Below are 72,089 nucleotides of genomic sequence, written 5' to 3'. Positions count from 1 at the left end.
AATTTCGGACGGCCGACGAGATCCTTGTCCTACAACATGGAGACGGGTGAACACTGCCCACAGGTAATTCCGGTGGCCTTCCCAGCTGTTAGGAAATATGGCAATGTCGTCTAAATATGGCAAGGCAAGTCTACGCAGCATCTGGAACATCAAACTGGAGAAACAAAAGGGAGCATGCTTTAACCTGAAACTCGGCATCAGGGGTAGGAAGGTGCCAAATGGAGAAACAAAAGTGGAGAACCGACTGGCACGCTCTGTAAGGGGCACTTGCCAATATCCTCGAACCAAATCAAGTGTGGAGATAAATTTGGTACTGCTCACTGTCTCGATATGCTCCTCGATGTTCGGTATTGGGTAGATTTGGTCCTTGGTTATTGAGTTCAGTTGACGGTAGTCGATGCAAGGACGCGGATTTTTACCCGGAACCTCGACCATGATCATGGGGGATGTATAGTCACTTCCTCCAGGTTTTATCACGCCCAGTTCAAGCATTTTATCGATCTCGGTCTTCACTAAGTCTCGTTGCCTAGGAGACACTCCATAAGGCTTTGCCCTGATGGGCTGGTCAGAGTCAAGCTTGATGTCACGAATGACCAGTGGTCTTAACCGGTTGATCTGAAAAGACGTCCTGGAACTCAATCAAATGCTGTTTTAGACCCTCAATCTGTGCAGGTTCCAGCTCTTCCATCTTTTATTGCCTCACGCATCACATCTACACCGTCTCAGCACCAGAAGCCCTACTTAAAGATGGAATTTGCAGTGCTACTTCTTTTGGCGTATTCAGGGTCATTAAAGCAATTTCTTTGCGTTCGACAAATGGCTTTATCAGACTTGCACGGTAAATTTTTATTTCCTTTCGTATCGCCTTCATTTTGACAGCATAGTTTGTATCGGATAGTTTCTGGACAGCCTCTGCTGGACCTTCCCAGTGCACTTCGAGCTTATTTTGTTTTGAACTCTTTAGAAGCATTACTTTGTCGTGCACCTTGAACATTTTTGTACGGACCGTATTATCATACATAATTTGTTTTTGCCCTGAACTCTGCTGCCGACATGTTTTCCTGGGCAATTTGTCTGCCAACATGCAAGTGTTCAAGTAATTTGAGGACATACTCTACAGCTGTCGCGTCCTTTCCGCTTCCTTCCCAGTACTGCGGTAACATACGCATCGGAGAACGCAGCGCTCTACCATACACCAACTCTGCTGGATTGAAACCCGTAGATCCGTGCTGTGCCAAACGTAAGGCAAGCATCGCTGCGGGCAAACAGTGCTCCCATTCAGCGCTCCCAATCCCGCTTGTGTTCACGAGTTAATGCTCGGAGGACCTGTTTCAGTGTTGCATGCCATTGTTCAACATTGTTTGATTGCGGATGGTGGACGGAACTATGAATGATCTTAATAACGCACCCCTCAAGAAAGGTCTTTATCAAAGCACTCGTAAAAACGCTAACCTGGTCGCTCTGAAGCTCCGCAGGGAAGCCTGCTTTGGCAAATACGGTCAGGAAAGCGTCGACTACTTTCGTTGTGCTCAAGCTTTTCAGAGGCATTGCCTCTGGAAACTTAGTGGCCTGATAAATCATTGTGAGTAGTTGCTTGTAACCTGACTCAGTGATGGGTAAGGGCCATACTGTGTCCATTACCAGGCGCTTGAAAGGCTCAGAGATTAAGGGACCAGTTTTAGGGGGCCTTCCACTTATTGTTCACCTTTCCGACGAGCTGGCACACTACATGACTTCACGTGGTTCTTAACATCTCGGAAACACCCTGGCCAATAATACTTGTAATGTAATCACTCTTTGGTTTTCTTTGTGCCGAGATGCCCTGATCAGAGGTTTTCATGTGTCGCATGCAGGCAGTGTTGCCGAGTCGTGGGAAATTTCCAACCTTGTGTGGAAAGCCTGATGCCAAGGCGCAAAGATAAACTTAATTTGAATGCATGTAAAATATGCTCAGAATGGAAGCTTGGGCTTGTTGGTAAGGCATGATTATTTAAAAACGTACAGCAAAACAGACGGTGCTAAACAAAGGCGACAACCACTGAACTTACAGCTGAAGTTTTAATATTCAAGGCGCAGCCTATATACGCGATCAAACATAGGAAACACACAAAGCCAATAACGCCCCACTGAAACCCGCACAATCATCGCGCATGCTGTCGTCGTGAAAGGAAATCTAATTCTTTAGCCGACAAAAGGACTGACTGGGCGCTGACACACTCTTCCCCCAAGCGCGCTATAGCCTCTGCCTCTATAATCTCCCTGGTCAAGGCATTGGCACTTCTTCCAATGACATTACATTTCTTAAATTCCGCATCACAGCCACAGTTACGACAATGAATGCCCAAGTGGCCTGATACTACCCTGTTTACATTGTAACAATGCTCTCTTAACCTATCATTGAGGCATCTGCCCGTCTGACCTATGTACTGTTTACCACAGGATAGTGGAATGGAGTAAACAACTCCGTCTGTACAATGAACAAACCGATTTTGATGCTTCTTCGTGACGGTCGGTGTTTCGTTCCTTCGAAAGAAGCCGTGCACGCAGGACCGCAACGCAGACAGTAGAAAAGAGTCGCCCTGGACCAGGCGACGACGAATGCCAACCGACTTCGGGCGCTTACCTGTTGGAGATCGAAGGAGCCCGGAATTCGTGACAGCTTCCTTCTTTACGGCAGCAATTGTCCGTGCTTTGACGCCAGTATACTCGAACGTCGGCTGGTACAAGTCATTCCTCAACCTGTCCGGGTGCTGTCCTCGCAGCTTGGCATACACGGAAAAAACCATCTGCTTGCAATCGCTCGAGAGCTTGCGTCCTTTCCGATGCTTCTTCCACGAACTTATAGGTGTCGTGGCGGCTGGCTTATGTCTCGACGGCGGTGTAGATGGAGCCATAGGAACTACCTTAACGATATCCACAAAGACAATACACAGAATAATAAAACAGAACAATAAAATGGTAAAAGAAAACTGAACATGCAGAAGAACGCTATCGAGTCAAGCACATCGAGCATTCGATTCCCCGAATACAACAACATGACGTCACCAAGTTAACCGGACGCATTCGTAAATTCAACACTCCTATCATGTGGCGCAAAAGAAGTAGAGAAATGGACACTCGGGCTGCAAGTCTTGCGCCGTTTAAGGGGACAGTTTGACGGTACAGTTGTTTTATTTGAGAAAAGATGTTAGCCAAGTCGGGAGTGCTGCATTTTTTAACAAAGCAATTCCGTTTGTGAACTACTCGCTCTTCTGTGAACAAACGAACGCAGTCACTGTGGCCTGTCACCTCCGCAGCGACTGCGTGCGATTCATATTTTAAAAAGAAGCCCACAATAAATTTGTACATATGGAAAATTATAGCTCCAAACGTGCTACATTATAAACCATATTTAAAATGACTAGATTATCACGATTACAACGCTCGTAGAGAACTTTTTGCTTGTAGACATTTTTTGTTTATATTTGTTTCAAAAATGGCGGAGGAACGCTTCGTGGTGGTGCGATGGTGAATGGCCTGTAGAGGTGGAGCCTCCGGTACATATGTTGAGGTGAAAAAGAGTATAGTCAGCATGACAGAACCTCCACCACACCCCACCCCACCCCACCCCCCCCCCCCCCCCACCCTGCTAGAGTGAGAATGTCGCCTACCTTTTTTCTTTTGCCGCCGCGCTTGTGGGGAAGCTGCCTTGAGAAGGGCCACGTTTGGGGCGGGACGTGTCTTGCTCTACGTTTGCAAAAGGTAGATCTTGCGTTGAAGTCTGTCGAGCAGGTATGCCACTTAGATATGTGTAATTACATTATTTTTATAATGCGAGCGCAGTCTCAAAGCGGCCATAAGCAAGCAGACGACACGACAACCACAATGTTGCCAATCAGCATTTGTTTCCGAACACAGGTTAAATGAGAGACTACTGTGATGTGGTTTTTAAATGAAGCAGAAGTACCGTATTTTTCAGGGTTTAAGATGCATCATTGTATAAGGCCGTGTCCAAACAGGACACTACAAAACACACGACTCCGACAAATCGTGAAAATTGAAGCGGACACTTCTATTTTTACGATTTGTCGGAGTCGTAAAAATTTTTGCAGGAGTCGTGAAAATTTTCACGATCACGACTTTTCTCTTTGCCTCCTCCACTTTGCTCTGACGTCACACGCCACCTGCGTCTGGCTCACCTCGCCAACACACTCGCGTACCGCCGTCGCCTTGGCTCGAAGGCCAAGGATGTTCGGCTTCGGGTGGATTTGGGACATTCCTGCGTCGAAGGGTGCGTTTCGCCCGCCTCGGATCTGCTTTTTTTGTCGAGATTCACTTTCGTCGTGATGGCGTCCGACGCGGTTCTGTATTGTGAGCGGAGGACTTGAGCGATTGACCGACAGCCAACAGAGTGCATGAGTGGCTCTCCGGACCCACGTGATGAGCAGAGCAAGGCCGCCATGGAGGAAGCGAGGGGGACATTTGAGCTCCCGGGGGGAAGTTTCCCCCCGGGAGCTTTGACGGAGGGAAGTTTCCCCCCGACGGCCGGAAGCGGAGCGCGGCACGATTTGCCGGAGTCGTGAATTTTGTAGTGTCCTGTTTGGACAGGCCTTAAGACACACCTCCCATTTTTTGCAAGCTTCTTAGTAAAAATTAGTATATAAGACGCACCTGTGTACTCTAAGAACACATATGAAGCTCCGAATTTGCGTGAAAAAAAATTTCACAACCACGCTTTAAGAAACATCCCGTATAATTGCAGGAGAAACATTTTATTACTCGAAGCCTTCAAAGTAGTCTTCCAACGCGCTCTTGACTTTCCTTTTCTTTTTTTTTTAATGGAATTTTAGGTTTGGGAGGTTGACTTGCATTTACAACGCATCATTTGCATTGAGCTGTCATAATAGTTAAAAAAATATAATAATCAGCATCAACACGAGTTCCCTCAGAGTTTGCCAACAATGGTGTGTATACGACACACCATTGTATAAAAGGCATCATGGTATATGACACACAGCCGAAAATGTTGGAAAAAAAAGTGTGTCTTATACACCGGAAAATACGGTAGTACTGCAGTCTTGTTCAGTTCAACCACACAACTTTGTTGTTTTGAAGTTCATGGAACTAAACTGTGTCTTTTCAATGACCTTAGTTGGGTGGCTGTGCTAATTTTGAAAAAGTATTTTTTCAAGTAGAGGCTAACACAGAAAGCACTACAAATGCTCTTGCTAAGCTAATTAGTTTGCAGTGGCATAGATGGGAGCAAGGGAGTTGCCTATAGTGCTCCAAAATGCACTTTTGACTGCTCCAAATGCTGTCGTGAATCGAGTCGAGCTAGTATCACTGCGGGCGATGCTTGTACAGTGTCGGATGTTTGGCTTCCGTTGTCAAAGGATATGTTGGCACCGTTATTCATTGACTTTAGCAAGACTTGTGCATTGACTGCATTGACTCTGCCAGAACTCCAGCATCTTTCCTTGTCTTAGCTTCTTGAGAATTAATCACCTTATAGTAAGATTTTGAAATATATATTAGTTTGTATCAGACTTCCCTGTTCTTCTGCCAGCCATTTTATTTTGCAATTTAGTCAACAGCAAGTCCTCTATGTATGTAAGCTATGAGAAAGTGATGGGCAAGTGACATGGCACCTTCCAACTGCAGGAGGCTCCTTGGATGGAGTGGGCACTTGCCATGACCTTCCTACCAGTACTCGTACACGATAAAAGCACAAACTTCGCTTAATTTGGAAGGCGTTGAAAGGTTCTACACGTAGTGTTATTTTAAAAGCAATACTAAACATAGTCGACGAAAAAAAAAAATCACAATTTAGGCCACAGTTGTTCGCAGAGGCATGTTTGGGGATATTTACAAACATTGGAGCGTCGAATAATAAATAGTAGTTATAATGTCGTTTTACCTGCTTGCATATATATCACACTAAAAAAATATAGACACTCTCTTTTGAATACTTTGAGATTGAGAGTGATTAAAAAACGCCACACATGACAATCGTCAAAACCTCGTCATTCTTTCCCGCTTCTTTCAGATATTTTTTCACAGAAACTAAACATGTCAGGACATTAAAAAAAAACAAAAAAAAAACTGATTGTTCTTCTTGGAACCTGCGCCACGAAATATAAAAATTTGAGGCAAAATAAAAAATAAAAATATGAATAAACAATATACCTCGTTCGACCTTGCACGAGAGCTTGCGATTATTTGGGGTCAACTTTCTGTAACAATGAAGAGAAAGCTAGGGGGCGGAGCTAACAGCTCTGTGTTCCTCCACTCGTAGTTTTACGATAAATTGGGTTTTGGTATAGGTGTGACAGACGCGCATTTGTTACAGTTCATCTCTTCGTACGAGTTTCGCGGTTGAGGGCGCTGAACCGTGATTACCAAGGATGCAGTCATATCGGCGAGTCCTTCCCTACGCTTCACCTGTTTCTAAGCGCACACCAACGCTTTGACTAAAGAACTCAAACTCGCTGATAAGTAAGTTATGCCGTGGACGATATCGTCGAATTTTACTTGTCTTGCGACCGACGCAAATGTGCGGCGTCAATTTAAGAACTGTCGTGAATTTCGTCACTGCCGCAGTTTTGAGGGCACTGATATGTAAACTCTTCTGCTGCTGAAAACTGGGCAGCGCCATGGGCATGTGTAGTAGCTTACATAGCGCAGGCGCAGGTACGAAATAGGAGCTCGCACATCACTAAAGTGCAAAGTCAAATCCCATTTGGATCGCAGTGAGTTACTGCTGGCCCAGTGACATCACTACGGTGCAAAGTCAAATCCCATTTGGATCGCGTTGAGTTACTGCCGGCCCGGTGCCCTAGCACTCTGCAGCTCAGAAGACTCACAGCGGAAGCTCGCGCTGCAGAAATCATGGATCCTGTGCTCAATCCCCACCCGTCCGTTTCGATCTCTTCGATGAACATCGTACCAGCGTCGACTGCACTGGCCGAGTTGCTTATCTACAGCGTAGAGATCTGTCAAGCCCTGGATGGCTGACAAACATCACGCTGTCTAAATATCTACACATTTACCGCTGACCCCAAAAGTTTGAAAATAAATGGTCAGAAAGTTTCTGTAAATTCTGTTGCATGACAGTATGCCCTTACCTTTCAAATGTTCCACTTCATTTCCCGTGACCTCGGGCAGGGATCGAATTGATTATTTTTACAAGAGCTAAGGCTGACAGCAGGGAAATAATGAGCGTTTCGAAATTTGAAAGTGAGAAATTTACTATGCGTATTACTCGTCGCCATTTAGCAGCACATAGAAATGCGTTGGAAAATTGTTATTTAAGCTCTACATGGACATTTATGTATGCAATCTACCCTCTGTAGTCGAAAAGACATACATAAACAAAACGTGAGCAAGTGGGTACAGCTGATGATCTTATGTACAATGTGCAAGTGATATTTTTTTTTGCGAGGTGGCTGAAACAGTTACATACGATCAGACAGCACAACAATGCGTTCCTGGAGGTCACTATAATCTCGCAGTTCTTGACAGATAATTCCACCAGGCTCATTTCATTCACTGGTAACAAATGGCAAAAGCAGTTCACAGACCATTCGTTGTAATCACTGAATACTGCTTGCTCCCAGCTTTCGTTTTATGTTTAAGAAAGGCACAAGTGTTTCTCAAGCTGCTGCACACAACCAGCAGTACATAAGCCGACAGAGTGTCCTTCCAAGCTGCTTGGCATGAAAAAGGTAAAGAAAGCATCTCTTCGGTTGATGCACACAACCAGTACCACATGAGCCAGCACACACAGAGTTCATCAGAGTTCCTCTACACCACTCATTTCGTTGGCACTACTGTCACTGCAGGTGCTGGAGTTGGAACCTGAAGGAATTATAAAGTCTTCTTGTCTGGTGTCGATTGCGCCATCCCGCTCCCACGCCTCTTTCTCAAGACACTCCACATGAGTGCAATCTTGCGTCCAATTTTCTGGAGTCACGAGGGCAATGGCTTCGCTCAGCAGTTCTTCAACTCCAACGAGAGTGAATGAAGTGTTGTTGGCGGCAACATACCCCTTGACCTGGCTCTGTACTATCTCAATAGGATTGAGCTCAGAGTGGTAAGGAGGAAGTCGAACAACATCCTGACCAGCAGCTTTGGCCAGGGCTTCAATCCAGTATCCAAAAACTCGTGCTTGTTCTGGTTACCCAGCTGAAGGAGATCAAGCTTCAACTGGTCACCAGACCACAGATTGTTTTTTTCGGTCAACCATGACTGAATTTTGGCCTTGAGCGTGGACATCGAGGGCAACTTTTCAAGCTGAAAGCTATGGTTGGAAGCCTTGTCTATGACAGCAGCACTCCGTGGATCAATGTTTGGTAGAAGTTGTTCCGTGAACCACTTCTCAAAACGTGGGCCATTCATTTCACTGTGGTAGTCAGTCGTAGCACTCTTTTTTGCCTGGAAAACGAGACATCCCCCATTCATGAAGCCCTTCTCACTTCCGTCATGAAGGACGATGAGCCGACCACCTTTGCCGCTTGGTTCACGAAGCCCGGTGTGAGACCCTTGCGAAAGGCGTCCTCACGTGATGGCCATAGTGGTGTTCTCCCACACCTTCTTTTTGGTGTGGCCAGCATTCACCCAAGTCTCGTCCAGGTAGTATATAGTCCTGTGAAAATGAGGGAAATAATTCAAAGAAGGCATTTATGGCTTGCATCTAACATCATTTCACCGTGCAGGCAGCTATTTATAGATTTTGGTGGCTTCGAGGTACCACTAAGGCATTGCAGAGCTGCCACAATAAAAAATGGTCGCAGCAGGTACACCACCCAGATGACTGAGCAAATCCCGTCATTGAGAGCTATCCATACTTCATTAGAACACGTCGATATGCACTTGTCACTTCCTTTGCTGAACCGGAATGGCGTGCAAAATACAAATAGAAGCACAAACCCAAAACCAGGACCAAAAAAAAAAAACTACTATTAAAATGACCTATTTTACGTATAACGAGCGGTGTTAATAAGTAACTCTTAGTAATAAAATGTTTATCTGTACGAGAAACTTACTCTGAATTTTTTAAATACGTCATTTATGTTTTAATTGCCTGCATTAACGTTTATCTATCTGTCTTCCAAAATGGAGCTGCAACTTTACATACTGTTTCTTCTTTCGCATTTCTTGAATGGTTCGCAGATACTTCCGCTGCCACACGATGATGTCCTCCTTTTCCAGAAGCGCAGAGTTTCGTCTTCGCTTCCAAAACGCAAACCCAATGTCATTCAGCCTGCGCATCGTGCTGACACTGAGCTTTGGCAGGGGCCGTCTCGGGATCGCTGCTTACATCGCTGAGAATCTTGTCCGCAGTTGGCGCCTCGTTGCGAATGAAATACCGATGTACTTTCCGTCGAAGAGCAGAAGGGGTGAAACTATCGCACCGCTGCAGTCTTGTCTTTCCAGTAACTTTGGGTGTTCTTCCAGTTGCCAGAAAAAGCCTTTTACGCTTTGGAGACTTTAGAGGACCGCTCACAGCCTCCGACTTCAACCGTGCGACATACGCATTGGTTGAAGTCGCAAAAGTGAATGATTTGGAGACAACTCTAAATCATGCACTTTTCGTTTTGTCACTCATACACTGAGTTCATTTTCCCCCTCCCCCTCCTTATTCAGTGACCCTCTGGAGTTGCACAGCAAGGTACATGTTATAAAGATCTCATCAGCCAAGTCAATCATGTTGAGAGGCAGAGCCCTGCCAAAGGTGTGAAATTCTTTGATGCATGTGATCACTCTCTCGATCTGAACCCTTGCACCAGCAATGTTACGAGTCTCTTCAAGGTCTGCCTCGGGCATCTGGCTTGTCTGTGCCATCCTGAATGGGGGAATGTGAAACTTTTCTCCTTGTGGCAGTAAATCAACGATTACAAAACCTTGTCGACCATTATGGTGTCGCCCAGTTCCGACTGGTCAAGAACGTCGCATTGTAGCACGATTTCTCTATCACTTATGGCACCCCCATACATGGGCGACAAGTAACAAATGTAACAGTCGGGTGTCACTCCAACCAGGCATTTCGTGGTGTTCGCGTGCTTGTAGGGTGAAAAAGTCTGGCGCTGTGTGTCTAAGCTGGACAGTGCCTGTATCCGGATCTCAGTTGCGTCCAGCACCATCCCTGTTTGGCAAATGCATCGGAGTGTCTGGGCCTATTTTGTTGCTTATAACTAGGGTTCCGCGTTTTCGGTTTTTATATTTTTCGAAATTCGGCGTACTTTTTTCGGTGTTAATTTTAAAATTCAATTTTCGGTTTTTTTCGGTGTATAATTATTCTAAAAAAAGTTCACCGTTTCTTTCGGTTAATATGAAAGAAACACCATCGGACACCGGATCAGATGATCCTTGTAGCTGTGATATTTGTGATCACTCAAAGAATAACGACACATATACATACGTGGTCTTCGCTACAACTTACGTCAGGACAAACTCCGGAATTGCGGAATTCGCGGGCATAATCTTCAGTGCGCTCCTTTTTCCTTCCCATTCTGACGACGTGACCGTCTGAGGTGATGACCGTACACAAACCAGCGGAATGGCAAAAAAGAAAAAAAAAATCCTTTGTATTTTTGTTTTTAACCAGACAAGTTTGAGGGAGGGTGTTAAAAAAGGTATTGACGGCTTTCCTTGATGTCCTCTGAAGTGCATGAGGCGAAAAACCTTATATTAGCCCACATCCGAACTTTTTTTTGGGGAACCGGGAACTTGACACACTCAACCCGATCAGAGAAAGGACACAGATGTCCCGCGACGGCCAATCCAAGACCTCTATTGTTGCATGTTGAACCTTGGAAGGGGACAATCACGAAGACGTGACACAATGTCGCACTTTGCAAAGCCCTCTCTCTCGCTCTCTCCCCCACCCACCTCGATAAACAGTCCCGTTTCGGTTAACCGAATTTTAGAAAACAGATTAGACGTACTTTTATCGGTTTTAATTAGTTTAAACCGAAAACGTCGGAGCTACAAACTGACCTTTTTCGGTTAAAACCGAATTTCTGAAAATGCATTCGGCGTACTTTTATCGGTTTTTATCGGTTTAAACCGAAAACTCCGAACCCTACTTATAACTCAGCTTCGGCAAGTGGTTAAGAGAATTGAGTTTACGTCTCAGTATGACAATCTAAGAAGAAAACAATCTGCTTAAAGTGAACATGGAAATTCCAAAGTACCTCGACACTTCCTTCATGGACATTCCAATGCGAAGCCTTACAAGGACTATGAACAACTCCTCTTCACCCGAGTGATCTCTCGCATAATTCCCTGAACATAGTTCGGGGTTTCGCTTGACAATCATGTCACAGACATTCTTGTACAAAATATAGTTTGGTTGTCCAGTATAAAAAAAAAAGTTTGACATATTTTTTTAGACTGCTTCAGAGAGGGCAATGCTGGCTTGTGCCTTTTGAGAGTCACCAACCACAGCTGTGTCATTCTTTACTGTGGTGTTGGCTCGTAAGGTGCTGTCCAGATACTCAGCTAGGGTGTCGGCCTCCTGCCCTCCTGCTGCTGCACCTGAGGCGTTCAATATTTCATTTTTCATGTCCCTTTAGAAATGAGTGGTCACTTTATGTAAGAATGAGCGACTTAAAATCTAGTGTTTGTATTACCTGAAGGGAATAATTGCTCGGGTACATCATCAGAATCATTGGAGTTCACCCTAGGGGTCTTTTGAAGTTGCTGTGCCCTTGCTCTGTCAAACCGTGCCACCAAGTTTGTCTGTAGGGTAGTGGCCTCGGTTGAAAGGTTGGTATCTGATAGATTGATCGGGGGGTTCCAGGGTTACTGCCCGTCAGGATGAGACGCTTATCAGGACACCGTGGAACACGCATCGCCACGACGGCTCGAGGAGGCGCTCCGAAGAATTTTGCAGGAAGACGAATACTGGGTGACTGTTGTAGTTCACGCCGAAGCAGCCGGTCATGAGAGGACGGAGCTTGGTGTTCATCACGAGGATTTCTCAGGAAATTTCTTCTCATGTGATCCCTGCTCTTGGTGGAACGCTCAGCTTAACGACTGCCCCGAGAGTGGAGGCTGTCCCTTTATATGGGTGCAGCCCCCTGGCGGCGGCCCCTATATGTTCCCATGGGAAATAGTGCGGTGGAATCTAGAGGGGCTGTCGGCAGGGTTGTCGTCGGTTGGGATCTAACAGAGCCACGAAGCTTTATTAGCTAAAAGTACAGTTGCGACGAATGCTTCTTCGACGCAAAATGTTTGGTCATGTCTTTTGGTGAGTGCGTGCACCACTGCTATTCTGTTGCCGAATTTCCACCAGAAGGTGAATCATTTTCAGCTGGACACCTGGAGCACAATTTTTGTGTTAACCTCTTTGCATTTTTTCATTCATACTTCTCTTGAATCTGTCAGCACACAGCTGGTATTGACCCACATTTACAGGTCATCTATTTTTTTAGTTAAGATAGTTAAAAACAATATAAAAGTAATGACTTGAGATACTTTGATCGCAGGGTTTGAGCGTTGGTACGAGGCACTAGAGCTTCAGCGTTAACGTTGAAAAAGACACTATCAGAAATACTTCTTCACTACAACGGTCCTCTGAGGAAAGAAATCGGAGATAACCGAGATCTCTTTCGTTAAAAATCCTGGAACGCTTGGGATCCTCGCAAACAAAAAAAAAAAAAGAGGAAAATGAGGTTGATTGCTGCACCCTGTTAGACATCAGTTGCCTGTGTAATAAAATAAAACTTTTTGATTTTGAAAATGACTTTATATTTTTAAAACTATGAAGTTTCATGTCTACAAATAGCTGTAAAATATGTACAAGCATCCAGGCATTTCCAGTTTCGCATAATTGACAATCGGCATGGGCACGCAGAGAGCTTAGATTGAAGAGGGTTCATCTCAAACCATGGGGAGCGTTTGCAATTTACTGGCGGATGCCCCCTGCGCCTTCTCCGCCAATTGGTTGCAAGTGCGCATGCGCTGTGTTGTCGCGTGGCAAGGAGGAAAGCAGGCGGAAATTAGGCGGAAGGACAGAGACGCTCGCAGACGAAGTTGAACACACCCTTTAATACAGGCTCTCTAGGCTAGTTCCCAATGAGACAAATATGGGGGCCCTAAAAAGGACCATTTTGTTATGTGAATTGTTCACATCTGCCAATGACGTGAACATCCGGGAGAGGCATCAAGCATCATCTGACACAGACACTATATAAAAGATGTTACAGCCTGCAAAAAAACAAAAGTGAGCCAGTTTGTCTCGATGATATCTCCAGTCACAGCCGATGATGCTTTCAAGTCGTATCACACAGACACCACACAAAAGACATCGCAACATCGCAGCCTTAATGAAAGCGTGCAGTGAGCCAGTTCGTCTCGATGAAGATCTCCAGCCACAGCTAATGATGCTCCCAAGTCATTTGGCATAACCACCGCATGAAAGATATTGCAGTCTGCGCGAAAGTGAGTAATGAGTCAGTTCGTCACAATAAAAACTTCTGCAGCAGTTGATGGTCCCAGGTTGTCTGACACAAACACCACACAAAAGACATTGCAGCCTGCATGAAAGTGAGCTGTGAAGCAGTCTGTCTAAATGAAAACTTCTGCTGCAGCCAAAACTCCTAATTCGTCTGACGCAAACACCAAAGACGTCTCAGCCTGCTTTGAAGCGAGCAATGAGCCAGTTTGTGTCGCAAAACTTAAACCACAGCAGCTGATGGTCCCACGTTGCTTGACACAGACACCACACGAGGGATATCGCAACCTGTGCTAAAGCAAGCAGTGAGCCAGTTGGCTCAATGAAAAAACCACAGCAGCTGATGGTCCCAAGTCGCCTGACACGAACACCGCACGAAAATGTCGCAACCTGTGTTAAAGCGAGCAGCGAGCCAATGTGTCTCGACGAAAAACTTGAACCGCAACATCCGATGGTCCCAAGTCGCCAGACACAGACACAGCACGAAAGACGTTGCAAGCTGTGCTAAAGAGAGCACTGAGCCAGTTCGTCTCGAATAAATACTCCTACCGCAGCCAAAAAGTCGCCAAAAAAGAATACTCCTACCGCAACCAAAAAGTTTGTCAGCGAGACGAACATACGTCTCGCTGACAAACTTTAGCAGCAGCCGATGATGCTCCCAAGTTGTCTCATATTCAGTGCAGGTGCAGAAGTGGCACCACGTGTCCTTTCTTGTAGTCAAGCTTCACACATTGAACTACATGCTGCAGGTCAGCAAGGGGCCAGGTTTTGGTTGCATGCTCAAAAGAGTCGCACTGCGAGGTGCCTATTTCAGATGACTTGAGTAGCACTTTAAAGAAATCTCTTGTGTTGGGCAAGATGGATATCCAAAGCAGTCCCCCAATATTTCCATGACGACGATCGGAGACTTTGTGAGCATGAAGCTGTCCCCTGGCTTGACTGGATGCTGTACACTTTTAGCCTGGATATGAGAAGAGTGTCGCATTTCAGACACCCTCCTGCTCAGCGGCGCAAGTGGCTTGTTTGAGGATCGGAGCTTCTGTTTTATTTTTCCCAAGTAGCTCTCGAACGGGAAGGTGCTGAGGCCGTAAAAAGGCCCATGGTTGAGGCACTGCTCGGCAAGGTGGCAGAGGGAATGCACATTGTACACGACCTGCTTCGCCCCATAGAGTTTGCCAAACTCTTGCACAAGGTACCTGAGCAGGTTTCGTGGTGCTCTGGTGACACAAGCACTCTAATTGCCACATGAAAAACCAAAAAATGTGCATGCTGCTCACCATTGAGGAGAAGTTTGAGGAGTACTGGCCTGACATAAAGAAGAAAGGTGCAGAACTCGGTGGCCTTCCAGCAGTCAAGCTACTCCGTGCCCCATGGTTTTTTCTGGAAGTGGCTTAGAAATGACCTGGCTGACTTCCGTAGGTCTTCATTGAGGTGGCTCCATTGGTCTCTGCTCAGTCTTTTGCCATAGCCCTGACAGACCCAATTTCGAAGTAGTCACTTCATGACACCTATGCAGACGAGGTGCATGTATTCTGTTGGGAGCAATGCAACCATGTGTACATCGAGCGACATGAAGGGAGACACACCGGTATGATGGCGAGGATCGTCCTGTGACCGAAAGGAGTCATCTGTGCGCTCGGGTGCTAGCAGGTCTGGAAATGTCTGTCTGCCTTTGATACGTTGCCTTTTCTGGCTGCAACGCTCACAGGCATGATAGCTGGTGTCCGATTGTGGCCTTTACATAGCTTCTTGCTGGGGCATTGCAGATCATTGCAGTTAGCCTGACATACACACGGACACCCTTGTGCACCATTCCGCTGCAGGTCAGCTCAACGACCTTTTAAGAATGGATCTAGGTGCTCCTGATGGTTTGGCGGCTTCCCTGCATCACAGTAGATGCTCATCATAAACAACTGATGCTTCAATGTTGGTAATTCGGCACAGTATAGGCCAAAAACCGATCTGGCTGCTCTTGAACTACGGGAGCCCGTCAATGTTTCCCTGCAGTTTTAATTCCTGTGGAACAGGACTGGATCCCAACATTTGGCAGATGCCTTTGGCAAGTCCAAAACACACAAATGAACCACTGGCATCCAGTTGAGCCTTGCGCTCGGTCTGCATGACTGTTCTCGTGTTCTTCGGAAGGTCAGAGATGCCTCTGCGCAGGCAGAAATCCAGCATGTCGTTCATGCTTGCGTGCGTAAAGGTTGTTCTTCACGACGATGTGGATGAATTCTTCGCATGCCGAAAGTGCGTGTTCGGGGGGAGCACAAGACAAGGCTTCAGCAAGACTGGACTTTTGTCCGACCTGCGCAGGGTCTACGCTGGGCTCAGTTGGGGACTCCGAGGCCACGGCGTCACTGCTGGTCTGCTGCACGTCACTGTCATCACTTGAGGTGCTCGTAGTGCTCTGCAAGGTGTCACTTGAGGTGCTGTCTGAAGTGTCCTCCTTGTCACCTGTACCAGCCTGTGTTGGTTGTAGGTCTTCCTTGTGATTGACACTGAACGCAAAACATTCTTGCCTGCTGCCATGAGTGCAAGCATCATTTGGAAATGGCTCCCTTCGCCGTCTTTTGGTGTTTCACTATTTGGCGAGACAAACGGAGGATGCGCGGTCAGCCGAGCTTGGCGGGGGTCTCGTCACAGTCCTTCACAGCACGATACTTAAACAATTTGGAGCTCATCTCAACACAAATGGAGCTGCCAACGTGCTGTCTACAAACAGTGCTGGATTATGGATTAGATTCGGAAGTGCAGTTGGAGGTTTAGCCTTTTGGTAGAAAGATAGAACGTAACCTCGTTGGGGATCTTGTTGGCTGGATCAAAGCGTCACAACAAAGAATGTGCTAAAAATCACACAAGAAACGACACAAAAATTATATAGAATACCACAAAATCTTTCCACATTGTTTCAAATTTGTTTCGTATCGGTTTTCAAATTTGACTTACAAAATACCAAAGTTATCACACACGCTTGTATGTGTGCGACACATATTTTTCAGTTTATATAATATTCATTTTACAAAACATATCAGCGTTTGCACTAAACAGTTACTTTAATTTTGTAGGAGATGTTCAAAGACTGCGGACGGCGGCATGATTGACAAGCGAAGGGTACTCTAAGGCCAACTTTGCCCGTTTTATGCTAGTATTCAATATCTGCAAGGCAACGAAGCTGCCAGGCCAAGGTCGGCCATTATGTGCTAGTGTTCATTCAATATTTGCAAGCCAATGGAACTGACAGGCCTATATTGCCCATTTTATGAGTGTTCAGCCAATATTCACAAGCCAATGGAGCTGACTGACCAAGATTGCCCATTTTATGCCAATATACTTCCAATATTGGTTGGTCAGTGGATAAGCTGGGCCAATGTTGTAGACTTTATATAATGGCATAGCCAATATTGGGAACAGTTGGCAAAAGTGGACCATCATTGGACCTTTTTTTACTAGTGCTTGTCCACTAATGGCCCAACACCGGGTGCTGCCTGGGACAATGTGAGCCATGGTACAAGGAAGGAGCATGAGAAATTGCTGTGAGTTTTAGTACTCAAACTTTAGTACGCCGCCCGGCGGCGGGTGGCGTACTAAAGTTTGAGATTGAGAGAAAAAAATTAAATGAAATTCTACATGCGTGCTATATCTACATGATTCCACATCCGTGCTATATCCAGTAACTCAAAAAAATATTTCTACACACGCGTCTTCGTGCGAGAGAAAGTGTTTGTAGGCAAGAACAGTTCTAAATTTTACACTCTGGGTAAATATTTGAAAGTGCCTACGGTTATTTTTGTAAAATATACTTGTAACGAACAGGCATAATTTCAGTTTGCTTCTACTAGCTTGATGTCAATTTTGAAACTATGTACTCCTGTGAAAACGGGACATGATTCAATATTGCGATAAAAAGAGGAGACGGCAGAAATAGACCTCAAAAACGGGACTGTCCGGACCATAACGGGACGTCTGGTCACCCTAGCTATGACCTAAATTATATTTGAAGGGAAATGCACTGGTTGGGACAGGGACTTGCTCTGCAACCTAAAAGTATAGTTCCTGTGACAATCAACAACTTATCTAATAACACAAGCAATCATTGAGCAGAGTAGAAGCAGTGATATGTCGAAGGCTTATTGCAGAAAGAGGCACTCTGGGGGGGGGGGGGGGGGGGGTATAAATGATTTTCACTGCATGTAAAAAATTCCCAGGCGGTCGGTCGAACATAATCCTCAGGTGCCCTTCATTGATTTGACTCACATAAACCTTCAATCCTCCTTTTATCACAATAGTGACTTAAAAATCTGTCCTGCGAAAATTGGTGTCATACCTTGCCATTTTAAAGGCCCTTGACCACCTTAACAAACTTTGTCTTATATTAATAAAAAATAAATACCTTAATTAAAGTCCCATGGATAGTGTGAGCATCTAGATACACAGTGCCTGCGAGTCTATTTTTCTTGCATGGCACAAGAAGGCCTATTGTATATTTACAGAAAAAGCAGCGAATGACAAGGCACTAATCACATATTTTTGTGCTTAGCTTCTTGACAGAAATCACCTTTTTTGGTTGAATTGTTATAGGTGCCTAGTTTTTCGCTAAATTTTATCATTAAACAGCAGTGATTGGCTGTTCACATGCCCGTTAGTAGACGTGTGGACTTTGTTAATGAAAAGCTCGCACTCTTTGTAGAACCTGATGGTGCATACAATGCAAGCAACTTAATCACCTCTTGCCAGGCCAGCCATGCACACACCATTATGTCACACCTCCCTTTCCCCCCTTCCCCCCTTTAGTTACTCTGCCATCTCTAAGATAGTTGCATAGTCGATCAGGCGCGTTTCGAACCAGCTGTGCCTTTTGATTGATTGACGCTGAGGGTGGCTTGCGATCAGCCTCCCGAAGATGCTGCACCTGTCATCTTCCTTAAATGCTGTCAAGGCAGCAGCGATGGGCCTAATTGCGACCATCCTGCCAATATAGCATGTCTGAGCTCCGTTTTTTGCCGCTTCTTTGTTGGCTGTGACGGCTCCTGCGGCTGCTCCTGGTCCGACTCTAAAAGGCATTAGGAGCTGTCGGCCAGAGCCTCGTCTGCCCGAGAAAGCTCTGTATCCTTGTCGGAAAACTCTAAGTGAAAGAAATTAAATGTCACGAGAGAATAGTATGTTGGTACCGTCTGGAACAAAGAGAGAGAGAGAGAGAGAGAGAGATTGCATTGCAAAACAATTAGTAGAGGGTACCCACCCTTGCTGTTTAGACTGCCACTGTCGCACCCATGCGTGGGGGCCACAGGCAAGTTGAGAAAGAGCATGAAGTAGAGTGGCAGAGGGAGAAAAATAATGTGTATGCTGGGAATACAATATTGAGATCTGTCAGTTTGCAATAGTATGCAGCATCTATATGCCAACTCATTGTATGCAAGCAAGCATGCTTGCTCACAGAAGCTGTGGGCACTGTGCATGTGCAGGAGCGCATTTCTCAAGAGAAGCATACGATCATGTGTGTATCCCACAGCTTGTGCTATGGAATGCACACTGTATTGTGCATCATTAGATCAGGGTATTGTGCATTAGAACGATGTGTTGGTCCATGAAATAGAGATAGCGATAAAAATTAGACCGTGAGAAATGGATTGCCTCTGGTATGCCAAGCACATGTCTTTAGGGTGGAGGTCGGCACTTCTTTTCCAAGAAAGACAGCGCCCCAAAGTACTTCCACGTGTCCACATAGATTGGGGCTCCTTGCCCTCTCTTAACGAAGGTCTTCCGCTTTTTTCATTTTCGCTTTTTCTGACTTCTTTGCAGAAGTGGCTTGACGACGAACTTGGGTCATAGCAGTAGTAGCGGGCGCAGTCATGAAACATGATACGTGAGTTTCGGTCTTGAGGCCTCTTCAGCGCAAGCCTGCTAAAATAAAGGCAATAACACTGCGTTCTTACTTTGTCTGAGAGTCACCGTTTCGTGCCGAAAAACAAATGCAACAGTGGCTGAGCCTTCACCAGAAGAGGTAACCATATTATTGTAAATATGCATGTTTTTCGATTTGAGTCACTTGACGTCAGCTTTGCACGAAAGTGTGCGTCCCATGTTCGCAACGTCTCGTTTTTAACCTTTAAATTACCGTTTCCTGATGTTAGGGCACACACGGACGTTAGAAAGATGGGAAGAGTTAGGAATGTCGAATGTGCAACCTCGATTAGTTTTATGCAGATAATGAAAACCGCGAAATAATGCCTTTCAAAAAGCAATATTGTTTTGTTTTGTGAGCTGAAAACAGGATTGCTATAATTGCGAGGAGTGCTCTAAAGTAATTGTCAGTCAATATTTCAACTACCTCGCTACGTCACTGAATAGGTCAAATGAAAATCACGTTATCCAGAATGTACGGTATGATTTGTCACTTGCGCAGTGGACTGCGTAAATTACTGGTTAATCTTCTGTTCTTGAGGCAGAAAATATTGAAGAGAACCACACTCGCAAATGCGCACAAACGGAGTTACCATGTTGCCTACTCCACATCTCGCCGTAACCGCTGGTTGTACTACACTGTACGATGGTAACCGCACGACCGCACGGCATCCATTTGAAATTATGGCCCGTCGCGTTCTCGCGTGTGCGCAGACATTTGCCAAATTTTTGCCGAATCTTTGCCGAACCTTCCCTCAAAAGTTTGGCGTGCGCTGAACTTTGTTGAATCTGCAGTTCGGCAGATTTGGTCCATCACTAATAAAAAAACAAAGGTACAAACACATTTATTGTCTTGATTGGTGGTCATCGTGATGAAAGGTATGCACGCATACTTATTGTTGTCTTGATCAGTAGCCGTTATTTGTCTTGATCGGTGGGTCATTATTTGTCTTGATCAGTGGATCATTTGGTCGTGATGGTGGTGACGGTGGCCTTGTGGTCGCTGATCGGGTCGAGTACAACCTTGGACACATTCTTAGCCAGAGTCAAATCTATGCTCGACCAGTGGTGAACGGTGGCTTCTGCGCAATTCGTGTGGCCATTTTATCTTTGACTGCGGGTGTGAAAAATACATACGACGTAACAGTAAAATTTTACTCTTGTTGCTATGTACATAATAAATTAGGGGCTCTCATTTCCTTCGTTCAAGCTAGTCTTCTTGTAGAAGTTGAGTAGCGCAGGCAGCATGGTCATCTCCCATGAGTCTGTCGAATTCTGTTTGCTGGACAAACGGAAGTCCACTAGTGCCAGTGTCTACTACAAATCATACCACAGAAGTCTGGTCAGAGCCAGTTGACCTTGAATCTGGTAGTGATGGTTGCGGTTTGTCTTCAGCCTGCCATTCTTCAAGAAGGATGCCGCCATTCCACGAGAGATTGCTTCTGAAGTACCAAGTCCCTGTTTTTTAGCCTTTGCAAGTGTTTTCACCTCAATAAGGCTGTACTCCTGAATGGCTTTGTCATACACAAGGCCGTCTGTGATGCACCCAGGATTGAAAGGCCTGGTTGACACAGAGACCAACAGGGAACTCCTGCACGTTTTCTTGTTCTTGGTACCTAGTGATGGCTGCAAATTCGTTCTTGGTGCCCATTCTCATATATTTTGTCAGACGAAATCCTGCCTTTGAGTAGACACTTGCAACGATTGCCTCATTTATATCACATTTTCTTCGAATGATTTCTCCAAGTGCGAGGCAGTGTCCAGCTGGACACAAACTTGGGTCCCGCCAGTAATGGGGGCGAAGCGGCCTCTTGCGTAGTCGGCAGAGGCGAGGAAATCCGTTTGGTTTGGATGGCATTGGCAATATTTCTCGGCACCACCATCATTCACGAGCACACACATGTTCGAAGACACGAAACGACGCCCCAGCGAGAGGCAGTCCGCGGAACGGACTGCCTCTCGCTGTCTCCTCATATCTCGCTTCGCTTGCACCGCCATTCAAGTAGTCTCTAAACAACGCGCACACAGCCGTCCCTTCGAAAATCTTCCCAATCTTCCCAAGATAGCCAAACGGCTACCTTGGACTCTGCACGTGTCCAGCTGGACACGTGCAGAGTCCACGCTTCTCTGTCGTATTGGCTGAGATCGCGATTGAAACTCTGTACTGCTTTCTCAAGGTAAATGATGCTTTCACGTATGACTTCACACCATGATGCAGCAGGACGTCATAAACCTTGTTGTGATTCGAAGAACCCAAACAAAATTAAAAAGGAGAAGAAGCAGGGCTGAGGCGGCCTGCTGGAAAGATGAAGTGTCACATGCCGTAGCGGGGCGACGAGCACCGGCGGGCGCAAGGCAGGAACGCCCCGGAAGAGAGAGACGTCGAGCAGCGTCAAGGTCCAAACACATACTCATTTATTCGGGACTAAACAACTGGGGGGCCAACCGCCCCGGGGGAAATCCACCTGGGCACACGGGCCCGATGGGTGAACAGTAGCGCCGCTTGGCTCCGGGGATTCCTGTGGCAGTTCGTGGTGCCACCTAATTGGTGTAATAAAAATTAAATGAAAAAAAAAAAAAAAAAAGATATACAACACTTTCCTTTCTTTTAAAAAAAAAAAATAAACACCTATTCTTCCCTCGAAAGACAAAAGCAAAACATTACACAGGGAAAAGAAAAACGACTGAACTAACGACAGTATCAGTTAAATATTAAATGGAAAAAAAAAGGAGGAAATGCAAAGCATTGAGTGAAAACTTGCGACAATGTCGGCTAAGGGACGCGACAAAATGCAGTTAAAACTCATGACATCTTGTAAGGCTAAAACCTTAAGGGCAGAATAAAAAGAAAATTGAGCAAAAGACATTTGGCAAATTAAACGAAAATGGGGCAAGACACTGGGCAAATAGCCAGTTATACACTTCTTACTGCATGTTGCAGGAAAAAAAGTGAACACTTCACATTAAAAAAATGTTCATGGGCATGTAGTAGCACTGAAAATAGTTAAGTTTTCTAAAATGTCCGTTGTCACCTCACAAAAAAAAATTCACTGGGGTTGACTAGAAGTAATGTTCAGTAGTTCATGTATGCACTAAACTCATATGTCCTGGTTATCCCCGAAACTTGAACTGCTGTCATGAAGGTTCGCAAGGTAGTCTTTTAGATGTTCGGGCAGCCGCCGGGCTCGATGCGGGCGACTGTCCTGTCAGGGGGTGGATGTATCTGGACCCTGACCCTGGGTCTCTGGAGGATCCAACTGGGGCCTGATGCCGACGGCACTTTCACAGGGGACGGCGCTGGTACCGGTTCTGGTGCTGGTGCACCTTTGAAGGAGGTGTCAGAAGCTGCACCCTTAGTAGCCGTCTCTGTGCGGCTGGATGACCAGCTGGCAGCTGACCAGCTGCTATCTGGAGACGTCTCAGGAGATAGGTTGTGCTCATGGGGCTGAGCATTCTCCTTGGGCATCGGTTCCACCTCTGCAGGACCCTCGGGGAGGGGAAGGGGACTCCCAGCTGGGACAGGACCCTCATGCAGAGGGGCTTCGGGACTCAGGCCAGAGTCTGGATTGGTGGTGTCCGGGCTGGCCGGACCAAAAACAGGAACAGGCGGCTCTGGGGGAGCCGGCAGGACTGCAGGCGGAACAACTGCAGTCCTGCCGTGGATTCTCAAACTCTTCTTGTTGTTCATGTTCTTCAACTGTGACACCTGAAAACCTAAAGAAAAATATATACTCGGAATGTATGCAATTAAAGAGGTAAATACATTTTACTTACGATGTTCTGTGCCACTGCATTTTTCTTTTTTTACAGCTTGACGGTCTGTTGGTGTTTTCAGTTTCACGAACTTTTTTAGGTGCAGGCTTCTCGTCGGAGCTTGCGTCTGAGTCTTCAACGTCACCCTGAGGCAGTGCATACTCTTCTTCAACATCTGAGAGGTCTCTGTCGCTATTGTTGAGGAGTTCCTCGAGTTCTTCGTCCGTTAGGTACCTTACTGTAACATACCAAAACACATATTGACAACGAAGGTACTCAATTGAGTACCCCATTAAAAGAACAGCGTTTTGTTAAAGGTATTACTCGATTTCTGGCTAAATTTGCTGTCAGTTAATGCACAGGTATGTCTGGCATTAATACAAAAACAAATATTATAATAAATGGAAAAATGTTTGCATCATTCACTCTCACTTACCAGGACGATGACTCGAAGCCTCGCCGCTCGTGGACGCCATTTGCAGAATGTTGTCATTTATGTTTACGCTGGACCTGTGGCGCCATCTACACGTGCGTTTGTGAACCGGTCTTTCTTCGATTGAGTACCTCGGTTGTGTAGCGCAGAAATTCTATTTCACAGGACGCATAAAAAACGAAGGTACTCGTTTGAGTACCAGGGTAGCGAAGAGGTGAAGCAAGTATGAAACAAATAAAAGGTATCAAAAGAGTGCGCCTCTTCCCATTTATTTTTTTCTTTTCAGCAATCTCAAGAATCAAAAGCTGATTTTCGCTCCTCAGCTTTCTCATTCGAAGTTTGTGCTCCCACACTTTCATTTTTAATTCTTTTTTCAAATATGTGAGACGGAAAGCGTGCTCCTCCTTCTTCCTCTCCTGGTCGCGTCTCAGATATCCGAGACAAATGTCTTGCTCGGCGCCCATTGTGCGCTCCAGCACACCAAAGCGCCCTCTGCCACGGGCAGGCACCTCCTGGGGCACAGCTGAGGAGCTGGCACGCTCGTCCCTGGCCGATGCAAAGGAGGCCGCAGCTGCGGGGCGCACAGCTTTGCGGCGCACTGCAGCTGCGGGGCGCACCACAGCTATGGGAGGGTCAAATACTTGGTCCTCTTTGTGATCCATTGGGTAATCTGCTTACAAGAAAAATGGAAAACATTAGCATTATGATCTCTAATCCCAAAAAGTCTGCTTTAGAGAAATATGAACTATAGGGATTTAAAATTGTTGCAGCTGCAATCACTAAAAGACTAATGGAGGTCACATATTTGTGTGCAGCATACTTGAATTAAAACCAACATGATGTGCGAGCTTTGAAACCCACTACTCCGAACCATTCCACATGCATCTTGGTGGCAGGCTCTTCGATATTCCCCTTTTCGAATAGCTCGCTTGAACCATCAAAACAGACTGTTTCCCTGCTGTAGCAAGTGGTAGGTGGCTTGCCTTTACTTCTCTAAGTTTTGACTACACTAGCAAAGTAGAAACCTCTCGTTTGACTCGAACTAACAAATCATATTCTTTTTGGTATTTATGGCAGGCACAAGGTCATGCTTCAACCATGAAACTGACTGCTATGCCTTGCCTAAGCTAAGCTGGTCTAGTTTTTGAATGCTGCATGTCCACTATGACATTTTTCAGGTAATTGCTCCAGCCCACTGAAGCCTATAATCTGCTAACACCGCCCATGCTCAAGTCTTTTTATTTAGCACACCAGGGTGATCCAAGCAGTTTCTAATGATAGCAGTTTTCATTGGCCAACTTAAAAGTGCTCATTCATTAATGCTGGTGAGCTCTGTTGTTTTCTGAACAATATGTGCAGTGCTCATAGATATCTGATACTCTTTGTTCAGAGCTCACTCAACACTCATCGATAGATTTTTTTTCAAATTTGAGGCACCCCATCAGGGTGAAATTCCACAGAATGCAGTCTTGGATTTAGTTGGCCAGTCATTTTTGGTTTCGACTGAGCACCTTTTGCTCGTTCCACCTCATTATGACCAAATACACTGCTTGCATTCTCGATTATATGACTTCCCAGATATTTACAATACTGTAAGTGTTCCTGAGCAACAGAAAAAAGAGACTAAGGCAACTTTTTCCTGGTTCCTGACATGCCAGATATTGTGCTTGCATAAGCATACACAGTGAGACGTGGTTTTAGTCACTGCACCTCACGATTGTATCTTTAGCTCAGTTTCACAAATCCCAATTAGTACTGGTGAACACCACAATTGAAATTTGGCAGTTTCAAACCCATAAAATGCTTTGTTTGCCAAACGTCTCTTGTTACTTCACAAGCAGAAGAGCAAGGATTGTACTCACGGTATACTCGGAGCTGTGCCCAATGCTGGCAGATAAAGATGCCTTTTTTACTGCTTTTTTATATTTTTAATTCAGTTTCTTTACCTGAGGTTCTGGCTTCGTTTGCCAATTTATCGGCGAAGTCGTTCTCTGTTATGTTTAAATGGCTTTTTATATGGAAGAGGGTTAGTTGATGAGTTCGCTTGAATTTTTCAATGAGTTTCTTGATTTTAAATACTAATGGGTTAGCATTGTAGGGATTTTCTATTGCTCTAAGTGAGGAAAGGCTATCTGAATAAAGTGAAAATGATGTTTTATCAGGGATTGTTATTGCTTTGCTGAGGCTTTTAAGAATAGCTACTAGTTCTGTGTCAAATATTGTTGCATATTGAGGAAGTTTAAATTTTTCGAATTTGGCTACATCTTCACTGTTATTCATTATGAGGTAGGCTGCCCCTACACTTTTAGGGGTAAGAGATCCGTCGGTATAGATATTGCATTTTGACGTTGGGCCACCATACTTTTCCGCCCTTTTTAATGAAAATGAAAATCTTTAATCTTTTGGTCTATCAAGTTCGAAAGTTCGACAAGCATCGAATTCTGCAGCGTAATAAGTTCGAAAGTTCGAAAAGGATAGAATTTTATAGCGTAATAAGTTCGACGGTTTGAAAAGCGTCGAACTTCTTAGTTTATCTAGTTCGAAAATGCAACTTCCGTCGAATTTTACAATATAAAAAGTTCGAAAATTCTATATCTTTTGAATCGCTTGATTCGATCATCGAAACTTCGGTTCGAAAACGTTCGCGACATCCCTAATGCTAAAACCTCAAAAACTAATAAAGTGATGGCGCTAATATTTTCCTTGGGTGTTATTTGAGGGTGTTAAAGTTCGAATTGAGGTTATTTTCTAAGTTTGAAAGGAGGCTATTTCTTAAGTTATTCCGAATTGAACTGTTTGGTGGAAATTTTTTGCCAAAACTTTTTAAAGTTATTTTAGATAAACTAATTGAGATAATAATGTGAAATTTGTATGGGGACATAGAACTTAATAGTATCTACAACCTATTCAATTTTGGTTATCGAGGGTCTAGTCGTTTTTTTTTTTCTTTTTGATTTACCAGTTTCCTATGTATTGCTATGGGAGATGGTCCGTGGGAGTGGTCTCAAGAAAAACGTTTAGAAAATAACTTTCTAATCAGAATTTTGCAAAAGAAATTTAATTACGTTCTAGCGGAATGCTTTATAATCAATTGTGTTCAATTTGATACCTCTAGCTAGTCTAGATCCTAATAAAATGAGAAAAAGGTGGAGAGCTTACTCGCTGGCCGATCCGGTCCGGTAGCCCCCTGGCAGTCCAGTCCGTACTTGACATACAGAAGGAAGCATTGCTGGCGACTCACATTTCCCGGGGCTGGTAGCGGCCGTTGGCGGCGAGATCTCCGGGTTCAGCGCCGCGGGCCGCGTTGGTTTTCCCTGGTACTGCAGTTCTCGCTGCTTACGGGGCCACCGTTGTGGGCAGTGGCTGAGGAAGTGGCCACGCTGTCCGCAGTTGAAGCAGAGGTTGGACTGCTGCTGGGTTCCCACGTTGCCCCGTCCACTCCCACGTCGCTGGCTACCTCTCGGCTCTGCGGGATCATTTCCACGTTGCCAGCCACCTTCCGGCTGATGTTGGGGCCTTCCGGCTGTCTGAAGATCTTGCCGAGGGTCGTGCAACCGGCTTTTGCCGCCAGAAAACTGCAGCCGGCCCCTTTCGGGGTTGTGCGGCACCCGCGGCGAGTTCCCACCCAAGTGCGGGCCCTGGGGCGACCAATCCCTGGTGCCTGGGGCTTCCCTGGATCGGGAATTTAAGCTCTCGCTAACCCCTGCCAGTGATGCAGCACCGGGCCTCCCGACGCCGTCCCGAGTGCACTCAAGGCTGTTCAGGGCGCGGGGCGTGTAGGCATAGGTGCCCTCCCTTTCGGGCGAACGCGGAGTTGGAGTTGCTCGGTTGATGCGTGGCCGCGCGCAGGAGGGTTCGAGGGCCTCAGCAGCAGGCGGTGGTGGTCGGTATTCCGCAGTGGCCAGGAGGGTCTCCTGCACGCCACGTGCTGCACGGACAAGGTCCTCCACGGTGTCGATGTCCCGTCCGGGAAGGTACACGTGGAAACGGGCGTGGGTGTGTTGGACGACGCGAGCAATTCTACTTACACGGTGAAGGGGTTGTTTGTTTTCTTCTCTTGAAAAGAAAGGGCGGGGGGCGTTTCTGCCGCGAAATGGCACCTTTTCCTAAGTGAGCCCGTTTCCTTTTCTTACGTAGGGTAAGGCAACGAGGAAAGTAAAGTGTTGTTCCTAAATTCGGGGGTTAGTGTCCATGGAGACTGAGCCTCAAGAACAGTACTCTCAACATAAGCAGGAAACAATGCCATCAGGATATGCTGCTAGGAACGGATCTCGGAGGCCATGCAAGTGCTTCGGCAGCTGGTCACCAAGGGAAAGCTACCTGGTAATGCGCAGACTTCTAAAGATTTACTCGTAGACATAAGACGTTATGCCATTACATAAGTTTAAGCAATCACGGTACATTTACATGATTACATGTCGCTTAACTATGAACCCACGTTACACGAAATATTCCATGACTCAAGCGGTGATTCAAGAGGAATTAACCGTTGCTGTTAATCTCATCTTTTGCTTTGTCCGCTCTGCTGATGTTCTTCCTGCTGTTGGACCGGCACAGTGGAAAATGTTCTGCCCCATGCAACTCGTGACATGCACCCTCTGACGCCACACATCACTGTGGCAGAATGTGCAATGAAAGACCCTCCCAAAATGTGCAGAGCTAACCTGCCCAGGTTAGCTTGGAACGTCTTGGCCAAAGGTCTGCTCTCTCGGTGAAATGTGCGGGATGTCTTGGAGGAGGTGGGGCGACATCAGGATGCTCTCAAGCTTCTTGAAAATCTTTGAGCAAAGTAGAATAACCGTTTATTTTCAGAAAATTTTGAGTTCTTAAAAGAAAACTTACCTTCCTCAAGCCACAGGCGATCCTTGATGACTGGGTGGCCACAGGCTGGATGGAGGAGGTTGGGGTGGTGGTGTATGTCGCTGATGTGCTGTGTTAGCGACAACCACTTCGCCGAGAGCAGTCTACCATCACGCTTGTTGGTGCGAGCGCTCCAGTAGATGTGTCGCACAATGGTTCAAAGCCACTTTAAAAGATCTCTGTGCTTCGCTGTCTGGGCAGCTGCAACAGCCTTTCTTTTGCGCCTAAAAGAGCAGTAGTTCTGCTTTGTAAGAACATGCCTCTGTCCCTGATACCTTCTGTAATAACCATAATTAAACAGCAGTTTTCTTTTTTGTCACCTCTCCCTGCAACATTCAGTAGCAAGTCTGCAGTCCATTATTGACACCAAACATTGTTGCACATCTGTTTCATTTTTTTTGAGGACCTAGAAGGCTGCATTTCCACTTTAAAATAATAAGTACTGAGTGTGGCACAGATAGCATGCACAAGCGATTACCATTGTTTTTATATTTTCTTTTGTGATTTTTTGGCCACCTTGGGAGCAGTGGTTGAAATTGATGTAACGACTGGTCAAACTAAGAAAGCCTTACACCGGTTTCCTACGCTTTTTATCGGTGTGCACATGAACAACGCAGACCCGTTTTGTGGCAGAGTTAATAATCCGTCGGGCATGCTGCTTACGTCAACAAACATTCCAGTTTGATGTGAATGTAGTTGTGTACTGGAAAATGCTTTACCATGTTCTGATGCTGCTGTCATTACTGAAATGAAGTTTCTTGCATAGTTGAGGATGTATACTAGTTGACAACACACACTTCAATTTAACACGAGCAGGCACCCAGCTCTTAATTCTGTCCTAATAATGGCTCAGGCTTTTAGATCCATTGTTACATGTATATCAATGAATACTCCTGCTCTAATGTGTCTGATAAATATACAGTACTATGGAAAATCTGAGAGTAGATAGCTGGCTTCTTCCTTATTATACCTTCCGGTCTTCGAAGAGGCTTTGGTTTTTTAGTGAGGCTGGACTGCAATATTTACCACCCAGTCTGGGCCAATTAATTTTTAGTTGAAGGATAGTGAAGATTGTGGAGGCCATATAAGCAAAGCATAAGGTCAAGTCGAATGTTTTGCTTGTGCAGCACACCAGATGCATTAGACGAAATATCCTTTGGGTAATTTGCATGAATATTTTGCTATGGAAACAACGTTTTTTTGTGGCAAGAAATGAAGTAACTCAAATGTAATACATGCATGCCTGAGAATTGGGGTTCAGAACTCCAAGGTAAGTGCTGTTTGCATTTAAAAACTTTAATAACTATATAAATTGTTACTCTTTTGAGTAAACACTACCATAAGTTACTACCGTAATATCCCGAGTCATCGCCCACCCCCCTACCGCCTGAAATTCGTTAAAAAAGTGGGGTGGGCCATGTCTCGGTGGGTGAGCACAAACACTTGAAAAAAAGCGGAAAAAAACGCCTATTTTTCTCTGCGTATCTAGCGCTGATGCACAAGAGATACATCAAACTCAAAACTTGATTTAGTTTCATTGTTTTATCGAAAAAAATGCTCACGAAAGAATATTTTACTATAGCGAAGTCCGTTGCTTGCATACGCGCTAGAAACACCGCCGATCTGCATATAGCGTGAACGTTTGTTCCGTGAAAGAATGTCACCACTATGTTCTCCTAGTTCGTAAAAAAAAAAAGAAAAGTCTACAAGAAAATAGAAAAACCGACCAGGCGCAACGAGCGAGCAAGCGAGCGAGCGGACCAAAGGAGCGACCAAGAGCAATGCTGGGAAAGCGGGAAAGCCGGCGGTCGCGTTGGCAAATACTTTGGCGTCGGGCCAAGTCGGGCGCCTTGTCAATCGCAAGCTCTTGCGCAACTTTCTTGTTTGGCGCGTACATACGTGCGCCCGTGCACGGCGGGCTATTAATGCACGGTTGAGACGCTCTGCAAACGTCTGTGTAGGGCGTTCCAGCAAAGCTTTATTTACGCGTTGGCTTTGCCTAAAATATTACACAACCGCCGTCGCGACGGGCGGGAAGAAGGAGCGGGTTCGCTGTGACCTTACTTCGGCGGAGACAGACTTTGACCTAACACTCCGCGGTTACATTAACAAACTCTTATTTTGTCATCTCCATCGTTTTCTTTTCACACGGATACACGACCACTTTGGGGCCGCTCACGGAGGAAATGCGTAAACAAAAAGAAGTGTCTTTCCCTCCTTCGTTTTACTTTGTCACGGACGTCCTCCAACTGTAAGGTCCGCGGCCGCGTCATTCGGGTAGGATGAGTGTTCGGGGATCGCAGAGTCCGCGCTGGGGTATTTGAAGGGGTGGGCGATGACTCGGTATTTTTTCGGAAATCGATATTGGTCCAAAAAATGGGGTGGGCGATGGCTTGGGGATGGGCGATGACTCGGGATATTACGGTAGCTGTATGTCACACAAAATTAACTGCGAGCTAGGTATATATTTAGAATAGGAAAAGGCTTGGAGACAGCTGAGGATAGCAATGGCTGGAACAAGAAAGGACGGGATGCCTTTCCACCACAGTGTAAACAGCATATGTAAAGGCACACCTCATGAAGTTTCAAATGATCATACGAGAACATGATTACCTTTCCCTACATGCCACACATTGAACCAATGTTTGACCTCCGGATAGTTTTTCGTCGTGGCGGCCTTTGCCTCCGAGTGCCTGTCAGTGACCAGCATGTAGACTGACATGTCTTGCACATTGAGGTAGTTCAGTGCTTGTTCCAGTCCTTCGAATGCAATGCAATTGCTCACTGAAACCACCATGGACTGGAAATAATTCTCAGAATACTGGTCAGTAGCATGTTAGAGCTATACCGTTTACGACAAATCCAATGTCAATGGCATTCAAACTTCTCATTATAACAGTCAGTTTCACCATTTCAGATAGAAGGGACAGATGACAAAGGGATTATCCTGTGACGCACTTGTGTGTCTTCTGAAAAGCCAGTGGTTAACTAAAAGAAAACTGGGGGCTGGCCGGAATACTACTTGGAGCTTTTTTTAAGACTTGACGAGCATTGAAATATTCTCCCGAGATTTTCAGGATATTCATACTTGGATTCTAATATTCAATAGTAGCACACTTCATTTTGTAAGTTGAACATCCTACCTTCACGAGCTCCAGATGAATTGCCCAGTTGGCAGGTGTCCCCATCAGAATGTACAATCCAAAGTCTGCCGGGTGTCCAGATGTCTCACATCTTCCGTCTCCAGCAAGAGAAAGCTTCCTTCTGCGAAGCCCATCAAGCTAAGAGGCTTGTTCAGAAATCCGCATGTGAAAACTAAAACAAGCCTTGTCAGAAAGCTGGAAAGGTATTGCATACTCTATACAAATTTCAGAAACTGCAGGTGGCGTATAGCGCTGCAGGAATTTGAAGTACTGTGTCTTCCTGCAGCGATTCCATTCCCATGAAAGAGAAAAGCCTGAGCACTTTAGTGGGGCTGCTACCTGAAAAGAGCAGAGTGCAACGCAAGGCGATGTTGCCCATCGGTTCCCTGTTGAGAACAGGCTGGCTTCGCCATGTGGTGTTTGGAGCTCGGAACACTTGATCGATGAGTGCACCATTGTTTTGATGAAGGCTGGCTGCACAGCCCAATTAAGTGCACCACACTAGGAGCACCTGCTGAATAGCTGCATTCAGGCATGACTCAAAGACCAGACACTTCTCATATATGCTTTCAGGATCAGGTTAAATGAATGATGCACTGACTCTGAAAGAGGGGCAGTAGATTGTACCAAACTTCACACGCTGAGCTCGTCGGTGCACAATGCAGAGAGAGAATCAAGAAAAAGCAAATTAATCATTAGTTGTGTAGACAGAATGAAGTCGCTTTGCCCCTCCATGGCGAGACTGGTTCACATTGTGGAACAAATTTAGCCAGTGCGATAAATCTACTTCGTTTTCACATTCCTTATCTAACCGCTCGACAACTTGTTTCTTGTGTTACCTTGAAAAGTTCAAGGTTACATGCAAAAATAAATTTAGAAAAATAAAATCTTACTTTTCCGTTGAGGAAGATGATGTTCCGGTCATCCATTCTTTTCACCGCCCGACTGTTGGACGCCAACTTGGCATTGAGATTCTTGTTGCGGCGCTGCGGCAGGAGTGCGAAGCAAAAAACAAATTCCGCCTCCATCCTTGTCGTAGAAGCGGCTCCTGAAAATATGTTTGGATGTTGGCAGCGCTTTGCAAAAAGACGAGGTGTAAATGAAGAGAAAACGCAGCGCGAAAGCTAAGGACTCTAACACAGAGACAAGCATGACCTGACTACCAACTGATGCCTAATTACGGATAAAACTGCTTTCATGTCAAATTCAAACAATGCCCACCAATCGACAGAAAGAATCACACAAAAAAAAAAACAAGAAGGAAGAAAGGATGTCTGCAAACTACCTGCATTAGTTGGTATGGAGTGCGGGTTTTTCTTTATTTGTTCTTGTCCGCATCTTTCCTGCTGCGGTTTCTGTTCAGTATGTCTGACCAGCTGGTTTCAATGCAGACTCAGTCTTCAGGAAAGGAAAGCTCAATCAAATTATAAATATTTCCAGACTAGAGTGCCTTTATGTGCGCTTCGGAAGGACTGACGAGAATAGGCGATAATACAATAATCCCAAAGAAGGGTGGGTTTAGTGTGGCGGTTCATAGTGGACGCCCAAACAGTGGTGGAAAGAGTGGTGTGTTGGCTAGTGTTTTCACAAAGGCTGGCATCACCTTAAGCAGGGTGCATTTGAAGGCACCCATTCTTGGTGGAACTGTAAAATAAATCGACAGATTAATACTTAAAATTAAGCTATACTTACTTTTTTATCTTTGCACAAATAATTGAATAATAAAAGCACTAAGTACAGAAATTCTAAAGTTCAGTTTAAATGATTGCAATACATTTATATGCACACGTAAAATCATGTTAGTTTTTACTTACCACGACTTCGACGACCTATACCGAGCCTTTGTCGCCGTTCTGCACGTCATTATCGCCCACGTACACGACGACAAAGTCTAGTTTTTTTTACCGACATTAACTCCATCCGCTTGCGGAGCGACTGCACTGTCACTCCTGTGAAGCTAAAACTGCACACATTGACTCTGCCATCGATGTAGAGCCGATTGCGGCAAAGCCACTTCAATTGGCTGCTGCCAAAAATTGCACATATTATATTTCGTCGTGCTCTTCGAGTGAGCCGAATAAAGAAAGCTGGTACCCAAGAAAAAAAAAAAAGGGCTTAGGGTGTGGCGACACTTCTGTGGAAAATGATTCCAGATTCTGGTCCTGCAATCTTCAAATGCATTTCTTTTAAATTTTGAATCTGTGCCATATTTGCTGTAGCACCTGGAATCCTTCTTTTTTTCAAAAAGGGGCTGCGCAGGCGCGATCACCATCATTGAGGGGCTGTAATCCGCACGCTGTTAGTTTGTTTGTTCTATCTTGGGGCTGGCTATATTTAGCTCTTCGGCAGCATGAAGGACGCTAGCTAGGCCAGGGAGAAGGCGACATTCTTGACGAGGAGGGGACGACGACACCCAGTGGTTTCGAAGAATATAATGATCGGGGCATAGGTCACGTGACACCTACCAGATAAAGAAAAGCGGTAATATCCTGATCACAGCGTTTCATGAAACAGGTAAAAGCTCAACCACCAAAGAAAAAAAAAAAATCATGCGAAGTGAGTGAAAAATGTCTGAAAAGCATTGAAACTGTTTTTAAAATTTTTTTTTTGTACAAACCATGGCAATTTTTGTTTTCTTGATTTGTAGTTAAGACGGTCCTCGTTGATGTCATTGGTTCTACTTATCGGAAAAATTACAATGTCGCTAGGTTCACTGACGTGGTTGAGAGGCTGAGGTATTCTCAGATGTTAGCAATCTTCCCCTGTTTAAAAAAAGATGGATTTGTAAATATTTACAAACAAAAACAACAAATAAAGCTTATTTAATTTGCTTGTTTTCGTACGTTTGAATGCTTGCATTCCTATGCAGAGTTGGAGCCTTGGTGGCATTCCTCACTAGTTGCTCATATGGCATTCGAGTTTGCATTACTCTGCTCCCTTCATGAACATATACAGTGGCTCCAAACAAACCTATACCTATCAAATCAAGGTATTTTGCACTTTGACCTCCCAAAAAATGTGAAATTAAATGTGTACTTGGCAAGGAATACTGGAACACTCTAGTTCACTTGGTGACTAAGGCAGGCATTAAGCTATGTCACTTCACTGAAACCCCAAAGAAATGTGTGAAGTGCCAATCCCTCCCCTCCATGAGAGTATTATGAGCTTTGGAGTTGGCAAGTTGGCAGTAGGCGTTAGCATCAAACTGACCTTACTGAACTGAGTTTGCGCCACCTTGCTATACTGAGGCGGTAGTTAAAGATGAGCTTTTGGTATGGACTCCACTTCCATGGTAAGGCCTCAGAAAATATGACCTGAGCTGGAAGGCCTTGTACCCCAACGAAGACACAAGGTGCAGGCAGCCTTGTGTTGGGCAGCGGTAGATCTCGGGGCAGCCCCAGATTGCCTTCCTCGAGGAGTTGTCCAAAAATGGACTGCTTGAGGACTCCTCCATCGGTTTCTGTAGGCACTGGCATCCACGACCACAAACTTGTAGTCGCTGTCGACTACGGCAAGCAGCACGATGGAGTAGACCGCCTAAAATTAATGGTGTGTTTGTTATTCACGGGCAGTGTGTGTAGTCATAAAATAATTGATTAAAAAATGTTTTTGGGCAGTGTAGGAGACAACAAACTTCAAATCTTTTTACTATTTTTTAACCGATTCAACAGTAAACAAGAGGCAGGTCGTATTGAGCCATAGCCACATGTGACAGCATTATGTCTGCTCTGTACTGAAATTATTAAAAACCTATTTGTGATCCAGTTGATTGTCTTTCGGATTGGAAAAAGTAGAGAGAAAGGAGCAGCAACTTTCTACAAAAGACACCATGAAACCTGCTGCATTACACCAGTAGGCATATCATTTACTCCATTTAAACAAGTAACAAGCTCAGAGGGTTATGTAATTAGTAGATGCTAAGAAAATTGTAATGCCACATGTCATGCAAGGAAAATATGTGTGTTAATGAAAGGAATTATATGTTTTTCTGAGAAGATATTTTTGCTGTGGAGCAAGTACTATGATGGATATAATGTAAGCAGAGACAATAATGAAAAGCATTAGAATTCCATCCCTACAAGAGGCTATGAATCGTAAAATGCAGCACGAAAATTGAGGCGTACCTTGTAGTTGAAATTCATGCTGCCAGATTTCGCAGGAGCTTGTATCTGGATGTGTTTTCCATCAACAGCACCAAGGCAATTGGGGAACTGCCAGCTTCTGCTGAAGCCCTCAGCGACCCGGAGCCACACATTAGTATCTGACTTCTGAAAAGAGACGGGATACAAAGAACTTGAAAGGCTCACTTGGAGTTTCAAAAGTTTCCATTCTTAATATTATACACACACATGTTGACCAACACTTCATATTTCCAGACATTGATTCAGTTAATACATATAAAAATGTTTATAATGACATACAATTCAACTCCTCATGTTACCCTGCAGGTAGCAGCAGAGTCGTCAATCTAGGCATGTGGGCTTGCCAAGAAGGTTTCACCCAGGCTGCCACAATCACTGCTCTTGGGTTGTGTTGGTGGAAAGATCAGCGATTGTTGGTGGCAGTAGATGGAACTAAGATTCAATTTAAAAGTCCCTTAAACTGACTTGTTGCAATCCCGCCCAACCTGACCGCCGCCGCGAGAGTGCTATACTTTTATGGAGGTGTGCTATCTTAATGGCTACCATCTAAGATACTTATCATGTGATGGGACCTATGCAACAACCAAATAGTGGCACGAGGAAATAGGTGGACCGCTCAAGTGGCTTCTTGATTGCTGAGTCTGTTTTGCGGGTGCAGCAGTATCAAAGAGCATGTTGCGATATCACCAACTCGTTTAATTCATCACTTGGTTCATTGCCAGTAAAGTAACCATGTGCAAGGTGATAGTTTAATTTCAATTTGATTTGACTGCAATGTTTAGAGAAAACAAATGCGTGTGTAACATAAACTCAAAGAATGTGACCTTGATAAAATAACTAATTAATTTGCAGCTTTCCCTTTGATGTCAATAGATGACAAAAACAGACGCGGCCGTAAGTCATCCACCTGTGCAGTCCATCTACTTTCCTCCACCCCGATGTGGTCCTTCGTTAAGTCTGATCACAAGATGAGCATTTGGAATTATAGCTGCTAGGACAGCACATCTATTCAAAAGGGAATGGTGGTGTCCAGGTACACAAACGAGGGTCCAAGCAAGAGGGGACTGCTCCTTTCTGTCTTCTTGAACTGTTGGGTACAATGTAGGATCTGTGAGTTGAGGAGAAAAGCTAAACAGGAAAAAGTTGAAAAATTCTTTCATGACCTTAACCTGCTCCTTCATAAACGTTGATGGGTCCAGCCTTTGCATGCTGTTGATAAACTTTGCTTAAACACATGCTCTTAACTCTTACTTATAGCCATGTACAGTGGCTGCAGTCTTTTCTAGAGAGCTCTGCAGGTGTCTCGAATGGCCGACCGTGCAGTGGATCTGCCCACTCTGAAGGAAAGGGCGATGTCCTGCACAAGGTCTCCTGAAGACAAATATCTGCATGGGAATGCAGAAATTCTCGGTTTCAAATTGTGGTAGAAGTTGTGAAATGAGATTTCTGATAATGCACATATCAATGCAACGGAGAGAACAACTTGAATGTTTCAAAGTGTGCAGTTAATGAATTTGTAGCACAGCAGTCGTGACCAATTTCGTGTCTACGAACTCAGTATAGAGGGACTGGTCTTGACCTTGCTCTGAAGGTGGACAGCAGAGGTTCATGAATATAGGTAGAAGTGTTATGTGGCACAGCAATGACTATTGAATGCAATAAGTGCTGAAACATTATTTTACAGGTTAGTATAGAACAGAAACAAAATCTGATTTGGTTTTTCACTATGCTACCATTGCAGAAGGTTACTGTAGCTGAGACATAGCATCGTTAATTTAGTTTATCCAGAGAGCTTCTCGTCTTCTGGGCACTAATAAATAAAAAAAAAAAAGGTTCTTGTTTCTTCCGCATTTTCTTAACCACAGGAAAGAAAGGGACAGTTGTTTTTCCCCTGCTCTCCCAGGGTAACAAAAATCTCTATTGAGCCATTGAGCTTGCGCTCTTGATTTAACTTCATTTCATCTTGTTTTTTATTTTGTTTTATGCAACTTGAACAAACATTTTGAACTCAAATATGGTCACAGTGGTTGAGTGTTAGTCAACAAGAATGCAGACAATGCTACTATTTAGCAAGTTCATAATGGAAACCTGACAGCGAGGGAACTATGTAAAAGAATGACGTCTCGTATTAGGCAGCTGGGTGGCAAGTACTTGCAATGAAGATGTGTCTGAATTTCAAACCCTGTGTTTGTTCATTCTTATACTCATTTCCCTTGCTCCGAGCCTCATGCAACAAATTTTGAACTCAAACAATGAGTAAATAAACAATCAACATATTGAGATATCGGCAACACGAGCGAAATCGATGCCACGAAGCATTTGCAGGACGGGGCCACCACAGCAGGTTTGTTCGCCTTTGTGCATTAGTAGATCAAATATTCGCGGCATCTGCTCAACAAAACATGAGGCTGTGAAAGCAGATTAAAAAATGTGCTGAAAATCACAATTACACATTAGCAAAAGACGTGAGTACTAGCATCGTGTAGGGTGTCGATGTAAAACGCACCGGAAGAGTTTGTGCCTGTGCATAGGAAGCACACATCTTCTACAAAGGTGTGTTTGAGTGGCAGATGTACTCACAGAAACTTTTTAGGTGGAGCTTCTTTTCAGTAAAAATGAAGAACAACTTTTTTGTGAAGGGCATCGATGTGGACCAGCGCACACAACCGTGAGTGATGTTCGTTGCTCACCTTGCGTCGTTGGTTTAAATAAGTTTAACACTAGAACGGAAAGAAATAACAGCCACTGAGATTAAGCAGGCGAACCGCAGATGTCTTGCTCTCCTGTCGTCGGGTATGGGCCAACTCGTCGAAAGCCAATTGTGATGACCGCTACCGGGGAGTAGCAGTTCAGCCACCCTGGGGTCCCTTTTGGGGTTGAGAGAAAAAAAAGTGCCACGACACTGAATTTTAAATACGGACTTTAATTGGTCCGTATTGTTTTAGAACCTGAGAAGAACACGCTAGTATTCTGAATTGAATAGAAGGGCAATCGTAAAAAGTCTGGCAACACGCAGTGGTCACGAAACTGGGCAGAGCCAATCGGAACCGTCAAAACGGCGCGTCGCAAACTTTTGTCGAACCTCGATTTTGACGTCGAACCTCAAGGTTCAACTGGTTCGCCAAACGTTCCAACTTCCACTAAATTTGGAAGAAGTTCAACTTATGGATAGTGTTCTCCGGCTTCTACACAAATATTTCAAATTTTGGGAAACAATTTGCATAGTAGTTTATTTTATATTTCATAAAATGGTTACCAATGTTTACACCGTATAAAAGCGAAAATATGTGCTTTTAATGCGTTCGGTGGTGACTCAATACACTCATAAATATTGCACCTTTCCTCCGCCAGGAGAAGTCAACTGTTGTTTTTTTTTTTGTTATTTTTGCGCATGCACACAGAAGTTGAACTGAACCTTTCTTGAACATCACATTAAAAGTTGGAAAAAGTCTAATTTGGATCGAACTCGAACCTGCGCAGGTTCGTGACATTCCTAGTCGCAAGCTCAGTGGGAAGCATGTCTCGGACATTCATGGACACATTACCAGTAAAAAGTAAGTGTGACAGATACCTAGGTGGAAAAAGTAACTCGGTTACAGTTACATGCTTAAAAAAGTAACGAGGTACAGTTACAGTTACTGCATAAACAGTAACACCGTTACTTTTCGTTACAGTGCAAAAAATGGACACAAGAAATCACAAACCAAAACAATTATATTTTATTGGTTACACTATAGTGAGAAAAAAGGTAAACTGAGGTATAAAGAAATTTAAACCCGAAGGGTGTTTCGTTTTTGCATCATTTGCCGTTCCAGCATTTTGATGTGCATAATTTATTTGCAATAATTGTTATAACTTAGAATCAACTATTTTTCAAAATTGTTATCGGAGAGCCTCTTTCTCTTGATGATGAACACAACGCGTCCTTTGCTGAGCAAGCGTTCAGCCATGCGCTCTTCCATGTTGAGTCGAATGATGATCTTCTTGATCTTGGGGAACCTTGCGAGATTGATCAGGTCGGTTGTGGGGTCGCTCACCCATTGTTGCACCTCTGTTAATGTTGGCAACGCTTGAGGCAAGCGGGAAAAGCAAAAAAAAAAAAATATTGTCTTCGTCGGTGTCCTTTTTGTTTGCTGAGCCTTGCCGCAGAGGCACGACATTCCTCGAGCAGCCGTACAGTTGCAGCTTTTTGCTCGTTTTCCAGGATCCGCGATAGCTTGAACTTCGGGTCTACCGCTGCTGCAAGAGCCAAGTCTGGGTCTTCAAGAACTTCTGAGAGCTTGTGTCGAGATGTGTAGCAAAAAAGAAGTTCTTGCACTATTTGAACCTTTAAATTGAATTATGGATGATTGAAACCTACAATGTTAGGTGTAGATATCTTGCACAGATATGTTCCCATGCAAACACATGTGCAGAGAGGGGTAGCAATTTAGAGAACAACAGATATGTGCTCACCTCTTGACTGCTGCCTCAAGGGAATTTAAAAGTGGGTTGCAGTACTGCAGTTGTGGGAGAGACCGTTGGTATCTCAAGAGCGAGTGGAGAGTGGGCTGCAGCATGCCCATGTACATGTACTGCTTGCCTTGCAGGATGTCTAGTGCCTTTGCAATGCCATACATTGTCTGAAAGAGTACAAAACCCTGCTCCTAGCTTGGTAGCAAGCACTCCACAAACTGGTGCGGCTTCAGGCGGTCGGCCTATACATATGCGCGGCCCCCTGGCAGCGGTCCCCCTCGCTTCCACGGGAAAGAGGGCGGCGGAGTCGAGAGGGACCGTCGGCTGGGTTCGTGTTCGTGGGGATCCACACCAACCAGGATGCTTTATTAGCCTCTATCACAGGAAAAGTCCGTCTATGTCCGCGGGTCAGCGCGGCGACCACTGCCTTGTTGCAGTAGATCAACGTTCTTGGGGGAGTCACCAGGAGGACGAGACGTACATTGCATAAAGTGAAACAAAGACACTGGTAAAATGCCTTGCAGTATTCGTCGATGAAGACAAGCTCCGTAGCTTTGGCAGCGTAAGTCTCTCAAATGTGGTGTCCAGTTTGCCTTTCGAGACCTCATTCGAGAACTTGACAGCTTTATACAGAGAGTTCCATCGCGTCACGTTTGGGACAGGAAGTTGTTTTCCTAATGCGATTCTTATGGCTTCAGCGGCTGGAGCTGACTGGGCCTGCTTCCTCAAGAGACACTTCAGTTTTGCAAAGACATTCTTCCCCATTGCACCGTAAAATAAGTCGTTGCATGTGTTGTCTGCATCCGCGGAGGCAATTAGATTAAGAGTGTGTGCAGCACACCTCTGGTGCCGAGGCAAGTGGATCTCTGATGTGCATGTGCCTGAAGCTGTATCAAGCACCTCTGTGATGAAATTTCGGATGACATCTTCATCAGGTTAGGCGGCTTCTCCAAATACCCTGTGCCACAAATTGGGTCACACCCATCAGAACCTACACCCAGCTGAGCTTGAACCTTATAAAATATATGAGATAATAGGTTAGCTGCATATTTGAACAATCATCTTGTAGTGTTTAAAGACTTTGATAGGGAAGTGTCATAAGAATAGGGTTACCGAAATAAAGCTACGTAACGAGTGTACATCCGGATATTTTCTATGAAACTGCCTAAACTCAGCCAAATGTCACATGGGCAGCTTTACTAATCCAATACAAGCAGTAAATGACCGCCAATTTAAATATGTGCTCATTTAATATGTAATTCTGGTAACGTTTAGGTGATATGAAGGTGGTCAGCCGAAGCATAAAGGGTAAAAAAAGACAGGGACAAGCCTGTTAGTTACCTAAAATCCTTCACAAAGTTCGAACCATTGTCTGTGATCACGACACATATCTTGTGTAATATTTTGTGGTTCGCAAACACTGCATGGAGCGCAGAAGCGATCACATTATATGTATGACGGCCTGAAAGCCGATGTCAGGTCAGCGCTGCGGCTTTCCATTCCAGGGATTCCTCATCAAGAAACTGTCACTCCAAGAAAGCTCGTAAAAAGTTTGTAAAAAAAAGGGAATGGTTATTGCTGTTGCTGTGCCATTCAACGTACTGGCAATGCAATCACGACCGAGCATGACTCTCCTGTAGCATGCTTGAAGCTCGTATGGTCATCGCAAAATATTCCGACTGGAAGCTTAAATTTCTGAATTTTTCTCGCCAGTCGTAGTAATTAGTTTAGGAAAAACAAAGCGCCGGTTATTTATGTGGCACTCGTAATTTAGGTGATTAATTATGACTATTTTATTATGCAATGCTGCAGCCTCGCCATTTAACGCCGAAATTACGAAAATCGGCAATATGTTGCCAATCTTATTAGTGAAAATCAAGAGTTATCTTTTTACTGAACTCTACTGAACGCCCGTGCCTTGTGCCCTTTAGCTTTGCAGTGGCAGCACTTGTAGAGCTCTGTGATCTCCAATCGGGGTCTGTCCCCGAGCCAGCGTGCCTCGAGCCTGTTCCTCGCTGCCCCCTTTATCAGTCGGCTGAGTGCCCGGATGCCAACGAAGCGCAAGACGTGGTAGCCGTCGCTGGCAAAGTGGTCGCGCTTCGGCTTCCTTTCCCCATTCAGGAAAAAGGGCTGCAGAAAGCACACATGTAAAATTATTTCATTAAATATGCACAATGGCAGTGTAAAGAAAATAATGAGTGCAAAAGAATATGTGTCATTATCTATGAAATGGCGGAAACACTAAATCCCTAATTTCCTTTAAAGGGCCCCCTCAAACGACTTATTGCCTTGTCTGAAACCTGCGTTGAAGCTGACCTCGGACAACGTAATAACACAAAGAAGCATTTCTTTTTTTTTTTTAGAAAATTTGCACTATTTTAGAAGTTACGAGCAAATTAAAATTACAAAATGAAGCATTAAAAAGGACTCTCCGTGACGTATCGGCTGTTTCCACGGTTTTCATACTATTTGTTTAGTTTATCGCTCTCAAAGCTCGTCGAAAACTACTTTTATAAATAATTATGATGGTAGGAACAATTATACTTATTATTCCGCATTTAAGGGGAAACACCTGATGGATCTGGACAATTGGAAAGCCAGATCTGTTAGCACCACGCGGCGCCACCACACATCCAACTGTTTCGTGCCTTGGGAAATTAAAATATGATACGCTATTATTTTTCGGTTTTGTCTTTGTTCCTCAAGTCCGTTGAAAAGCTGAAAAAGCAGGGAGCGCAAAAAAAGCAGGTCCGTAAATATTGTTAGAGGGGCCCTTAAAGAAGGACCAGCAGAAATATTCTTCCGCCTGGCGGAAAGTCCTCCTCGCCCTCTTTCTTTCTTGTATTGTAGCACGGCGAGGCGAGGGGAAAGGTCCCATTTTGCGCCGGCTTCTTCTGAGAGGATAAGCCGAGAAAATCCCCATTCTGAGCGACGGGCGATGGGTGCGGCACCAGCGACCTCGTGACTTACAGGTAGCTTCAGCTCCTATCGCGTAATCTGCCCCATTTTTTGGCGCTCACCAAGCCTAGCCCCTCGGGTGTAGGTTTTCCGGAGCTGCAAAGCTGCGCTTCAGCTGTCGAAGGTCTTTGGTTTAGCCTGTGGTAAAATGAACGCATACTTGAGAGCTGCGATGCATCCCGCACCCATTGAAGGAAAGTTTCATAGATATTTTCGGTTGATCAAGGAGCTCAAAAGACATGCGCGAGAAGTGGTGACTTGAATATGTAAGGATGAGTTACATCTTCACAAAACATTCCATCTTCAAAAAAACGGCTTATCACGCTCAAACCTGCCTCAAATTGGGATCGATGGAAAAGAAAACGATGCACCAGGCGCGGGCATCTTCTAGAAGGTCTCTGTTTTCTAGGAGCGAGCACAAATTATTGGAGAACTTTAGCAGACTATGTTTTCGGGCCACGCTATATCTAGCGAGAGCTCGCGCTGCCACTTCGATGCATTCTCTGAAGCGCGCGCCTGAAGTGGCAGCGGGCCTTTGAAAACGATTTACTAAAATGCCCTGTTGTGTGCCTAACTCGCGGAGCATGATGGCCAGCAAAATGTATGAAATTCATATTTACACATTCCCAACAACCACCTGAGTTGAGAGGGCATCAAGGGTGGATGTCAATTTCAGAAAGTTTTAGTGGGTCGCTTAGCCACTTAGATAACCGTACGGTCCGTACCCCAGAACGAAATGTCAGCTAGACTCGCTCTTTACATTCCTTATCAACTACGGCTATGGAGCGGAAAAGACAATATTAAAGCCCTTTTTGGCGAGTCTAGCGTGTCCTGTTATGGTTCAACGTTGCTTGTATCGGTACCATAGCACGGGCCGCCACTTCGAAGTATTTGTGGTGTCTCAAAGAAACTAAAGCAGAAGCAGACAATTTTTTTTTTTAATGTGACACAGAATTGTATTTAACATTGTAAAAAACTTTTAGGTACCCTACGCCACGCAGTTAGCACAAACAAACTATCGCCGGTGTTTCCCACTTTTTTTTTTCTTGTTAAAAGTGAATGATGTTTAGGAAACTGTTAAGGCGAGACGCGGGTCTTAAAATGGTAAAAAATCGCGAAATTTGGGGTTTTTCAAAAATCACATGTTTGGATAGAATATAGTCTGAAGTACCTGCCTGCGAAGTTTCAATGCCCTATTCGACGTCTAAGTATAAAAAAAACGATAAATACGATGCCTCCGCGACGCTCAAATCGCGAATCCAACGCAATAAAATAGTCAAACTGCGCGCCCGCGTCGCTTCACGACCGATCGTTGGATCGCGGCCATCTTGGTCTTGTTGGGGAGCTGGTTCTCTTCCCTACGTCCTCATCCCACTCACTATCGCGACAACCTTGGAGAGCGTCCGCATTCCGCGGGTTTTCACGACCGGAATAACGATTGCTCATTGGCCCGCGCGCGTACGTCACGGGTACGTCGTGCCGCGCGCGCCTGTCATAGGCCAAGACGCGCCCCTTTCCACTTTTGCTCCTTTCCTCCTCTTGGCGCGCGCGCCTCCAGCAGCGCAAGGGGAGCGTGGAGAAGCGTCGTCTGCTTCGTTTTGGCCCGTCGCTTTGTTCGTTCCGCGGCTGAGTGCACGTTGTTTCGAAATCGTTTGCGTTCGCGTCGGACATCGTTGGTTTCTCGCTACGAAGTTGCGGGAGTTTTATTTCGAGCGATCGAGATGCCGGGGGACTCTCGATTGAAAGAGAGTACGCGGCGGACGTTCGGGAGGAAGACGCGACGTGCGTGGAACAAGCGGAAGACATCACCTGCAAGTGCGCCGCTACGATCTGCACCACTGCCGAACGCATTGGATCTGCCGGGACCATCGGCTAGCCTTCCCGTTGACGATGCTGCGGCCTCAAGCTCTGGTCCGGATGGCTCAAGTTTTGCCGGCACCACTCGCGTCGACTCTACCTACTACTCTACGGCCGAGCAAGCGCAGCGCGCCGAGCGATCGGAGCAAAGCAAGCGCGTTTTATCGGAGAAGTCGGCGACCCAGCGGAAGTTCGATCTGCTTGAAGTCAACGGATCATGCCAAACAAGCGATGCCGGGACCCAGTTTGTCATCGTCGACATGAAAGTCCTCAACGACCTCTTCGCGCACGCGAGGTGTGGAAGCTGCGGTGTGGGATCTCTCACGCTCAGCAAGGCCGCGGACAAGGAGTACGGCTTGGCCGTCAAGCTTGTGCTCGTCTGCAGCACTTGCGACTTCCAGAAGAAGCAGTTCTCCTCTCCCAGGGTTGCTGGAACAGCAAAGATCACTCCCTTTGAAGTGAACATGAGGGCCATGAAGGGGATCCAATCCATTGGCAAAGGAGTGACAGCCTTGGCAGACTTCTGTGGCTCCATGAACATTTCTCATCGGGGCCTGCACCACAAGACGTACCAGGGACACCTGAAAACGCTTGTGCGGGCATGTGAGAATGCAGCAACCGACAGTGAAGCCGCCAGTGTTGCTGTCGTCAAGGGGCTCTACACAGGCTTTATGAACCCCATTGGCAACATCGATGTCATCTTCGACGGATCATGGATGACCCGAGGACGCAGCTCCCACATTGGTGTAGGCTGCATTGTGGAGTTGTACTCTGGCCTCGTCATCGACCATGTTGTGTACTCCAACTTCTGCCTTGGATGTGCCTTGGGACCGGAGCCCGAGGACGATGGCTACAGCGACTGGTACGCAACCCACGACTGCCAGAGGAACATTGACTGCAATGCTGGCCGTATGGAGGTGGAGGCTGCGCTCACAATGTTCCAGAGGTCTCTGACCAAGCATGGTCTCCGCTACACCACCGTCCTTTCGGATGGGGACAGCCGGACATTCCATGCCTTGTCTGAAGCGAAGGTTTACGGCTTCATCAAGATAGAGAAGAAGGACTGCGTGAACCACGTCCACAAGCGGATGGGAGCTGCCTTGCGCAACGTTGTTGAGAAGAAGAAGGCACAAGGCGAGTCACTTGGTGGGAGAGGAAAGCTGACACAGGAAAAGATCAAGAAGATCACTAACTATTATGGCTATGCTCTCAGGAGCAACAGCCATGACGTTCCAGGGATGAAGAGGGCGGTGGAAGCCACACTCCTGCACATGACCTCCACAGATGGCGCCCCAGACCACAGCAAGTGCCCCGAGGGAGCGGAGTCCTGGTGCAAGTACAACAGGGCCTTGGCAAACAGTGAGCCTCCGCCGCCGCACAAGAATCCTCTTCCGGATTGTGTTCGGGCTGCACTGGAGCCAGTGTTTGAAAGGCTCAGCAATGAAGACCTGTTGGCACGGTGTAGTGAGGGAAAGACGCAGAATGCCAGTGAGAGCCTGCATTCGGTGATCTGGACGCAGACTTCAAAGAATGCGAATGCCTCCCTGGACAGCGTGAAGAGGGCTGCGGCTGAAGCTGTTGCTGTCTACAACCAGGGAAGGAGAGCGACCAACGAGTCCATTGCTGCAGGCCTGGGCTACGCCACCGGTGACTGCCTTGTCCGCCGAAGCATCGAAAAGGACAGTCTCCGTTTACGTAAAGCAAACGCGGTGCACCAGAGCAGCAGTAGCGTGAAGGAAAGGTTCTCCAAGCGACACCAGGCAGGAGCATCTCGAGATTACAGCCCAGGACAGCTGTAATGGCTTTTTCCAGTGCCATGTGGAACAAAGGCCCTTTTCAGGGCCAAACAAAATTACGTTTGGAGCTTGAAACTCTTGCTCGCCTCTCCCGTTGTCCAAAGTTGTCGGCTCATCACTTTAGAAGCAATTTTTAGCCTATATCAGTAATTCTTCACCATTTTTGCAATCTTCTCAAAAACAAATTATTGCAATTTTTAAAATTATTTGTTCAGAATGCACTACACTACATCTTGATAACTATTATTGCATAAGGGTTTTCACATAATTTATTGTAGTCAGCGTCGAAACAGGAAAATGTGATTTTATCTTTTTCCTAATGTTCTCATAAATGGATTACATCATCTTTTATGTCAAGTTGTTCATGAAGACTTACACTACACCTTGGTGGCAATTATTATTTATCATTGTTCACACAATTTTCTATGTTCAATGTCAAAACTTTAACTTTGATTTTCTCATCTTCATGTTTTTTGTCAACGTGCTTAGCCTTACGGGGGTTTTCATGAGGTTTTTATCGTAGCATTTTGAAACTTTTTATACCGTTTTATTCAGAAAGGACTGGACTGTGGAGTAAAGCTATCTTTTTGCAGTTTATAATGACAACGAAAATTTTATGATAAATAATGCGACCTCATTAGTGTCATAATTAGCATAATTAGTACATTTTTGTATTATAATGTAATTTTGTGAAAATATAAATAGCTTTATAATGCATGGCAGACCTTTAGCTATGCATCTACATCAATAAAAAAAAATATTTTTGTTCGAAATGGCCTTAACGACCCGTAAGAAATTAACCAAATTAGGCAACACTATTTTTTATAACTTGAAAACTAATTGAGATATTTTGAAACTGATTTCATATTTGAATTGAGGAAGAAGGAACACATATGCACAGTGATTTTCATTAGTATAGCTGCGAAAATAAAATAGTCCATTTTAGAACCAGTGTCTCGCCTTAATGCGAGTATCCCAGCTAAGCGGTAGATTTTAGTGCGAGTCGATACATTGCTGGGGAAATTAGCAAAAAGCGCCGATGTCGTGTTTGCGCTAACAGTGTCGCGTAATGTACGCATACCGCTGCACAATCAACGCTAAGGGAGTGAATCAGTAAATTTAGTGGCCCCCAAAAAAGTGGTGATATTTTGTTTTATTTTTATGGTTGAAAAGTTGTTATTTTTGAACAAGCGATTCGGTAAAGAGTGCTTCCGTTGGCCACCAACTTACGAGGCATCAATTTGTTCTTATACACTAAATTCTTCATGGCCCTTGCATAAAAATGTCAATATTGTGTTTGTGCTAGCTGTGTCACGCACAGTAAGAAGACCAGTTCATCGCTCGAACATTTGAACAAGGCCTTTCTTACGCTTTCTTACTCAAAATAGACGTTTTGCGAGCACGCTTTATTACTGGTGGTTCATAAAATAATCTATGTTGTTTATTTAGAGGAAGGAAACGGTGGTGAGGGGGGGGGGATTGAATACAAAAGACGACTCAGGGAACCTCGAACTTTGTAAATATTTCGCTCAACCTATAATCCTGAGCTAATTAAATCACTTTTGCTTTGACTGTTTTAGAACTTGTTAACAGTCGCGCTAAAGGCCAAGATGAGCGAAAAGTCAGATGCCCCTGTTTATTTCAGCAAGAAGCTTATATATGCGAGATAGAACTGAAAAAGTGTACGAGTGTAACCATAGCAATCTCCGACCAAGCCTGAACCTCACTTTTTCGCCATTTTATCGAAAGTCGTTTCATCGAATGAACGGACATTTCATCGAACGCCGTTTCATCGAATCGCCAAGGGCCGTTTCATCGAATTTCTCTGTTATGGCTCTGTACCGAGTTTTGGGGCATAACAGTGCTTTATAGATGTTTCACCTTGCATTTGTTAAGACTAAGGTAGTCACTTGTGAAATTGTTTTGAAGGTGGTGTCAAATTACTAAAAATAAAAGCAATTGGCATAAAAAGAAATAAAAACAATTGGGTATGGGACTTACTGAATATCTTTACTCATGTACATACATGACTGAAACGACGACGCTGCAAATAAAGGACAGACACTTAAAACGCTTTTAAGTGTCTGTGCTTTCTGTTTTTGCCTCATTTTTAATTGTTTGATGTGACATGGAGAGGGGTCATTGTTTCATGGAGGCTTTCTTGAAGCAGGATATGTTCATGATGGAACTTATCTTGCCACTGCACCCAGTGATATAAAAACAGAAAAAAAAGAAGAAAAAAAAAAGAGAGAATTAGATGAAGTTGTGTATAAAAATTAAAGTAAATTCCAAAATATTACAGACTGTAACGTTGTTCGATGAAAAGGCGTTCGAGGAAACGGCTTCTGTGAAACGGCGTTCGAGGAAACGGCGTTCAATGAAACGGTGTTCGATGAAACGGCTTCGATGAAACGGCTTTGATAAAACGGCAATCAATGAAACGGCGTTCGATGAAATGTCCGGACACACTTATAGCGGTACGCGTGCATTACGTGGCACTTTGTGCCTGAACGCGGCATCGGCGCTTTTTACTATTTCTGCCCTGCAACATGTATTGTCTAGCACTGAGCTCTGGCACTTAGGTTGGATAGTTGCATTGACAGTTTTCAAAACATAATTTATTTCTAAAAAAAACAAAATTAGAAAGACCGGCAATAGTTTGTCTGTGCTGTGTTGCAGTATACCTAAAATGTGTTTGCAAAGACAAATTACAAACACGTATCATGTTAAAAAAATCGGCTACATTTGATTTATTTTTTTTTATTTTTAATGCCTCAAAAATACTTTAAAGTGGCAGCACGTGCTATAGCACCGATTTAAGCAACGTTGAACTATAACATCAGACGCTTCGATAGCCGCACTCGATCAAGAATGCTCACAGAAAGGTTACAGCTTATATATTGTTGTAGGGTGCGGTTATCTAAGAGCTAAAGACGATCCACTAAAACTTTTTAGTATCAACACACACCACTGCTTTCTTCTCACCTCATGTGGTTGCTGGGATGCGTAAATATAAATGTCACCTACATTCGTTGGCCATCATATAGTGTGAGTTACGCACATAATATTTGTGCTCGCTGCTAGAAAACAGAGACCTTCTAGAAGATGCCCGCGCCTGGTAGATCATTTTCTTTTCCATCAATCTTAATTTGGGGCAGTTTTGAGCGTGATAAGCCATTTTTTTTGAAGATGGAATGTTTTGTAAAGATGGAAGTCATTCTTACATATTCAAGTCACCACTTCTCGCGCATGTCTTTTGAGCTCCTTGATCAACCGAAAATATCTATGAAACGTTCCTTCAACGGGTGCGGGGATGCATCGCAGCTCTCAAGTATGCGTTTATTTTGCCACAGGCTAAACCAAAGACCTTCGACAGCTGAAATTCGGTGACTGCGCGGGCGCAGCCTTGCAGCTTCGTAAAACCTACACCCGAGGGGCTAGGCTTGGTGAGCGCTAAAAAATGGGGCAGATTACGCGATAGGAGCTGAAGCTACCTGTAAGTCACGAGGTCGCTGCTGCCGCACCCATCGCCCGTCGCTCAGAATGGGGATTTTCTCGGCTTATCCTCTCAGAAGAAGCCGGCGCAATAGGGGACCTTTCCCTTCGCCTCGCCGTGCTACAATACAAGAAGAAAGAGGGCGAGGAGGACTTTCCGCCAGGCGGAAGAATATTTCTGCTGGTCCCCCTTTAAATTTTCTAATGGCTTCAACAACCCCCCCCCCCCCATGTGCTCTTACCCCGTTGCCGCCTCGAGGGCTAACAAGCAACCCAGATTTCGAGACGGTGTGCTTGAATCCGAGGGTGCTGGAGGTCGCCTACCTCATGATTAGGGTGTGTACTTTCCGGTGTTTATTTGTGAGAAAAATCGGCGGATGTTTTTCGGTGTTTATTTATTTTCGAAACACCGGTGTATTTCGGTGGAACGTCTCACGACGAGGCTAAAATCGGTGATTATCGGTGGAAAAAAATGCGATTGATCACACACAGAGAGTTCTAATTTTATTAACATATTTCATACACTTCTCGAGAAAGCATATATTTCTCACACTTGGTTATTATAGTGGATGCAAGCATACTTCGAGAGGTTTGCATTCATCATGGCAGCACGTTCCTTGCGGTTCACAACCCGCAATTTTGAAAACACTCGCTCCACATTTTCGCTGGACACAGGAAATCCCAAAATGTCCAGCCAGGCTTGGGTCAGTAGACTCCAGTCAGGTAAATGAAGTTTCCAAAATAACACTGGATCAACGGTGCTAGTCACAGCATACTGGCGGTAACAAAGAAACTCTGATTCTAGGTCACTCAGCTAGCTCTCGTCTCGGAGGACCAGCCGATAGATACTTTCATAAGGCACAAATCCCTCTGGCAGCTCCACGTTTATGCACAGATTAACAATTGGCACGCGGAACCAGAACGACGATTCATCCATGAAATCTGTAGCTTAGTCATCCTGAGCTTTCCGCTTACTTCCCATCCTGGTGGCCTTCTATTCCGCGTGACGACGAAAGGAAGCAAGTCTCGCGTTGAGAGAACCCGCAGACGCGGGACGGACGCGCCTTCTCAAACACGTCTGCAAATTTTTTTACAGAACGGTTCTTTTATATACAGCGAAAAACTCCCCCGCCAACAAAACCCTTTTTCCGTTTCCCCAGAAGCCCATAGAGACTAAACAGATAACAAGGAACGCATCTCAGTTCTGAAAGTTCAGTAGCCCTGTACGACACGGACGTTGGCATTCTCTTCCAGGAACCACAGCAACCTCTGAATACATGGCTTGCACCGACATTACTTGGCCAGACACAATGGGGAAAAGGCACGTGAGAGCGTATACCTCCGCTGCGTTAATTTTTCCACAAAAGGGGGCCATGGGCGACACAATGGGGGAAAGGCGTGTGAGAGCTTAGCTTTCACTGCGTTAACTGGACGCTTTTCACCCCCAGAAAGGAGGGTGGACTGACGCCACGTGCAAGCCATGTATAGACACTGAAAGAATGCAGGATCCACGAGATAACACGTTTGACGAACTTCTACGGGGAAAGGGTTTCGCTAGGTCGGAAAAGTGCAACGACCGGTGTTTTTCGGTTTTAACCGGGGCGAAAATATCCAACCACCGGTGTTTTTCGGTTTTAACCGATTTTGTATTTTCGTCACCGACGGATGTTTATTGGTGTTTTTCGGTTAAAACCGGAAAATACACACCCTACTCATGATGCGTTACTACCGCCAGGAGGGAATGGGCATAACAGCACACAAGTGAGTTCAACGCCTTAATTTGCTGTTCGGCGAACTTGCAAACGGGCGCCAGCAGTAAAACGTTTGACAGCTACTTTACTTTCTGTTTCAGTGAGCATTACGCACATTACTTTTCAATGTGATGTCGCATTAGTGGTTGCATTGCATGTTTTACTTGCGTTTCATGCCATGTTTCTTTGTGAAGTTGTGGGTCATCATAAAGTGAAATGTTCAAAACCTCGATTGCTGCATGAGTATCTCTTGCTTCATAACAAGTTTGTGAGACCTGGGGCCATATGTTGCGCTTTTTGGACTCCCACGGCGGCTAGGGAGAAGGAAGTGACGTCAACAACGCAGCAAACGCGGATTGGATGTTGATTGGTGAGACTCACTGATGACAAATATTCGCAAAAAAAAAAAAAAAAAAGCTTTGTTTTTGTTTGCAGAAGTTCGTCATCAGCTTCCAGATAAAGTAGTGCATTGAGACTCTGTGAACGCTAGATGAAAACAAACGAGCTAATTTCCCTTGGCTTCATTGAAGTTCCTCGCTGAACTATCCGAACGTAATTAACAGCGTGCGAGCGATTATGATAAAAGCAATGCCCTTTCTCTTTGGCGTGACCGTGTTCGAGCTAAAATATGCGGCACGTCTTGCCACTCTGACTTTCAGCGTGGGAACTGCGGCTTTGACGCGGATTAACGACTTCTGGCAGCTGAACGGCGCTAAGGAGCTATGACGGAGGCCAACGATGGCTCATTAGAATCGGTAGTCGCCTTCTCAGATTAGCAGGTGAAGTTATGTCAATACAAAGTGGAAACAAGAACAACTCACCTGCAAATCTACCATACTTACGACACGCAGGCAGAAACAGAATAGCAGACAGAGACGCATTCGCATCGCCGTCTGCTATTTATTTCACAGCAAAAGCGTCTGCTGCAGCACGGTGGCTGCAGCTTTTCACCATTTGTTTGGTTTGCCTCCCGAAAGAATTCATGCAGATGCTGTACTTTTATAAAACCATATTTCAAACGACAGATCCTGACACTTTGCAAGCAACGGAAAAAAGGCGTGCAAATCCGAACAGCCATACCAAAACTGCCTTTTCCCACCATAAATGGCGCCACAAGGGTTATTTTGAAGCGCACCCTGGGCGTCCAGAACGCTGTCAATTGCCCTTACGCTTGTTGCAAAAGATACGCCTGTTAGGTTTGTAGTGTGAACATAGCATTATGCACCTTAATCTAGACATAAGACATTTTTTACCAGACAAGTACAAAAAAAGATTTCCCTTGATTAGTCATTGCCAGTCATATAACCGGCTGGTCAATATTCACATGCTTTGAACTCACATTTTTTTATAAAGCCAGTTTTTTTTAAACAAGAACTTATGCTTATGCTGGCATCACATAAAGTGTCCTTTCCCCACGTTATGACTTATAGCTGCAACTGTGGTCCCCCGTGTTGTAATTGAGTTTATGAATCGCCACCAGGGTGTCCCTTTTCCTTTAATCGCCCTTGTGCGCGTGAATAAAGAAGAAGTGTAGCAGCGTTCGTCGGGGCTGGACGTGTCCTTTTTCCTTCGGCGTGTCCGCTTGGCCGCGGGCCGCCGCTGCCCTCCACGCCATCGTCGTCGTACCGTAAGCCTTCCTGCGCATATATCCTAATGCAGTATAGCTCCTCAAACACTACATTCTGGCGACGAGGACAACACATCCCATCCTCGTCGCCACTCCTTCCAGGAACATCCATCGGAAGAGCTCTGCCACACTCAATCCAGTTAGGGATAAAACCTGTCCCAACGAAGTAAAAACTGAACAGTCCTTGTACCTTGATGGCATGGTTCCTGCACGAACTGATGCATACTTGTTTGCCGGGAACCGACACAGGAACATATCAATGGCTGCCACCATCCCTGTATAAGCCGGGTCCGTGCCCCATGCCGCATACGCCGTGCTGGCACTTCCGAAGTCCGCTTTCGACAATTCGAAAGGAGGTGATGCAATCAATTGAGCCAACTTAGCGTGGATGCTCACACGGTAGAGGGCAGTGCCTCGGTCTCTGACTGACAATGCCCTGTATAGAAAGAGCAGGAAGCCGAACAATCCCGGCTCTGAGGTGAGAGTTCCGTTGTAAGGAACTGCTGGAGGGGGTGCCCGCTCTGAAAAGACAATCGTCACAAGATCCCAAGGTGTGATCTCATCGCCCACGTCCCCTATCACGACGCCAAACGACGTCCATTTTTCGGTCAGCTTTCCAACCAAGCTCTTGCCGAAGTGATGGAGAAACAAAACAGCATGTTCTACTCTAGCTCTTGACAGAGCAATTCCATCCGTGAGCGACGCCTGCAACTGGGGTACAGTCAGCGAGTTCTTGGGGAGAGTTATGGTGGGTTTGCTGTGGTCATTTTTGATGAAAAACTCCGAGGGGTATACCCTCTTGAGAGCAGTGATGGGCGTCACCAACTCTACTTTCCGTCCTGGTTGGTTCTGTAATATACGGAAGAGTGTTGGTCGCTCGTTCGGCATGGTATCCTTGACTTAGTTAACGACTAGAAAATAAGGCTCTAACCAGTAGAGTTTGAGCAAGCCCCACCAAAAGAACGTTACTTCATTACTTTGGTGGACTACCACAGCAAGTGGCCGGAAGTGGCTTCGTTCTACAACGTCACGACAGCGTCAGTCGTTGACTTTTTGAAATCGATTTTTTCTCGAGAGGGCCTGCCTCTCGAGATAACCACAGATAACGGTCCACAATTCACATCCCATGAGTTCAACCAGTTCCTACAGACAAATGGCATAAAACACGTAAAATCTTCCCTTTATCACCCTCAAGGTAATGGGCAAGTTGAAAGATTCAATAGAGTCCTAAAGTCCGTCATCCAGTTGGCAATGGTGCAACGCCGTCCGCTTCGAGAGGCCATCACTGAATACCTTGGAGTTTATCGAAGCACTCGGCATGCGGCCACAGGTGAAACCCCGGCGTTTCTGCTGCATGCAAGAAATCATCGGACTCGCCTACACATCCAAGGACGAGCAACTCCGGATCCACCTCTACCTCGGCACATTGTCCAGCGCGACCTGCCGGAAAGGGTACAGGCGTACCAAGCAAAGATGAAAAAGTACTCGGACTCAAGGCGAGCAGTAAAAGTGCCATCGTTTAAAACAGGACAGTATGTAAAGGTCCATAAGCCAAGACACCATGGTAAATTTCAGCACAAGTATTCTGAACCACAGATGATTTCTGCGAAAATTGGTCCTTCTACATACAGTGCAGTCCACTTATAACGATATTGAGAAAACCGCAAAATCCAATCGTTATAGCCGATTATCGTTATATCTGGACCGACAAAAAAAAAACACAAAGAGAAGTTACTTACGGGCGATGAGTGAATCAGGTCGTACAACGCGAGCCGAGGCAAAGAAAACCGAAGGCTTTATTAAAAGGTACGAAAATGACTATAAAATAATTTAAGCATGCTTAAAAAAGTCGGAAATTTGCGCTTGCTTGAGCTGAAGTTTGACAATTGCCGTGTGCATTGCTTCCAGTTGTTGCGCGTACGCTGGCGGCAGTCCTTTTGCGTGCACAAAACCGACCAGCGACTGGATGGAGAGCAGGGCATTTTGTGAAGACATTGGAGGCGGGGTGTTCTCGTCGCCGCCGTCGTCGTCACTACTTTCGCAGTCGCTCGATGTGATTTTTCGTCGCGATTGCTGTTCCTCGGCAATGGCCTCATCAGTAGACTCCTCGCATGAAGCGGCAGCGTTGTCCGCGTTCAAAAAGTCTCCCAAGAGAGCTCCGCCGATGTTCTCCTCGGAAGCTGCTATGTGGTCCCAAAGTTCACCCACATCGGCAGGTTCGATGAGCAAGTCATTTGTCTCTTCCGAGACCGTGGCGTTGTGGCGCACGAAGCCTGCCTTTTTAAAACAGTTCTTGAGTGTAACCTGCTTCACCTCATACCACGCACCATGCACGAACCGCACCGCTTCTAACAAGCTCACCTTCAGGTCAGGAGGTCCGCCGGCGTATTGAGACAATCCTGAGCAGTCTAGTTTCATGATGAGCCATTCCAGCATGCGACGTCTGTAGAGGGCCTTGAAATTGGCGATTACGCCGGCATCCATGGGCTGCAGACCTGCCGTGGTGTTCGGAGGCAGAAACATTACCTCAACGGACGTTAGCTTCGGGCTGACGTTGTGTGCGCTGCAGTTGTCGAGGAGCAGCACCACTTTCCTCTTCTGCTTCTCCATAGCGCCGTCAAACTCGAGGAGCCATTCCTCAAAGAGATCTCGCGTCATCCACGCTTTCTTGTTATTTCGATAGCGGACTGGAATGCATTGATTCCTAAAGCAGTGAGGCCTTTTCGATTTCCCGATCACAAAGGGCTTGAGACGCTCGGTACCGTCCATGTTTGCGCACACAAACACCGTCACCCGGACCTTGCTATGTTTGCCACCAACGCACGGGTCACCTTTCAGCGCGTGCGTCTTTGTAGGCAGCATCTCATAAAAGAGTGCTGTTTCATCGCCGTTGAAAATGTCACTTTCTTGGAAGCGCTCCAACAGCTCGGGTAATTTCGTCGCCAGCCATTCGTCTTTCGCATTTACGTCCAGCGAGGCAGCCTCCCCGACGACGTTTTTATAAACGATGCCGTGGCGATCCTTGAACCGCTGAATCCATCCTCCGCCGGGTTCGAAGTTTTCCCGTCCCAGAAGGGAAGCAAATTTCTTCGCCTTTGCGGCAAGAATAGGTCCACTTATGGGCACGTTCCGGTTGCGAGTGGTCAAGAACCACTGGTACAGGGAGTCTTCAACGTCGCCGTACAAAGGATCCCTAACCCGCTTTCGCTGGTCGTCGTGACCGCTGGTGCCAGCCTTCTTCAAGACATCTCCAGCCTTGATGATTGTAGAAATCGTTGATTGAGACAGCTCGTATCTTTTTGCGAGGCTACCAACCTTGAATCCTTGTCGGAAATCCCGGTGAATTCGCTGCTTCACCTCCAGAGATATCGCTTTGCGCTTAGTCGGCGCCATTTTTACCTCACGAACGTACAAACGTGCGGAAACGGGGGAAAACTAGGAAGCGTTGCGCGGCGGCGGCCAAGCAAGCTCTTTCTCTCCTCCCTTCAGCGATTGCGATGACGATAGCACTTAGTTCCGAAGGATGAGGCTGAACTTTTTAAATCGGGCGGCGCCTCGCGTCACCTAGCGGATCTTTCCACGCCGACCGGTTTTTGATATTTTTACTAGTTTTCATGTCGTTCGCTTCAAGTATTTTAATTTTTCTCAAATTTCCAGGCAAATTTTTCGTGATAAGCACCTTCCGGGCGGCCAGAATTCTATCGTTGTATCCGATATGTTGCCGATAATTCTATCATTATATATGGTTTATTTTTACATATAGGCGATGGGAGAATTGACAAATCTAAAAAATTTGATCGCTATAAGCGATATATCGTTATATCTGGTATCGTTATAAGTGGATTACACTGTATACACTTGATGATGGTACAACATGGAATTCCGACAAATTTACTCGTACACCTCTCAAACCTACGTACTCGCACAGATCACACAGATTATCCTGGGCGGCTGATGAAGCTTTGTTTCCTTGTGCACCTCTTCAGCCCATCCCTGCCGTTCCTCCCGTCAGCGTTTCACGAATTCCTCCACCTCCTGGTGTCTTCGGCACTGAACCACCCTCCATGATTGGTCGTGAAGCGTCCGCCAGTGCTCCTCCTCCGCCTGGTCTACACTCTGTAGAATCAGAGCGAAGTTCCCCTAGACCAAGCCATCTGGACCAGTCCTCCCCCGCAAAGTCGTCACCGGAAGTGAGGGGAACTACCGAGTACAGCGAAGCATCAACCTCTGCCAGATCTGCTTCACCAACTCCGGATCATGACAATATCGAACAGGAGCAACCTTCTTTCATTCCTCTTGGTGGGCTGATGAATGACTATCCAGCTTCACGTCCCCCAGCCCGACCGCAGCGACCCAAGCAACGACCAGCTTGGCTCGACGACTATGTCTGCGATTATGTGTGTGCTGAATGAATTTTTGTGCCCTGTGTGCTCATGATGAAACGTTGCGGGATAGGATGTGTTGTAAATAGTTTTGGTTCCCAGATTTATTTCGTTCTTCATGTTCTCTCTTTTTTTTATTTTACGGAAGGAAGAAAATGATATGTTGTAAATACCTTTCGTAGCCTGATAGATTTCGTTTCTTTTTGCTCTCCTTTTGCTTTATTTTATGAAGGGAGAAATGTTGTAATTGAGTTTATGAATCGCCACCAGGGTGTCCCTTTTCCTTTAATCGCCCTTGTGCGCGTGAATAAAGAAGAAGTGTAGCAGCGTTCGTCGGGGCTGGACGTGTCCTTTTTCCTTCGGCGTGTCCGCTTGGCCGCGGGCCGCCGCTGCCCTCCACGCCATCGTCGTCGTACCGTAAGCCTTCCTGCGCATATATCCTAATGCAGTATAGCCCCTCAAACACTACACCCCGCACTTATATGAAGTAACTATCGAAGCATCCGTGAGGTATACCTTCCCCGAGTAAATATGCAGCCGGGTGCTTAGCATTGAAATCGCAGCTTGCACTTACATCACGAAAGTGACATGAGTAGTGTGTATGTGATCAAAGCTTTACTGTGCCCTGAACATGATGACTCGTCCACTCTTGGGGGCAATAATTACTCTCATTGAACTTCTGCAATTCAAGCTATTGTAACATCTGCTTTTTTTTTTCTCCGATTCTGGCTGTTATAAGATTGTGCTTTGCCACAAAGATATGCAGTCATTCAATCGAGTCAGCATGAACAGTGCTGCCGCACATTTTAGGGTTTGTGACATGCATATTGTTGTGCATGTTAGTCTTTGATCATCTGGTCTGTTGGAATTGACATTTCCTAACAGTTCTTTGTGATGGTTTATGGCCCATTTCTACACGATTCAGAACTACAACAGAAAAATGGTTGCACTTGTGCCCCATAACCGCTGCTACTTCCTTGTACATGGAGTATACACTACTGCGGTTCAATTAGCAACATAATATGATGTTCACACATGTCACTTGAATTTGTGGGGAGAATAATTGACACAATTAGAACTTGCTCTGCTCCTCGGGTTCTTTTAGATAGGTTGCTGCTCAAGGCACGGGGGCACGTTGCAGGAATTTCTTTTTTGTACCCGCTGGTAGAGCCCAGAATCTGCAGTTTTAAAAAATTGTGGTATTGCGTCTTACAGAAAATTATTGTGGTTATTGTTTCAGGCGCTACCACTATGCCGCCTACGGGCAGTGCGTCCTGTGGCGGGGCCTTGGCCAGCACAACAGGCGACCACTGCCATCCTGCGTGGTGAAGGCCATCAGGGGCCGGTTTCTCGACAGTTCGTATTCTGGCTTTCGGCAGTCACTGAAAGCCACTCTGGGGGCTCAAACATATGAGGGTAAGTCAAAAATTATCTGCAATGTGGCTATAACTTTTCGAACATTGTTTTTACTGGCTTCTGTCTTCGTTTATTTTATTGTTATGCTGTTGTGGTCCTGCTATGAAAGTTTGACCATAATTCTTCATTTGTTTTCCTTTTGTTGCAAATAGATCATGGCCCCTCTTTTGGAAGTTTGCACCAAAGAGGAAAAACGAGCAGGGATCTGGTTTTTGTGGTCGGAAGGTGTAGACACTCCGTTGTGCGAGACACTGTTCCTGTATTATGCCGAAAGTCTTTGATGAAGTTTGACCCCTGGTACACCTTCTGACCACAAAAATCGGATCGCTGCTCGTTGTTGTGGTGAAGTTTGCACCAAAGAGGAACAAGGTGCAGTGGTCCGGTTTTTGTGGTGGGAAAGTGTATCAGGGGCCAAACTCTATGAAAGACTTTCGGCACAGTACGGGAACAGAGTCTCGCACAACAAAGTGTCTATGAATCGAGTGTCCACACCTTCCGACCACAGAAACCGGAGCCCTGCTCGTTTTTCCTCTTTGGTGCAAACTTCCAAGGGAGGGGCCAGGATGTATCTGCAACAAAAGGAAAACAAATGAAGGAATTAGGATCAAGCTTTCATAGCACAACAGCGTAACAATCAAATAAACGGAGACAGAAGTCAGTAAAAGTGATGTAAGAAAAGTTATAGCCACATTGCGGATATTTTTTACTTGCCGTTGTATTTTGACATATTGTCTTTACGTTCAAAGTTTTTTTTAAATGTGATTAGCATTCTTTGGCTACTTCACCCACTTTGCATCTGACTATCTATCTATCTAACCTCTTACGCCACTGTGCAATGCTGTCAAAGCTGCTGGCACAAGCCAGTGATGTAATTGCTGCGCCAATTGCGTCAAACTGCGCCAAGAGGCTAACCCTGCTACATCCTGCTACATTGTGCCAAAATATGGATAATCTGCGCCAAGCCTGCGCCAAAAAGACAACTTCGGTCGCCTTTCAAAACTGAAACTAAACTGAGTACCGTAATCGAGCATGCGTGTGCTATGTGGTGCAAGCCGTCGCTTTTCTCGTTTTCTTCCTCAAGTTGGATTATCCTATACCAACCCGCTCGTTCTGTCCTTACCCTGCATCAATTGTCCATCCGGTCTTGCATGGTTTTCCTACCGTTTCGCGTATCGCGCTCTGGTCGTCTCGTGGGTCTCGTCTCGCGTCCTTTTTTTCTTTTTTATATTTTCAGCAGTAGACGCGGGTGTCTGCGGACGCTCCGACGCTAGCGTGCCGGGTACCAGCCATGCAGTCATGCTGTGAAACAAAACCACGTTTTTGCGCTGCGGGAGTTACTTTCTGAGCTAAAGCACTCTCTCCTGAAAGTAACGACCGTGGGAAAAATGTATTTGGTCCCTTCCATTCACCGTGGTCGCGCGACACCGGGTGTTGCCTTCCCCGCGTCGCTGCAGATTTGGCGCTTTGTAAAATGAAGCTAAGTATAGCCGCATGTTCATCAACATTCCTGTTCTTCTTTAAATCATACTTTACTACAGAAATCCCTCTTTAACTGAAAGACTGCTGTGTCGAAGTATTTATTACCTAGGTTTCTCTCGGTAGGCTTTGTTCCGAGAAGGACCACGGTGCGTGAAAAATCTGCCGTGAAAGAAAGTTGAAGAGAAGTGAGCTAAAGCAAAGAAGGGCGATGCCTCCACGCTGAACCCGCACAGCCCGCTTGTTTGTCTCGAGTTCAGTCATTGCATAAAGCGCTCCGAGAACTTTTTGACCCTGACTTGCGATGTGTTGCATCGATGTGCTCGGGTTTTGTGTGTGTGTGTGTGTATTTAGCTTGTACTTTGTTTGCCGGCGTGGCAAGTACGCGCCGCTGTACCTTTTTGTCATATTCTCGACAGTTACATTTTGCATACAATTTTGGGAATCAGTTGGCCACGGAGCGGAGTAGCATGGTTTCGGTTTCGATCGAACATCCGTTGTCTCCGCTTGCACGACGAGGCACTTGCAACTGCAAGCCTGCCGAAGTTTCCCTCACGTGCATGCAAGCTTGATTGCATGACAGAGGCACCAGCCGGGACGCTTGCTATCCATTGTTTTACTTTTGCTTACTTTTGATGAAAATCTGGCCCGTCGGGAACCAGCAAAACGGTGGCAAGTGGTTTTTTCGGAATTGCTCTGCAATGCCTACAGCACTGTACACTTTGGGATGTCTCAGCAGTAAAAACACAAACCACGAGTTCAGTCGCAACACGTCACAACAGGACGCAACACAACAGAAAGGGCCCTTTGTTTGTACAGCACTTTAAATTAATATTTTTTTTTTAAGAATATTTGCTCCAAAAGTTACTTTTGCTGCTCCAAAGGACTGCTTTGGCTGCTCCAAAAGGTGCTCCAAAATGGCTTAGTCCAATCACATCACTGACAAGCATGTTGCTTTGCCTGGCGCTTCATTTGCGCATATGCTCGTGCTGATGAGACGCTAGAAGAAGCTGTGCTCTCGTGCCTGTGGCTTTGACAGTAACTTATGGTCAGCCAAGAAAGACAGTTTTGGTGGTGCCAATGGGTACTTGTGAGAGCTGGCTGTTTGCACATGCTCAAAAGCAGCACACACAGCAATGTCGGCCAGTGAATACTCCCTAAAGGCATAGATAGCGCATTGGGCTGCATCTGTAGCGTGCAGCGGCCAAAGTGGTGAACGCAAGATGCATGAACGTCTGCTAGACATCCGCAAATGTGTCGAAATTTCAAAGACGTTTAGCGTGCGCTTCATAATAACATGACATAAACATACCAATATTGATTTCCCTATTGCCAAATGTAGTATATGCATCACCACTTGAATGCTAATTGAATTAATTTAGACCAACTGGAAATCTTTTGATGTGCTAGCTGAATTCCGATTACTCAATGCTTTTTCTGCAGTAAGCATCCGTCATATTGCAAACCACTTTGGCAGGTCTCGAACCTGCCACCTGGAAATCCGTAAGCCAGCGCTTTACCGCAGCTCCACCAAGGTTTCTTTTTTTTTTTCACAGTTTGTGGATTTCATTTGCTGGTTATCAACAAACATTCATTATATATGTAACATAGAATACAGAGGCATCAGTTGTACAATATAGACAACATAGCCCCAGAAGCAGTTCTGTATAAATGTAAATTTGAGGGTTTATGCATCAAACCAATGCCATGCTCAAGCAGACTATTGTGGATTATTTTAGACCATCTGGGTTTTTTTTTACGTGCGGCCAGTCTCGATTATATAGCGCCTTTTTCGCAATACGCCTATTGTGGGCTGCACTTGCTCAGGTCTGAACCTGCCACCTGGGGATTCATTGGACACACTCTGCTTATCATGGGCTGTATGATACGAAATTTTGCTTGCTATCCATTGTTTTACTTTTGCTTACTTTTGATGAAAATCTGGCCCGTCGGGAACCAGCAAAACGGTGGCAAGTGGTTTTTTCGGAATTGCTCTGCAATGCCTACAGCACTGTACACTTTGGGATGTCTCAGCAGTAAAAACACAAACCACGAGTTCAGTCGCAACACGTCACAACAGGACGCAACACAACAGAAAGGGCCCTTTGTTTGTACAGCACTTAAAATTAATATTTTTTTTTTAAGAATATTTGCTCCAAAAGTTACTTTTGCTGCTCCAAAGGACTGCTTTGGCTGCTCCAAAAGGTGCTCCAAAATGGCTTAGTCCAATCACATCACTGACAAGCATGTTGCTTTGCCTGGCGCTTCATTTGCGCATATGCTCGTGCTGATGAGACGCTAGAAGAAGCTGTGCTCTCGTGCCTGTGGCTTTGACAGTAACTTATGGTCAGCCAAGAAAGACAGTTTTGGTGGTGCCAATGGGTACTTGTGAGAGCTGGCTGTTTGCACATGCTCAAAAGCAGCACACACAGCAATGTCGGCCAGTGAATACTCCCTAAAGGCATAGATAGCGCATTGGGCTGCATCTGTAGCGTGCAGCGGCCAAAGTGGTGAACGCAAGATGCATGAACGTCTGCTAGACATCCGCAAATGTGTCGAAATTTCAAAGACGTTTAGCGTGCGCTTCATAATAACATGACATAAACATACCAATATTGATTTCCCTATTGCCAAATGTAGTATATGCATCACCACTTGAATGCTAATTGAATTAATTTAGACCAACTGGAAATCTTTTGATGTGCTAGCTGAATTCCGATTACTCAATGCTTTTTCTGCAGTAAGCATCCGTCATATTGCAAACCACTTTGGCAGGTCTCGAACCTGCCACCTGGAAATCTGTAAGCCAGCGCTTTACCGCAGCTCCACCAAGGTTTCTTTTTTTTTTTCACAGTTTGTGGATTTCATTTGCTGGTTATCAACAAACATTCATTATATATGTAACATAGAATACAGAGGCATCAGTTGTACAATATAGACAACATAGCCCCAGAAGCAGTTCTGTATAAATGTAAATTTGAGGGTTTATGCATCAAACCAATGCCATGCTCAAGCAGACTATTGTGGATTATTTTAGACCATCTGGGTTTTTTTTTACGTGCGGCCAGTCTCGATTATATAGCGCCTTTTTCGCAATACGCCTATTGTGGGCTGCACTTGCTCAGGTCTGAACCTGCCACCTGGGGATTCATTGGACACACTCTGCTTATCATGGGCTGTATGATACGAAATTTTGTGATTGTGTAAATACTTTTTGTGTGGCATCCCTCTACGAGCGACGATTCACGTACAGTCGCGGTGAAGCCTGTGTAGAGCATGTGCTGGAGTCTTCAAGTGACATCCTACCGGTGACTATGGTTGCTTCTGCGTTAACTGCCCAAAAACATGCAGCCATGCATGATCCTGGGCAGGTCATCTTGAACACAAAAGCCACTGTAGGCACTGGCACGCTTCGCTTGAACAGTCCAGAACGTGCTCTGCACAAAGTTGATTGCAACTGTACTTTATTGATGGCAACTGCTTCATCATTCCTTGGCCTTCGGATTTGCTAGCCCTTATATCCAAGCGATGTAGCATTTGACTGCCCCGACGACCCATCTTTCCCCTTCCCTCTTCCTCCCAAGAGGATTCCCACCTTACCGTGGTAGAGGGGTTTGTGTGCCCCAATGACCCTCTTGGGCTATGCCGGCCAAGGTCACCCATGCCGGACAGGCCGGAGGATAGGGGCCAGACAAAAAGGAATCCACGGGTTAGTACCCACCCATGCCTGGCTTTGTGTGGCGTTGCCCGTGTCTGGGAAAAGAGAGATTCTGATGGTTGAGGTGAGCCCAGGGTCATTACTGGACCCTTGGTTAGCTTTGCTGCTTATTACGAGTTTTGTTGTTGTGATTACTGTTGTAGCTTTAGCATTTTTACAGCTCTGCTTCATGAAATAGCACAGATTGTTGGTGATGTTAGAAATTCCTTCATTGATTGTCAAAGTGTCATTAGTGCCATGTGATCTTTGAAAGGCACTAAAGATATGTGAATCCATCATGTATGTTGTGAAGGTTATAAAATGAGATTGTTGTTTTGGAAACATTGGCCATGGTCTTTGTCATGCGAGTTTCTCTTTGGGGAGATATACAAACGAGTGGTTTACAGGGTCGTCCACTCTTAGGGTGAACACAGTACTGCGTGGCTGGCGCTCCAGAAGGCGCCGCAGGTGAGCGCCTTGCAAGTTAGGGCCAATTAGTGCGCAGGCTCAGGGAAAGCCACGGGCCGAGCCTCCCCCACGTCGTCTGCTGCACTGTCGGCAGAGTTGCCTTGTTCTGCGGCGAAGCAAGCACTGTTCTTACATCCCTGGTGTCGCATGATACTTAGAAATTTTGATCTATAAGTGCTCTGCGCAGCTCATTCCTCTGAGAAAAATAAACCAGCCGGCACACAGCAAGTGTCCCGCACGAGAAAAAATTACTTTGCCACAGAGCAAGGCTGTTCATGTAGCAGACGACGCGGCGGAAGCTCAGACAGTGACTATCTCTACGCCCTAATCGGCCCCAATTCACAAGGCAGCCAACTGCGGCGCTCCCCGGAGCGTCAGCCACGCAGTGGTGTGTGCACCCTAACAGTGGACAACCCTGTACATCGAGTCCTACTTTCTTATTTACACACAGAGCACGATCAATTTTAATTCACCATTCCTTTATTGGCACAAAATGTCCTCTATCAATTTCTTGGTAATGCCTGATGCACTAAATCCTACAGGTAATTCTTAGGTTTCATTCTATCCGCTTCCACCTTCACTTGATGAGTCATGTGAAACAGAAACAAGTTATTCACAACATTTATTTATAACTATCTGGAGTGCAGTGAACCTTCCGGTCTATACAGGAGAGATATCACATAAAAGTGAAACACAAGAGAATGATTCAGATGGGGGGAAAACCGTGGTGTAGACTGGCAGTACTGCTTGGGTATCATTAAAAATAACTCTTAGTGATCCGAGTTATACACAACTCTACTCAGCATTAACCAGTCTACCTCCTGGCTGAAAACCTCAGTTATTGAAAAGTCGCAGGCAAGCAGTGCTGCAATCGTGGTAACTCCTCTTCAGCTTGTCAGCTTGCCAGTACATGAAACGGAAAGTCAACGCCAGAGTATTAGATGCTTCAATTATCAAAAAAAACGTGCCATGAACATGTTCGTTAGTATGTTTCAACTGAATATACGTTACACTTTCAGTAAACCAACTTCATTTCCTGTGACAGTGTTGAAAATTCCTGACGTGCAATGACAGACCCTGTCCTTCTATTTGGTTGTCAATTTCACACTTTGGTTGAGGTCACATTATTGAACAGTACATGAAATGATGGCCCACTGGTAAGTATAGGGCCCTGATTATCTTTACTTCACTAATGTAGCTGCACTGAAGACAATTATACTGACCAGACTTTCTCAAATAAATGTTACACCTCACTCCTTGCTAACTAATATTGAAAAATGGGGGCCTCTTATATGTTTTGCTTTGCTAGCTGGTGTTCCTTGTCCTCCAACTTCCACACTGGCTGGTGATATCAGTCGTCCAAGCTTGCATCTTGTGGTCCAGAAATCCAAACACAACAGTTGGAATAGGTTAAATTCTACTTCGAAATGATTGCAAAGCAATACATGTCCTTAATGCAGGTCCGTGGCTTCAGGATTGGCTATTCTTTCCTGGTAGTGCTCACCTGGTGTAGGTATTGTAAAAACAAACTTGCTTCTTTATAAGCTGGTTCACCCTTTGCTGCAGCCACACTTACTGCCGGCTTTCACGAGACTGTTGGACAAATGGGTGGACTTAGTACTGCACGGGGCCTTTCTGTAGAAAAAAGGTTGCTTATTTATAACCTGGTTATCCCTTTGTTGCAGCCACACTTGCCACTGGCTTTGAGGATGAGATGGCAGGCTGGCAGGCCCGATGAAAGTGGAGTCATTGGTGTACTAGGACGCTCATTTTAACTGACAAATATACTTAGTTCAGGCTGTGGAAATGAAATATGGGTTTAAAGAGTGCCCTTACTGCAGACCGCGGCCGAAGCGGGACCTCCGTGCTTCCACTAACTCCTCCTTTAAAGGCCTGGCAAAAATCGTAGTCATGGGCGCCGGAAAGATCTCTGTGCTGGCCTTTGCCGCAGTAGCAAGACACCGCCATCGACTATTGATGGCGATCACCTCCTCTACTAGCTTGTGAACGTAGCCTGGAATTGAAGGTTTTTTTTTAGAACTTTAGCAAATGACCGAGCAAGTCAATGACCATAAAATGAATGCCACACCTACTGTAGGTGGGTGCTGTCTTGGCGGGACAAACCGTGTGGTGGCCCTTGCGTGCTTTGGACGTTTTCACCACCCAGCGTGGCTTGCCCTCTCGCGTCTCAGCTTGGCAGCGATCAGCGTTCTCATTGAAAGGCAGGATTGCCACTCGAGTCCTGCAGTGAAATGACGTTTTATTAGGGATGAAGTTTGCAATAATAATTGTCATGCGACCGTTTTTCTTGTACTTTGCGAGACCAATATCTAGTCGTGGGGGAAAGGACTAAGTCAGGTTGTAGTAGGTTCAGGTGATAAATAATTATATGTAAACTGATTAAACATAATTGCAGCTTAATCATAATATTATCTTGCATGCATGCCTTCTGGAGTGAATGCCTGGGACTTGGGAGCTAAGTCAATGAGGACGCTGTGGAAGGATTCCAGGGCGGATGTCTGGCCGTGGGGGGACATCTGGGCTAGGTCCTTCAGGAAGCACGTGTTCCCAGTGATCTGCTTGTAGTGACTGTAGTTTGTGGTTTAGGAAGAGCAAACTACGCTATGAAGGCAATAACTTACTGGGATCCATCCACATTTTTGTGGCTTCGAGAATTTCGTTGTGCACACACCGCGTGTAGCTGCCCCCGTGACCAGTGTGCTTGTCGATGACGTGGTTCTGCATGCTCAGCCAGATCTCGACGAGCAGTTCCCTGTTGCCTCCCGTAGCCATGGCAGACCAGTACATGTGCTTGGTGGTCGCCTGCATCCCCTCTTCTAGTGGTTAACATCCAGCTCGTTTTCCTGCTGCGTTCAGCTTTTTCTTCACACCTAAGATTTGACAGAATAACTCAGATCAACCTGCAGCATCTTTCCCTTAAAATGTTGGTTAAATGCAATACTTATCAAAATTGCTTACTTTTGGAGATGTGCCAAATGTCGAAGTAGTGGGCGGTCTCAAGCTTGGGCACCTCCATGTGTTTTTGTATGGCAGGGTGGTGGTCAGTGCCCAAGGATTTTACATGGACACCTGCACCATATCATTTCAGAAAGTTGCAATGACTAAATGTGAGGTCAGGTTGTTCAATTTGCTGCGTAGCTGCTGAGCTTTGACCGAGTGCTCATACATTTCTCCTTGAAGAATTCCAGCAGCTTGATGAGGCCCTCCTTCATGTTGGCATGGCTCACTCCGACTACAAGCAGAGGTGTGGCATATTTCGATTGAGTTATGCGACCAGCAAATCAGTGTTTATATTTTCACTCAGATCGGGTTTCTAATTACGTCTCCTAGCTGGGCTTGGACGGAGTGGAGAATCTTGTTGATCTGCTGAACATGTGCAGTGTAGGTCAGGCACTGGGCAGAGAACCCAGGAGAGTCGAATCTCCCATCGCTGGTGATGTCAATGTCAATATTCTGGTCCTCCAGCTGTCTGACCAGATCCTGTTGTTCTTGCAGGTAGACCTGTTTATGTAAATGATTGTTGCTGTTCAAAGTTACGGTTATGTGTGCATAATAAAAAGAAAACTTGCTTATTTGTGATTTCAGTACCTCCTAAATACACAGGTAAATAAAAATTTAGTAGTCATAACCCTGGTTATGTTGCAGTATTTGTTACTAAACTAAAGTGCATTAGTCATTTTTCAACTAAGATTGCACTTTTCCCTACCTTTAGATCTACCTATTTAAGCACCACAAAGAAAAAAAAACAAAGCAACTAAGACCCTTTGAAATATTGCTCACTTCGTCGATTGCAGGGAACAGGAGGCTCTTCTGATACGTGTAGGAGGTCTGATCGCTGAAGACCTCCACGTTCATGTGGCGCAGCATCCTCAAGGTGCTTGTGACATTTGAACCAGAGAACAGCAGGTTGCTGGGCAGCAGGATGTTTCCAGCTGCCCTCCCGTTCATGAGAGGCTGACTGTCCCATATCCGCTCGTGCTTAAGGGGGCAGATGCTTTTCACCTTGATCATTGTGCCCAGGGGGGTGATTGTGGTGTTGCAGGGCCTTGAACACTCCTGGCAGCTGCTGGACAGCTCCCTCAGGCAGCTCTCAAACACCAGGAACTGTTGCTCCCCCTCTGATGGGCCTGGTGTGTTTTGATCGCTGCAGTAGAATCAAGAAAATATTTAGAAATGAAACGGAATGTAAATAAGAACAGCTTACCTCTCAAAATCTTCGTCACAAGTTGGGGAGTATGTCGGTTCGGACCCCAATGAGATGCTGGTGGCTCCAGGGCTTAGTGGACTTGATGGAACTGCCCCCTCCATGGCAATGGCTGTCGCTGGTAGTACAGCCCCTGGTGGTGCAGCTGCTGGTGGTGCAGCTACTGGTGGTGCAGCTACTGGTGGTGCAGCTACTGGTGGTGCAGCTGCTACCACAGCAAGGGTGTTTGTCGCTGCTACAATTAGACTATAAATTTTGCCTTTAAAGCTTTTAGCCTATGAGAAATACCGTAAAAATGAGGAATCGCCGCAAAGGTTCTGCCTTGAACTTTCTCAGGTTCCCGATGCGCGTACAAGCTGTCAACGTACACTTGAAATGATAAACTCTAAACTATACCCTGCCGACAGTAGACATTCGATTTGTACGCTGAAAGTGTTCCCGGCACAATGAAAACAAGATTACTTCAGTGCATTTCATTGCCAATTAGTGATTTTACTATTCCTCCTTTTACTAGTTAAGAATGAGCACTCCATCTAGAATGAACCCCCCTCGCAGTTTCCTTCCCATAAGACCAGCAAATACCCTTTTTTTTCAATAGTTGGAAGTCTAAAAACTGCAACTTTCCATCTTTTGCTGACTCGGAGGTGAATTTCAATTCCGGTGCAGCGGTCAAAATAAAGTTGTGGATCTCAGTAGCGGAATGTTGATTCGAAGCACAAACCAAGATGTCATAACGAGCCTTCGAACCAAAACTTCATCAACAACCAAAGAGCTAACAAAATCTGTTATTTTCCTATCAAGAATGTTGAGATAAAACTCCGTCAACACTGGAGCCACTGCCAAACCAATGCACATGCCTTTCCGCTGCATATAACAGTTCCCATTAAAGTTAAGCACAGTCGCCTTCAGATAGCACTTCAGAAGTTCCACTACCGCATCTACCGAAATGAGACTAAATATTTTTCTAAAAGTTCCCTAACCCTTTCAAGCAACAACATGCTATCCAAAGAATAATATAAACCTTTGATGTCCAAGCACATCACCAAGCACGGGCTTTGATGCAGTGGAGAAATACTTTCTATTAGTTCTACCGACTTCCTAAGGGCAATACTCCCCTCCAGATCGACATGGCCCAAACATCCTTGAATGAATAATGCGAGCGATTTTTGCCACGACCCACTCTCGTTAAAGGCCGACGTACAACCTCGGTTTTCTGCAGGGAAGATAATCCACTTAGCGCTTCCCTCTCCTAAGCTGCGAGGGGGAGCCCAGTTGGGGCAAGGTAAAAAGTGGAGAGCATATAGGAAAGGAGGAGGCGGGCAAAAGTGGAAAGCGCGAAGTGTACGTCGGCCTTTAAGTACCACTCGGAAGGGGAACTCTATTTTGTTATCTATTACCAAAAACTTTAAACCAAAACAAGAGCGTGAATCGCCCTTCATTCTGTTTTACATGGCTGTGATTTCCTCCTCTGCCAAAATCCTACAAACCTCCCGTTTTAAAACGGCAACATTTTCTTCGCTCTTTACAAATAACTCGGAAACCGTTGCCGTCACCTCCTGTTCGCTCAGTTGTGCTTTGCCTGGGGTAAAATATAAACCATGAACAAGACAGCAAATGATTTGATATCAAGTGCTTGTGAAAGCAAGCACGCTGAGCTTAACACCTTAGGCCTCAATCATGGGCTCCAGCTTGAAGCCACGATCGGCCATCACCTCATTGCCCTGGACAAGATAGTCCTCGATGCTGTAACCACGCATCATGACCTTGTTTGAGGCACTACTTCCATGTGCTTTATAAGCATGCATAATAATGCCATTTGGTGCTATTGCCACAAGGAACTTAATAGTGTTGTGCGCCTTGTACCCGCCGAATGTCTGTGCACTAAGCATCAACTTCCTCGGCCATTGCCAGTGGACCTTGGTGCAGTCCACTATGCAAGTTGTTTTGCCATGGCCATTGTTTATGAATGATTGTGGCATGTTGCAATAAGATGAGCTGGCACGCTAGTTGTGGCCCATTAGCTTATCTTTACCCACAATGTTGTGGCATGCTGTTACGAATAATTTTCCTTAGCAGCCACACGACAACGATCACCAGGACCTTCTTCAGGAACCCCAGCATGACCCTAACGACATTCCCAGAAGTTGATACTGAGACTGAAAAACTCCGTGCTAGGTGGCCATAGAGAAGCCCCAGGCGAAGCCTCTTGAGGCAGAAAAGAAGCTGGTCCTTGACTGACAACTTGCCAGCTCTCTCACCCATGGCACTAGCAGCCCCTGCCAAACTTGTGAATACACACCCAGACAAGCTGGTATAAAACACAATATCGGCTTCCGACAGTGCATCTGCCATGGAACTCTCTGGGAAGCCACAAAGAGGCAACAGCTGGCTGTAAATCTAATCCTCCTGCAGACGCTCCAATTGCATCCCTTGATCTTTCCGTGTGACCTGTTCAAACAGCGCAAACATGCTGAGAGCATAATTGGAGGGCAGTTTAGCATGGGGTTGTGCGAAGCGCACCAAAACTAGGCTGCAGACTGGTTTTAACAAAGAAAAACTGATAAACACCTGATCATAAAAGAAATGTTAAGAAAATCAATTTGTATGTCCAACATTTATTGCCGTAATTACCCGATTCTGACGCGCTCCGGATTCTAACACATACCCAGTTTTCAGACCCAAAAATAAGGATTCTAACATGCCCATGATTCTAAGGCGCACCCGGTTCTCATGCTTAAAAAATAATCGGTGTGAGTGCGCAAAGAACGAGCAGTTTCTTTACTTGTAAGCACTGCGCTCGCAACCATATCACT

At 45.5% G+C, this 72,089-nt stretch overlaps 2 protein-coding genes and 2 pseudogenes across 2 annotated transcripts; all 4 read right to left on the bottom strand.

Moving 5' to 3' along the window:
* Window positions 1-39,506: 39,506 nt before the first annotated feature.
* Window positions 39,507-52,190, bottom strand: LOC121048228 (annotated as a pseudogene).
* A 1,470-nt stretch (window positions 52,191-53,660) lies between these two features.
* On the bottom strand, window positions 53,661-54,500 carry LOC121832889. The gene has a single exon (XM_042291514.1). It carries the CDS (start codon window positions 54,498-54,500, stop codon window positions 53,661-53,663), a length of 840 nt encoding a protein of 279 aa, XP_042147448.1.
* Window positions 54,501-55,383: 883 nt separating this feature from the next.
* LOC120847877 (tigger transposable element-derived protein 6-like) lies at window positions 55,384-57,015 on the bottom strand. Its single transcript, XM_040219795.1, has 2 exons — window positions 56,841-57,015; window positions 55,384-56,600 (listed from the first exon to the last, which is right to left on the bottom strand). Exons 1-2 carry the CDS (start codon window positions 57,003-57,005, stop codon window positions 55,443-55,445), a joined length of 1,323 nt encoding a protein of 440 aa, XP_040075729.1. The 5' UTR covers window positions 57,006-57,015; the 3' UTR covers window positions 55,384-55,442.
* A 10,063-nt stretch (window positions 57,016-67,078) lies between these two features.
* LOC115323371 lies at window positions 67,079-69,715 on the bottom strand (annotated as a pseudogene).
* Between the last annotated feature and the right edge of the window lie 2,374 nt (window positions 69,716-72,089).

The sequence above is a fragment of the Ixodes scapularis genome, unplaced genomic scaffold (genome assembly GCF_016920785.2).
Source record: "Ixodes scapularis isolate PalLabHiFi unplaced genomic scaffold, ASM1692078v2 PGA_scaffold2__306_contigs__length_199485367, whole genome shotgun sequence".
Classification (NCBI taxonomy): Eukaryota; Metazoa; Arthropoda; class Arachnida; order Ixodida; family Ixodidae; genus Ixodes; species Ixodes scapularis.
Note: the sequence above shows the minus strand (reverse complement) of the source record. Positions and strands in the feature narration are given on the sequence as shown.

Excerpts from the sequence above, each read along its gene's own strand:
- LOC121832889 (XM_042291514.1), bottom strand. The coding sequence starts at position 54,500 with ATGCCGAACGAGCGACCAACACTCTTCCGTATATTACAGAACCAACCA.
- LOC120847877 (XM_040219795.1), bottom strand. The coding sequence starts at position 57,005 with ATGGCGCCGACTAAGCGCAAAGCGATATCTCTGGAGGTGAAGCAGCGA. Across the intron at positions 56,601-56,840 it reads ATGTCTTGAAGAAGGCTGGC|GGGGAGGCTGCCTCGCTGGA; the intron begins ACCAGCGGTCAC and ends AAAAACGTCGTC.